The sequence below is a fragment of the Schistocerca gregaria genome, chromosome 1 (genome assembly GCF_023897955.1).
Source record: "Schistocerca gregaria isolate iqSchGreg1 chromosome 1, iqSchGreg1.2, whole genome shotgun sequence".
Taxonomy (NCBI): domain Eukaryota; kingdom Metazoa; phylum Arthropoda; class Insecta; order Orthoptera; family Acrididae; genus Schistocerca; species Schistocerca gregaria.
The window spans coordinates 404,046,512-404,118,600 of record NC_064920.1 but is presented as its reverse complement, the minus strand read 5'-3'; positions in this window follow the sequence as shown (position 1 = coordinate 404,118,600).

The following is a 72,089-nucleotide window of genomic DNA, read 5'->3' as shown; positions in this document are numbered from 1 at the left end:
CCGGAAACTTTTCAGTCATCTTTGTAACGTTACGTGAGGCAAGGTGAATGCCATAAGACTAAATTTTCAAGACGCGCGGATCGTATTTTGCTGTGCCTTAATTATTCGGCTTAATGGCTACAGAAACAAGAAGTGTGACAGAATACATATTGAGTTAATTTGTACTGACAAGTAGTGGGACAACAGGAGTGCAGCCCCACTCTCCATTGTTGCCAAATTTATTCAAGATGGCGGATCTGAGATGGCGGCAATAGATATGGCAACATCGCAATAACGTCATGCTGGGAAGTTCATATTTTGGCAGGAAGATAGGTCAATTGGGCTACCTTCACTAACCTTACCCCTCCCCTTCCTACTCCCTACCCCTTATCCAGAAGATAGCTGGAAGTACAAATTCCAACAGGACCATGCAACACAACATGGCTGCCTCCACTGTTGTTGTTGTGGTCTTCAGTCCTGAGACTGGTTTGATGCAGCTCTCCATGCTACTCTATCCTGTGCAAGCGTCTTCATCTCCCAGTAACTACTGCAACCTACATCCTTCTGATTTTGCTTAGTGTATTCATCTCTTGGTCTCCCTCTATGATTTTTACCCTCCACACTGCCCTCCAATACTAAATTGGTGATCCCTTGATGCCTCAAAACATGTCCTACCAACCGATCCCTTCTTCTGGTCAAGTTGTGCCACAAATTTCTCTTCTCCCCAATCCCGTTCAATACCTCCTCATTAGTTATGTGATCTACCCATCTAATCTTCAGCATTCTTCTGTAGCACCACATTTCAAAAGCTTCTATTCTCTTCTTGTCCAAACTATTTATCGTCCATGTTTCACTTCGATACATGGCTGCACTCCATACAAATAGTTTCAGAAACGACTTCCTGACACTTAGATCTATACTCGATGTTAACAAATTTCTCTTCTTCAGAAACGCTTTCCTTGCCATTGCCAGTCTCCATTTTATGTCCTCTCTACTTCGACCATCATCAGTTATTTTGCTCCCCAAATAGCAAAACTCCGTTACTACTTTAAGTGTCTCATTTCCTAATCTAAGTCCCTCAGCATCACCCGACTTAATTCGACTACATTCCATTATCCTCGTTTTACTTTTGTTGATGTTCATCTTAAACCCTCCTTTCAAGACACTGTCCATTCTGTTCAACTGCTCTTCCAAGTCCTTTGCTGTCTCTGACAGAATTACAATGTCATCGGCGAACCTCAAAGTTTTTATTTCTTCTCCATCGATTTTAATACCTACTCCGAATTTTATTTTGTTTCCTTCACTGCTTGCTCAATATACAGATTGAATAACATCGGGGACAGGCTGCAACCCTATCTCACTCCCTTCTCAACCACTGCTTCCCTTTCATGCCCCTCGACTCTAATAATTGCCATCTGGTTTCTGTACAAATTGTAAATAGCCTTTCGCTCCCTGTATTTTACCCCAGCCACCTTCAGAATTTGAAAGAGGGTATTCCAGTCAATACTGTTAAAAGCTTTCTCTAAGTCTACAAATGCTAGAAACGTAGGTTTGCTTTTCCTTAATCTAGCTTCTAAGATAAGTCGTAGGGTCAGTATTGCCTCACGTGTTCCAATATTTCTACGGAATCCAAACTGATCTTCCCCAAGGTTGGCTTCTACTAGTTTTTCCATTCGTCTGTAAAGAATTCGTGTTAGTATTTTGCAGCAGTGACTTATTAAACTGATAGTTCGGTAATTTTCATATCCGTCAACACCTGCTTTCTTTGGGATTGGAATTATTATATTCTTCTTGAAGTCTGAGGGTATTTCGCCTGTCTCGTACATCTTGCTCATCAGATGGTAGAGTTTTGTCAGGACTGGCTCTCCCAAGGCTGTCAGTATATCTAATGGAATGTTGTCTACTCCTGGGGCCTTGTTTCGACTCAGGTCGCTCAGTGCTCTGTCAAACTCTTCACGCAGTATCATATTCCCATTTCATCTTCATCTACATCCTCTTCCATTTCATCCACTAACGTAAGAAAATGGCGAGAAAAAGGTCACTTGGGCTACCTCCACTAACCTAAGTCATTCGACCTCCACCCAGTGCTGGATAGGATGGACATAAATCTTTATTTTCAGTATTTAAACAATTTGAGGCAGTACCACCATCAAGTGTGTCCACCCCACACTGTTGGTTACCACATAATGATTGAGTGACATCGCTTGTTTGAGTTGGAGAAAGAGTTTTGGTGGAGGGGCAACACCTTCTGGGGATGACTAACACCGAAACAGTGATCACATACATGACTGCAATATGAGGAATCAGCTGAAAAGGAAAGCAGAGACAACAGCTATTCCATCACTGTGACAGATGAGTTTAAATATAGAGGTCGTAAATCACCTTCAGACTGCAGTTTGGAAAGTCTCCACAACGACATCACACTCTTCCAGTTTCCTTATGTTGTAACTGTCTTTTATTTAAAATCATCCAATGTGTGTGGTGTGTTACGGTAGCAGCAGCAACAACATGATTTACACCATGCGATATCTATACTCCTGTGAGAGGCAGTGCATCAGACAGTGTTAATGCCAGTTTAGAACCTGACACAGACCTCAAAGTCATGTCCGAAAAACCAAAAATGTATGGCAGTGTACAGGTGATAAAATTTTAAATTGGTCTGTGCGATGGATCAATACATGTATATTCAATAGGATCGTCAGATGTGCTCGATGCTGACATGCATGGGGTTTTTGTTTTTGATATATGCGACGAGAGAGATGCAGTAAAAATCTTATCGAATTCTCAATTGGAGGAAGTTAGTGAAACTTTTATAGTTCATAATTTTTCTCTGGTGGATGGTACAGAATAACGATGATAGAATGTTGAGGTGATGGATGTGAATGGTCCCTGAGGGTCGAGGATGTGTAGTACCTGTTCGTAGTAGCAAATTCAACATCCTTCTCCCCCCGCCCCCCCCCCCCCCCCCCGAGTTCCCATACTGTCTTTTGTACTACCTCGTGTTGCAGGAGCAGGCATCATTTGGCGTGACCGTACACATCATGCACAGTTGGCGGACACAGTCCTGTCGCAGTAATTCGGCTTAGCCCCTTTCTACACGGGTTACAGAAGATGGTAGATACAGCTTTGTCTGACTTCTACTTAGTCCTGACTTACATTGGAGTGATCACATGTGCAAAGCTACAGGGATGGTAGTGCAGAATCTGATGGGCAGTTGCAAGATGCATAGGGACTACTTAAAACCTTGTTGGAATTTTGCTGTAGCAGATAGTTTCGAGAAAGGTGACTCGTTTCGAGATAAGAGAGACTAGAAATATGACCCACTAGTGAAAGTAATCATTAAAGGACTTCTCCAAAGGATACAATGCAGGTATGTGGTTGAATAGAAAGATTTGATTCCAAATCCCAGACAGCATGTCTACCAGAGAGTGTAACACTAGAGATCCGAAAAACTAGTGTATATTTCTTACGACCTCAATCAGCACACCATCTACAGTTTATGACCCTTCTCAATCAACCTTCAACTATAACCCAATGGATATATCGCAGAACCTCTGATATGGCACGGGACAGAATATATTAAAAATACTGGAAAAATATCTAGTGGCGGCATGATGGAGCTGCAAATACTGATTTCATATCATGTTCCTTAGCCGAATCACTTTCAAAATTCCGTGATTTTAGCATGAGGTTGCATCGTGGGCTACGTGTAACCGCACTGTTGGTCTGATAATATACACTCCAGCGATCACCGTCTATTTCAGTGTCACAGTATTTATCTGGAAAAACCAATTCATTTGGAGGTAATGCCATAAGTCAATTGATAAAGCGGATATAGCTTTTAACGTGGATACTTGTATGCACCTGTAGAATCAAGACCGCTTGTGATAGCAATATGGTCGTTGCGATCGTGGTTTTTAACATCTGACAGTTTGCAAGACAATTACGCCTCTCTTTCTAAGACACAGTTGTCACACTCGCAGGAAAATCTTATGAGACATGTCCATCCATCGCTTATTTTCTCTCAGTATTATTTCGTATCACCAGCAGTCAGTTATTGGCAGAGTATTATACTTAGTAGTAGGGGATGCATGATAGGTTCACCTTGAGCATCGGGCTTGTAAAGTATGCATTTGTCTTCGGACATGGGCAAAGGGAATGACTATGTCCAGTCGTAAGGAAGGTATGGATTTGACGTGGAATACTGTGACAGCGAAGTCATAAGAATGGTAAAGATATTTCTATTTCCAGAGCCACAGCTGTCAGCAGGGTGTATTTCCGATACTTCGCTCACTGTCGAATGTCGTCAAATTGAGATCGTGATCGTAGTATTTAATTCTAAGTACAGGAGAAAAATATGTATGTGGCCTGTTTTCCTAGGACGATTCTGTCTATGCGTGCTTGGCGTGCAGCTCTGGTGACCTGTGACAGGAATGATTCACGTTTCCAGCTAATAGTAGGAGCTGATCGAATGTAGAGGTCTGTTGGGGTGTAGGAATGTAGCTGCCTTAACCGTGTCGTCCTCTAGACGGCAGACTAGTGAACTAATACTTAGTATGTGTTGGACAGCTTTAGTTATCGCCTGGAAATTTGAGAAGATTCAATACGGACGCGTGTTTGCAGTGGACCATTATTCCCTCCCATTTAAATAGACTGGTTGACTGCTTCTCGATATTTCGCGCCTTTACTTAGTTGAGGGAACATAGATTGTGGTGTGCGCAACTAGCAGGTGAAAGGCAGGTGGAAGGCAAGTTTGATGGTTCTCTAGACATGGGAAACACTGTAGTTGAATTTGTAAATTATAGGGATGTTTTGGAATTATTATATCACCAACATCGGTATTGGCGAGTGGAAATATCACTTTACTCTGGTTTTTTTATGGGTTTTCACTTAAAGGTCTTTGCAGACGGGATAAATATCTAGTTACTCAATAGTTAACAGCACGCTCCACCTCGCTTAAGTTTCAGGTTTCTAGAGAAATAATTTCCAGTCTATATCTTCGAAATTATGTTGTGCGAGTGGTACTGCTATGCAAGCGATATTGCTAAGTGCTTGATATTGAGAAGTATCGCGAAAATGGTGTGATATTCTGACAAAACATGTGAAATTGCATATTTTTTCTAATCCCAGAGTCTGGAGATGGCTGTAGAAAATCAAGCAAGCAAGCAGATCGGGACCAGAAACAGTAACGTCTTTATTTTGAGGGGAACCGACCCAGCCTTTGTACAACAGATCTGAGACTGACGTTGGTCCATTGAGGGCGCTCTGGTCACGCGTCGAGAGTGGATGACCGCCCGACCTCGCGGGAAATATCTGGTGCAGCGAGGAGTATACCTACGGTGCCTGCGCTTTGCTGTCTGTCTTCGCGATGTATGTACGAGTGTCTGGCGGTCTGGCGGTCGATAGCTATAAGAATGATATAAAAGGGGCGAATTTGCAAGGCGCAGGCCACGAATTGTATGTTTACTACGTCGACACGGTATGCAGTGGTATATTGCCAGTGTTGGAGATCGGTTTTGTCTGTGCAATACGATGATCTGTACAAAATAGTTATTTGCCGCTGAAAGTCTCGTCTGCAGCAAGAAAAAAAAGTCGGACGGTGCTTCCAAACCGGCAGTATCAGTAATTTTGTGGGTAAATTCAATAAGAGCCAATCATAATGCTCCATTCATTCACAAGACATCCTTTGTGCTAGGACGTAGGAGCATCTACAAACTGATTCGAACAAGATGGAGGCGAGGTGTCTATGGAAAGTTCTGTGAAAGCAAGTGTTCAAAGACAAGTTAAAGCAGACTCTCATCTCTGGTGGGGATGCCATCACTCATCCGCCACTATGGCATTAGGACATCTCCAGACCAGTAGCTGTAGGATACCGAAAATTGCCGCCATTTTCCTCTTTTGAAAGATAGTGCTTCGAATTGTGTTTGCCTAATTGTTCTTATTTCCCCCTGTCTGTGCTTATTTCCCAAAGTCGAAGCTTCAGTGAATGGGTGCAAAGTTCGAGACAAGTAGCGATATAGAGATGGCAATGACCGACTGCATGTACCGAAATACCACGAGCTGACTATTGAATTGCATCAAACTGATGTTATTTCAAGCAAGTAAAAAAATAAAAATGCAATTCAATTGCCCTTTTATATCCTACCGCCTCAGCCCACGGACCTTCAGACGCCATACGTGGTACACAAATGAAACATGCTTCCGAGAATAGGAGTTTCTTTGCACCATCAGACTGACAGCTCGCGTTGTCAACTACAATCGACATGAGAGACTTCAGTTCCAGCCAAAGGTGGGATCTCAATTCCTGTGAATAAGGCGCGCGTGAATAGATGGGGACTCCACTGCTCTTCCGACCATCCACTTTGTACGGCTCCACCTCACACTAGGCTTTTACATTCAGCTCACGGGGACATCATTACAACCGCCTGCTACAAAACCTATCGTTTTTTTTTTGTATTTGCAACTTCCCAGTGGGCTACGGCTAGTTACAAGCAGTGTCTCCCTGATCTGTACCGGAAGAACTCTATCCATATGCACATCTTCTGGTTCCAACACCCCCGCTTCCCCTCTCAACAACATCTCAGATGTTAAGCGAAAAACTGTGGGCAATGGAAACGATTTGGAAATGAATGGCTCTAACAAGTGAGCAGAAGGTGTGGCCCTTGCAGAAATAAGTGGTAGTAATGGGAGTTATGGAGTTCACCTTGCCAATGCAATTAAGAATATATTTTTTACCGTAATTACTTACTACAAACGTGCAGAAAGAACCCAAACATGATTCAGAAATGGTACAGCATCTTCTGCAAACCAGTGGAGATAAAAGAAAACATGAACACAAAATCATCGCAATAAAATAGAGTTAATTCAACCACTGAACGACAACGACCGCAAAAAAAAGATAGAGTAAAATATTTGGTAATTAATACGTGATCCATATGATAAATCAAATTCGCTATTCTGTATGGGACATGATAATAGCATCGATCTGCCGTGGGGTAAAAGAAATCACATGCAGGAACCCAAAGTGTCTGAATTAAGAGTAACACAAGGAGCACATATCGTAATTGCAAAAGATGCGCCTACGCCTTTCTTGTCACTCTCATCTTCAAGACGCTGTGGAGGTGTGATATTACCATAATTCTTCGTTAGGAGAATGTGGAATCCATCCACCATACACAGAAACGAAAGCCAAAGGCTGAATCTCCTAAACAAGGATAACTTTCCAAGTCTCCAAAACGAAGGCTCTGACTTCTATGTCAAAATTTAACTTTCTGAAGTCGCAATCAATGCCTCTCAACCCAAATTCGAAGTCCGCCTTTCTCCAAAACTACTCCCCTTCGAGAGCTCCATGGAGAAGATGCCAAATACACTTGTCACGCAGTTAGAAAGTTTGTTAGTCGCACTTCCAATGGGACTGCACTTAAAATAAGTTTCCCTCTCTTCTCAAATAAGTATACTTAACCGCTAACGGATCTCTTATTTTTTAAGTTAAACAATATTCTACCAATCTGGCGAAAAGCACCTATTCTCAAGGAAAGTTGCAACCCACTGCAATGTGAGCAAAACTCGCACCCGCGTTTGCGGTTCTTGGAAAAACAGCACGTAACAAGGTCACTTAGAATACTCACATATACCTTGTGAGTTAGAGGTTATACAGCAAATCGAAATAAAAAGATATGATTTAGTTTCCTTTATATCACTTAACAGTTCAGCATTACGCCAGTGAAATAAACCAACAAAGACCGCAAATCCTTCTTAACCAAGGGGAAAATCACGAAAAACCTAAATCAGCATGGCTGGAGGTGGGATTGAACTGTCGCCCTCCCGAATGCGAGTCCAGTGTGCTAGCCACTGTGCCACCTCGCTCGGTGGCGACCTATGGCTCATGACTCTTATGTTACATGTACCCGAAAAATGTCCGCAGCTCGTGGTCATGCGCGCATGGGGGCCTCCTGGCCAACAATGCCATACGATCATTCATTACCCCAAAAATGCTGACAAATCGCTTCTTTGGTGAAGCTGTGATAGGCTCAGCAAGCCAAACATCCAAATGGGACAAATATCCTTCAACTGTCAACATTAAGCCTATGGAGCTACTAGCTTGATTTTCTGTCTTGAATCCCGTAGACAATGTTAGGGACATCCAGCAGGGAACTACTACCGATTGCTGCAGTCCTCTCCTGAGATCGTGTCCACACTGAATCTTGACAAAATGAATGGCATTCACTTCCTTTCCCCATACTCACTATCAGTAACAGCATATGTCCAGAGTCCCTAATTGTGGAGCCACACTCCATAGTGACTTTAATAACGCTGTACTTTGGATACACAAAGTGTGTTCGAATTTGTAAAACAAATTTTGTTTGGAACTACGTTGTTCGATTTAAAATTAAGCACAATTTACACATTAGCCTCTTTCCAACTGAACTATACATAGGGTAAGCCGCACACGAATTACTCATGAAAGTGGTACATTAAACAGTAGTTCAGTAAAAGATAACATGACTGTACAATATATTTTCACCATTTAAGAATATTTTTAACATGTGGAGGGTTAACCAACACATTTGATTAAGAAAATGGCCAATAAACAGTTTAAAAACCATGAAAAAGTTTAAAAAGATTTCAAAGGAACAGAGCTGATGCTTCCCAGTGTTGTAAAGAATATGATAAGGAACCTAAAATTATGATAAAAATATTATATCATGTTTTTCATATATTTAGATGCAAATAATTTATACGGTTACTCTGTGACCTATTATTTGCCTTCTGGGGTTTCAAATGGAAAGAACGAAATAATTTTAATTCTAAAGTTATAATAGAAATTTCAGAGAGTTTTTGAAGTAGATTTATAATACTTAAAAATTTACATGTGTACATAAATATTTACCATTAGCTGCTGAAAGTAAAATTGTTTCAGGAACTTATAAAAAAATTATAATAAAAGTAATTATGTTCTGCACTGTGGAAATCTTAAACTAGATTTATCTCTGGAAATGAGATTAACAAACCATAAAGTTTTAAAATTTAAACAATTTGACTGGTTAAAAATATATAGTTTTAAATATGGGAATGAGTACTAACGGAAAATGTGATTTTGGAAACGATTTCTACAAACTGGTGAATAATTAAGTATTTGGGGAAATGATGGAAAATGTAAGAAACTGAGCAGATATAAAATTAGTCTCATATCAAGATGAAAGCGATAAATTAAGAGGTAAACCAAATTTTCAAAGCACGACAATATTTAGTGTAAATTTAGTAGCTATTCATACAATAAAACATTTTTTTAAGAAACCTATTTATTGGCTATACTTGATTTATCAAATGAAGGTATAATTTTTACTATAATAAAACTTCCTGGCAGATTAAAACTGTGTGCGCGACTGAGACTTGAACTCGGGACCTTTGCCTTTCACGGGCAAGTGCTCTACCATCCGAGCTACCGAAGCACGACTCACGCCCAGTCCTCACAGCTTTACTTCTGCCAGTATCTATAATATTATGAAAGAAAAATGTGGAGAAGAAGAGCACTTTGTTATCCAGATACTGATAGTTACATCTATAATATAACAACTGAAGAGTTTTATAAAGATATGAAGAAAATTACTAACCATTTTGAAGCCATTGATTATCCAGAAAATAAGATTTATAATGTTCTTCAACATACTAAAAAAGTATTAGGAAACGTGAAAGAGGAATGTAATGGACACACAATGGAAGAATTTTGTGGTTTAAGACCAAAAAGGTATGTTTATAAAACTGCTGAAAATAAAGAGAAAAAATCAAAATGAGTCAATGTTGAAGATTATGAAGACTGTTCATTTATTTAGATTACTATTAATTTTCGTGTCATTTTTAGAATTGTATTAATTTTAGTCTCAGTTTTCGGAATATAATGAATTTCAACAGCAAGCAAAATATCAGGAATTTTTTCTTCATGCACCTTAACTAATTCTTTATTATTATTTGTTCTTTCTGAATTTTTACAGTTTGGTGTATACATTGCATTTCATGCAGAAGCTACAGACATTAGAAAATATTTTGGATCTTGATTAATGTATGCTTTTTTATTTCTTATTTGTTCTGGTAATGTAAGATGAACCTCTTAAAAGAACATATCCATTAATTGGAAACTGTAATCGAATAACTGTAGTTAACGTACATCCCATCCTCCATGTTTGAAAATTATAGATTTTTGCTAAAATATCTTTTTCTTTTCCTAAATTTTAAACTATAACTTCTTCTGTAAGAATCATATAATTTTGTGTTTGATGTATATATTCTATATTTTTATTATTTGTCTACATGGTGTACTCATAAAATAAATTAAAACTTATTTTCCAGCCATTAATTAATTTAATATTGTCTTTAACTTTCATAATTTTCGCTTTTGCCTCATTATAGAAATGAATATGATGAGCTGAATTTATATTATTATCGAAAGTTATTGTTTATAATTTTTTAAAATTCTATATTAACTAGATACTTATTTTTCCCTTTTCTATTTCTTTCTTTCGCAAACACATTGGTACAAAATCGAATTATTTTTTAAGGGATTACATTTATTATTTTTTGTTTCCTAAAAATATTGGTAGAAAATGAGAATATTTCCTTTAATAATTTTTCATATTTTTAAACACTTCATCATTATTTTCTATTTCAGAATAAGGAAATCATTTCCAATTTATTATTTTCATTCTTCTCCCATACATATTATTTTTTAAAAATACTTATACAATATATTAAAACATTTTTTTTATTTATAATATGCCCTTAACATTCTTCCTTTACAAAATTCATGAAGTCAACCAGTGAAGTTCCTTTCAATATGGTTCTAAAGTTGCTTCATTTATAAGAACAAAAATATTAGATGTTTTGAAATTGAAAGACAAGATTATTGAGAAGTTATTTACATGGAAAAATAAGATGTTGTTTATAAAAATAATTTCATATCTGGATTTGAAAGACGAGATGTGAGAGAGCTACTTCATAAAGCAAAACATATTAATTTTATCAACGAAAAATGAAACTTTTCTTGGAAAGGAAAGAAGATTTGGATGAGTTAATTCATAAGTAATAAAATATTAGATTTTCTTAATGAAAAATAAAACTTCTTTTTTGGAATTGAAAGGCAAGATGTGGGAGGGTTAATTTTTTAAAGTGTGCTTTACCCTATAAGTCATAATTTTTTTATACATGAGAGTTTTTACTTTTTATAACCAGTTCAAGTATATAATTCTTCTAATTTGTTTTGAGTAATTAGATTCGGCTAAATTTAATGAATACATTGGTTTGGTGGCGGTGGTCGGATATCGTTAGTAGCAAACGAAAATTGCCGACATCTCCAGGTCTGGGCCGACATGTGGCGGAGTCGGCAGTTAGCATCATTTTTTCCCCCTGGCCGCGTAAATCCGTATTGTTGCTCTACGGAAATACAAACGACCTTCTACATCTACATCTACATCCATACTCCGCAAGCCACCTGACGGTATGTGGCGGAGGGTACCCTGAGTACCTCTATCGGTTCTCCCTTCTATTCCAGTCTCGTATTGTTCCCTGAAAGCAGGATTGTCGGTATGCTTCTGTGTGGGCTCTAATCTCTCTGATTTTATCTTCATGGTCTCTTCGCGAGATATACGTAGGAGGGAGCAATATACTGCTTGACTCTTCGGTGAAAGTATGTTCTCTAAACTTCAACAAAAGCCTGTACCGAGCTACTGAGCGTCTCTCCTGCAGAGTCATCCACTGGAGTTTATCTATCATCTCCGTAACGTTTTCGCGATTACTAAATGATCCGGTAACGAAGTGCGCTGCTCTCCATTGGATCTTCTCTATCTCTTCTATCAACCCTATCTGGTACGGATCTCACACTGCTGAGCAGTATTCAAGCAGTGGGCGAACAAGCGTACTGTAACCTACTTCCTTTGTTTTCGGATTGCATTTCCTTAGGATTCTTCCAATGCACCATGCGTCAATTCCCTGCAGATCCTCCTGCATTTCAGTACAATTTTCCATTGTTACAACCTCTCGATATACCACAGCATCATCCGCAAAAAGCCTCAGTGAACTTCCGATGTCATCCACAAGGTCATTTATGTATAATGTGAATAGCAACGGTCCTACGACACCCCCTGGAATCATTCTTACTTCGTAAGACTTCTCTCCATTGAGAATGACATGCTGCGTTCTGTTATCTAGGAACTCCTCAATCCAATCACACAATTGGTCTGATAGTCCATATGCTCTTACTTTTGTCATTAAACAACTGTGGGGAACTGTATCGAACGCCTTACGGAAGTCAAGAAACACGGCATCTACCTGTGAACCCGTGTCTATGGCCCTCTGAGTCTCGTGGACGAATAGCGCGAGCTGGGTTTCACACGACCGTCTTTTTCGAAACCCATGCTGACTCCTACAGAGTAGATTTCTAGTCTCCAGAAAAGTCATTATATTCGAACATAATACATGTTCCAAAATTCTACAACTGATCGACGTTAGAGATATAGGTCTATAGTTCTGCACATCTGTTCGACTTCCCTTCTTGAAAACGGGGATGACCTGTGCCCTTTTCCAATCCTTTGGAACGCTACGCTCTTCTAGAGACCTACGGTACACCGCTGCAAGAAGGGGGGCAAGTTGCTTCGCGTACTCTGTGTAAAATCGAACTGGTATCCCATCAGGTCCAGCGGTCTTTCCTCTTTTGAGCGATTTTAATTGTTCTCTATCCCTCTGTCGTCTATTTCGATATCTACCATTTTGTCATCTGTGCGACAATCTAGAGAAGGAACTACAGTGCAGTCTTCCTCTGTGAAACAGCTTTGGAAAAAGACATTTAGTATTTCGGCCTTTAGTCTGTCATCCTCTGTTTCAGTACCATTTTGGTCACAGAGTGTCTGGACATTTTGTTTTGATCCACCTACTGCTTTGACATAGGACCAAAATTTCTTAGGGTTTTCTGCCAAGTCAGTACATAGAACCTTAGTTTCGAATTCATTGAACGCCTCTCGCATAGCCCTCCTCACACTACATTTCGCTTCGCGTAATTTTTGTTTGTCTGCAAGGCTTTGGTTATGTTTATGATTTTTGCTGTGAAATTCCCTTTGCTTCCACAGTAGTTTTCTAACTCGGCTGTTGTACCACGGTGGCTCATTTCCATCTCTTACGATTTTGCTTGGCACATGCTCATCTTTGCATATTGTACGATGGTTTTGAACTTTGTCCACTGATCCTCAATACTATCTGTACTTGAGACAAAACTTTCGTGTTGAGCTGTCAGGTACTCTGTAATCTGCTTTTTGTCACTTTTGCTAAACAGAAAAATCTTCCTACCTCTTTTAATATTTCTATTTACGGCTGAAATCATCGATGCCGTAACCGCTTTATGATCGCTGATTCCCTGTTGTGCATTAACTGTTTCAAATACTGTAGTTCGGGTCTGTTTGTCACCAGAAGGTCTAATATGTTATCGCCACGAGTCGGTTCTCTTATTTAACTGCTCAAGGTAGTTTTCAGATAAAGCACTTAAAAGTATTTCACTGGATTCTTTGTCCCTGCCACCCGTTATGAACGTTTGAGTCTCCCAGTCTATATCCGGCAAATTAAAATCTCCACCCAGAACTGTAACATGGTGGGGAAATCTACTCGAAATATTTTCCAAATTATCCTTCAGGTGCTCAGCCACAACAGCTGCTGAGCCAGGGGGCCTGTAGAGACATCAAATTACCATGTCTGAGCCTGCTTTAGTCGTGACCTGCACCCAAACCATCTCCGTCAATTTCCTTCGATACTATTGCACTTCTTAACGCTATAAACACGCCTACTGTTTACGTCTTGTTTCAGCCAACTTTCTGTCCCTAGTACTATATGGGCGTTGTGACCGTTATAAATGAGAGCAGTTCTGGGACCTTTCTATAGACGCTCCCCCTTTACTATTAGCACATTAATATTGTTATTCCCTGTTGCATTTTGCCTACTCCTACGTAGCCGCGTCTCAGGAGGCGTCTTGTCGGGCCTAGGGAGGGAATTCTCTAACCCAAAAAACCCCCATGTGCACTCCACACATGCTCCGCTACCCTTGTAGCCGCTTCCGGCATGTAGTGCACGCCTGACCTATTCAGGGGGACCCTACATTTCTCCACCCGATAGCGGAGGTCAAGAAATTTGCACCCCAGATCTCCGCAGAATCGTCTGAGCCTCTGGTTTAAGCCTTCCACTCGGCTCCAAACCAGGGGACCGCGATCGGTTCTCTGATGCCACCCCGCGAGCGAGGCTTTCCGCCTTCACCATTTCCGCCAACCGCCTGTACAAACTGAGGATGACCTCTGAACCCAGACGGCAGGAGTCATTGGTACCGACATGAGCAACAATTTGCAGTTTCAGCCAATATGTTAATTTTGAATTCTCTGAAACTTTTTAGTGACAATTAATGTTCAAAATGTGACTGGTTTCTGACCACTCGATAAAACTGATAAAACACACGCAGTTCCATTATCACTTAAAACTATCAGGACATCTTGTTTCAGAAAAGTGCCAATACAAGGCAGTGACCATTGGAAAAACTGCCGGATGTGGCTAAGAGCGCATGCTGTAGTGTGTCACATTCAATTGTTCAGTAGATGACTGCTAAGATATTGGTAATGGAATCTTAACGACCTGATCGTAAATGCGTTTTTGTTAGTCGAGTCTGGCCCGAAGGATTATTGCGTAGTTCTTTGCGTGCGGGAAATAAGAGATAAGAGACTACAAATTTTATTTGGAGCATTCTTAGTGAGGGAAACAGTCGATAAACTGTTCTTTAGTTGCCTTGTAATTTCATAATCGATACAGACTTCTTGCTTCCATAATGCAACGCACATAATTCCAGTGTCGTTACTCTTATCTTAAGAAGGAAACCGCAGCTGTAACTGAATACGCCCGAATACACACGATCGACCAGAACTACACACACAAATGGTGTGAGGTGACTGCCTGTGCCAAATGGGAAACAAAGAATTACACGAAGTGTGTCATACAGTAACTCTAAACGTTGGTGGCAACCTTTGATAATCGACAAAACTCGCACATTGTGTACGACAGAAGCAGTGAAAATAACGCTTGCTTTAACTGAGGCGTGAAATCTACGCAGTATGAAAGGGAGTGTGAAGGGTCAGTGTGATTAAACTCACCACTCTTTTTCTCATTTCTATAAACATGTCTAAACAGAGATGAAGGTCAGTGGATGTGGAGAGCGATTCCTGTTTCCTACAGTTATTTTGTGCCTTTGATTTCTTCTTGGGGAATGTGGAGAGTGTCATGTAAGAATTTTCGCATCAGATTGAAATCGATTATGCAGATATTTTTCATTTCCTGTGGTGCAGTTGACGCAACGCAAAAACAACACAACGTCCTTCAGAAAATACGTTTTTGACTGCATCCAGGTCATCTAATGAGTATGCTATCTTTGCACGGTCAAAATACTGCGGCTCTTTAGCAGGCCACGCTATTCGTCCACTGTGGAGATTCGAGTCCGGAACAGTACCAGCAAACATGTATAACAACGACGTGCAAAGTCAGAAAAGCCTGTTTAGAGGAAGAAATGTTGCAGAGCATCGCCCATGAGCCAGCAAGTAGTACAGGCGACAATGTTCGCATACAGTATGTGTTCAAAGGTATCCCCATACCTGGCTAAAAATGACTTTCAAGTTCGTGGCACCCTCCATCGGTAACGTTGGAATTCAATATGGTGTTGGCCCACCCTTAGTCTTGATGATAGCGTCCACTCTCGCAGGCATACTTCAATCAGGTGCTGGAAGGTTTCTTGGAGAATGGCAGCCCATTCTTCACGTAGTGCTGCACTCAGGAGAGGTATAGATGTCAGTCGGTGAGGCCTGGCACGAAGTCGGCGTTCCAAAACATCCCAAAGGTATTCTATAGGTTTCACGTCAGGACATTTTTGCAGGCCAGTCCATTACAGGAATGTTATTGTCGTGTAACCACTCCGCCACAGGCTGTGCATTATGAACAGGTGCTCGATTGTGTTGAAAGATGCAGTCGCCATCCCCGAATTGCTCTTCAACAGTGGGAAGCAAGAAGGTGCTTAAAACATCAATGTGGCTTGTGCTGTGATAGTGCCGCGCAAAAGAACAAGTGGTACAAGCCCCCTCCATGAAAAACACGACCTCACAATTCCACCACTGTCTCCGAATTTTACCGTTGGCACCACATACCATGGCACATGACGTTCACCAAGCATTCGCCTTACCCACACCCTCCCATCGTATCGCCACATTGTGTACCGTGATTCATCACTCCACAAAGCGTTTTCCCACTGTTCAATCGTCAATGTTTACGCTCCTTACACCAAGCGAGGCGTCGTTTGGCATTTACCGGCGTGATGTATGACTTATGGGCAGCCGCTCGATCATGAAATCCAAGTTTTCTCACCTCCCGTCTAACTGTCATAGTACTTGCAGTGGATCCTGATACAGTATGGAATTCCTGTGTGATGGTCTGGATAGATGTCTGCCTATTACACATTACGAAACTCTTCAACGGTCAGTGGTCTCTGTCAACAAACGAGGTCGGTCTGTACGCATTTGTGCTGTACGTGTCCCTTCACGTTTCCACTTCACTATCACATCGGAAACAGTGGACCTAGGGATGTTAAGGAGTGTGGAAATCTCGCGTACAGACGTATGACACAAGTGACACCCAATCACTTGACCACGTTCGAAGTCCGTGAGTTTTTCGGAGTGTCCCACTCTGCTCTCTCACGTTGTCTAATGACTACTGAGATCGCTGATATGGAGTACCAGGCAGTAGGTGGCAGCACAATGCACCTAACATGAAAAAGATATATTTTTTTTGGGGGGGGGGGGTGTCCGGATACTTTCAATCACATAGTGTATGTTTGTGAATGACTTTAATGTTTTTCGGGACTCTGCAAGCACCTACGCAACGCTTACAATCAGAAGAGATTCAGACACGACTAAATTTCGCTCATTGTTTTCTCTTTTGCAGCTCAGAAGAAACACATGTTCGACATTACATTCTCTGGACAGCCGAGACTGCTTACGAGTGTGTGAGTGTTATCAGCAGTCGAAACAGTCGGTTTGGTTTGACCGAAACACGCATGCAATAGTTAACCTCTACCATTCAAGAGAGGTTTGCGTTGTTGCCAGCTACCTCTTGGGACTGTACTTTTTCCCATCCCGTGCGACTGGTCATCTACGAGGGACGTCCAATAAGTAATGCAACATACTTTTTTTCTCGGCCCATTTCGGTTGTAAAAATGCGGAATTTGTTGCGTGACATCATGGAATATTCTCACTTCAGCCCTTATAGTTTCATGAATTTCCGAAAGATGGCGGCGCTATATGTAGCCTTCAAAACGGGTTGTGTAACAGAGGTGCGTTCCAAAAACAGAGTTTTAAATGAGATTCTTTTGGCGGAAAACCAGAGCATCGCGGATATTCAATGGCGCTTGCAGAATCTCTACGGAAACATAGCTATGAACAAAACCACGGTGAGTCGTTGGGCGAAGCGTCTGCCATCATCGCAACAAGGTCTCGCAAAACCTGTCCGATCTCCCTCGTGCCGGCCGACCGCACACAGGTGGAACGTGCGGACGCTCGTCCGCATTGATCGACAATAAATTAACTTCTCCCTCTCCATGACAACGCGAGGCCTCACGCATGTCTGCGCACTCGAGAGCAGCTCACGAAACTTCAATGGACTACAGCCTAGATCTCGCACCTTCAGTCTTCCAACTGTTTGGCTCAATGAAGGATGTACTCCACGGGAGGGAAAACGTGGATGATGGGGAGGTTATTGAAGCAGCAAGACGGTGGCTCCGACGTCGACCGTAAAGTTACACCATGTGGCAAAGAGTTCCTCTCAGTATGGTGGCGTAAGGCCGTCGCATTGAACGGAGAGCCTAAAGAGAGGTGAGCAATTTGGTGTACTCGAACTCCGCGTAAAATCAACCCGCTTTCAGAACAAAAATGTTACATTACTTATTGAACGCACCTCTTACGTTGATAGTTTTAAGTGGACGTATTGCCTGTTGTTTTGGAGAAAGTGAATTTATACAAACGCCAATCTATGCGACTGCACCGCGTCGGAGCTCCTGCCCGCATCAGTTTGGCAGACTGCCAGCATGTATCTCCTTCTCCCTCACTCACCTCCCCACGCTTAGTGAGCGTTGGGTGGACAGATGGAGACCATAGGAGTAGTCATCTGCACCTCTACGCATGACGCTAACTGATTTTCTTCAGTGCGGTCACTTGGAGTCATCACTATATGAGACTCTGGCCAAAATGGACTATGAACTTTGTGCCCTGTACTGTCATTCGCATACCCCGCACATTTTTCAGCACTTCAAAGAACCACTGAGCGCCGTTGTAATCTGTGTGTAAAAGCAGGTGCTACCAAACTCTCATGGATGAGTAGTTGGCAGACAGTCGAAACGAATATTATCGTATTCCGTTTGTTGTGTCGAAAGTTACGCACCTGGGGATGTTACACCACATCTGGGTTGTAACAGTGCATTAACTTGTATAATGTATTTATAAACCGCAAATATCCAACAACCATTACCCCTCTTTCATCTCATGCACGCTATCACTTAAAACTATTTCCGCGTCGATTGTCAAGGGTAGTGTCTTCTGTTACGAGCTTAAGTACACAATGATAGCATAATGTTTTTTATCCCATTAATGCACAACAAGTCACTTCGCACTGTCTGCACCGGTAGTTCAAAGCCACGATACATAACTTCTGGGTTATGTGGTTAACTGAGGTTATTTATTGTCTACTATCACTGTGTTGTGAAAACAATTAGTTTTCGTTTAAGTGTGGTCGGCGTAACATTTCCCATTACCTATCCACAAAAGGTCGTGATAGACGTGAGAGGGACGTCATAATCTAATATCAAGATAGCTATACACGAAACTGCCAAGCTGTTTGTGTATGAAAGTGAGTCAATAAGTGTTCGCTTTAATTGTCGTTAGGTTGCCTCTACGGTGTTGTGTGCTCATTAGCTGCTAGGTGGCACCGTTTGTCTTCGCCTGCGGAAACTTGGACAATTATAACAGTCCGCTCTGTGTTGTTGCGACGTAAAAACGATCACACCATATTCTTTTTGCGCTTTCGAAGAACAGCGTTCCGTAATCCGTCTTTTTATATCCGAACGTGCGTAAGCGGCAATTCAAGCAAAATATGGGGACAACTTTCTGTCACAACAAGGTGGACTGCACAGTTCAAACGTTGACGAACGAGAGGGAAGGCTGAGGAAAGAGTGGGGCGTACACTGAACAAGTCCGTGCCTAGATACTGAATAACAGACGAATCACTGTTGATGGTTTGGCAAACCGTATGCAGATTAGTCATGGCTCTGCATATGAAATCATGCATTGCAGGCTCCACTTTCACAAAGTCTGTGCGAGATGTGTTCTAAAACATTTCGATGAAGAACACTAGCGTAACCGCGTCAAAATCTGTCAGCACCTACTGGAACGGCATGCTAACGAAGGTGAAAAGCTTCTGAAACGAATAATCATTGGAGATGAGAAATACATTCATCACTTCGAACCAGAGATTTATTTCCGTTCAAGACGTGTAGAAAGCGGTGGATACGTGGCTTGTCGCGCAATATGAAAACTTTTTAGGATTCCGCACATCAATAGGAAAAAAAGTGAACCTCTTTATAGGATCACTATGCCGTCCATCTGCCCGTCTGTCTCTTCCCATATGTTAAGACTCATTTTTCTCTGGAAGGAGCAAAGGCATCAAGTTGAAATTTATGTTCCTTATTAAGATCTACGATCCCTTGAATGAGTAAAACTGTTAAGCTTCTAGCAATGCAATCAAAAGATACGGCCATTTATCTCACCAATTTTGATACTCGCAAACTCACTCATCAGAACCTATCAACTACTTCTACATATGTCAGGCGTCTTCGTCTAGCGGTTAAAGAGCGTGCATGGAAAATGAAAGGTCGCAGGATCGAGTATCGGTCGGACGATTTCCGGTCTTCACTGTAAGTTAGCCTTCGTCTCTCAATAAAGTGAGGAGTCGCCAGAAATGACAAGTGGATTCCACGTTAAACTGTAGATTCCTTTTCCCCGACTGAATAACAAGGGCATATTAGAGACACACAGGTCGCTGAAGTGGCGTCCAATTGAAAGGCTTGCAACAGGACACTTTTGTATGGAACTATCAGTGCATGAGCTCTACTCGCACGATTGCAGTTTTTTTTTCCAGAGGGTATCGGAAAGCTTTTGCAACACAGGAGCAGGAGCATTGAAAAGCATCGTAATTATGTTGAAAATGGTGTTAGTATAAACTGTGTACTCTCTCTTACTGTAATAAATTAGAAAAAGTCATTGCAGATACTTGAATATTGCAGGTATAGTGTATTCATTTCGTAGCTCTGCTTACCGTATTGACCGTATTGCATCAAGTGACGATGCTTTGTCCTCTACCTCAGTGTTCTGCAATCTGTGTGGCTCGGCATAATAGTGTGCCACCACAAAGTGACAGGTGAGACATGAACATTTACATATTATTGTAAGCAATTAAGGGGTTTTGATTTTAGACATACCCCCAAATTTTTATGAATTTGAAGAAAGTAAATGTGTTTATTTCCTTCGATTTTAGTCGAGAAGGTGCTTGTTCATTCTTTAATTATTTAATGCATGTGGATAAATGTTATATTTTCATATAAATTAAATGTAATTTATCAATCAATATTGTTCTTATACTTTGTTTATCTTAATTGTATTGTCGCCTGTACCACTGCCTCGGCTATGTCCCTAGTGTGAGAGCACTTTGTAACATCGCCTCCTTTGTGTAGGTCTAGCTGTAGGTGCTTTTCCATTAAATTCCGGGGATTAGCAAAAATTTCCCTCTATGACTATTTTTGTTGTATTGTTTTGAGATTTGGTACAGTTTGAAGCCGCTTCTTAAACTTAATTTTCATTTTCTTTCCTCGCCAAAAGGCCCACAAATTGTCAGGCAACTATACAGGATTTCAGTTCAACAATACCATCTTAGTGTATCCTGAACTTTCCTTTGTTTGAGTACTTTGGTTCAGTTTTATCACAGCTTTCTCTGCAGTAGTTCGTATAGGGTGAGAGTCACGAAATGGGTTCACAGCACACTACACTTCTGCTACATTCAAAACTATGATCGTTACCTCAGGCTAAGTGTTAATGCGAACATATGAACTTAGAGATACGGTACGTGTATTTTTTTACTATTGAGGGGCAGATGATGAATGAATATCTTACTTGGCATATCTTTCCAATATTTTCGTACACTTAAATGAACTAAACAGAAAGAGGCAAGACAGAAACGAAAATATCCTGACTAGTATCGATAATATTCAAGGATTTATTTATTAATAAGTTAAATTTGTGGATACAGACAAATGAAAATCGATCGTGTGAGATTTTCCCAACTGTATGGATCAACTATAATAATGTGTTGACAAATTTGAAAGCAGAACACTGAAATCAAAAGTTTTCTAAATGTTTTGGATATATTTTTGTTGTCAATAAGCAGTGAATACCTATCTCTCATATAGCAGTTAACGTGTTGATATCATTTTCCATCTACATATTTGTGTGAACTGGGCTTCTCGACGTTGACTAAAATTAAAATATCAGAGACCGAGAGAGAGAGAGACCAAATCCATCGATGAAGAAAAGAGGCTTGTTTTATCATGGATTCCGCCACGATTCAACCGTCTGTGTGCACTTGGGCAGTCTCAAGTGTCACATTGAAGGCATGAGTAGAGTTATTTACTTTAAGATTCTTATTACAAGTATCTATTTTCTGCAGTAAATTAAAAATAAGAAGTTGCAAATAAATGCATGAATCTCTTCCCGTTTTATAATAATAATAATAATAATAAATGATTACATAATGGCATTATAATTCGTAATTGTATTAAGATTCGCACGATTTTGATGGGACAGATATTCTGATGTGCCATGTTCAGTCTAGGCCCGTCTGATTGTACCATGAGTTACAAATGTTTGGAGAACACTGCTCCACCCTGCGCTTGCTTACGAATTCAGTTTCATCAGATGTTTCTACAACTCAATTAAATAGAGGCTTTTACCAACTAATAAACGACTATGGAAGTCTTTTGTTTTTCTTAAGTTTACCGATGTGACAAAGTATTTTCGAGGAAAGTGAAAGGTAGAGAAATGCTGTATTTCAACTAGCAGGTATTTCTTAATAGACAAAATCCTTAATTGCACTCTTCAGGAAAACAGCATTGACGCAAGTATGTTAGTAGACTGAAGAGTAAATACGTCAGTGTCAAATCTTCCACTACGCTTCTAAACTTACTGTGGTGTTTCTGACTCTATGTGGGAGGAGACTGAGCAGTGGAACATGTTACTTTTACACATAAACAAGAACGATCTGTCACACTACTACACTTTAAAACAAAGTTTATATGTAATTCATGTCACACAGTCTGATATGGAACCTACATCCGCTTTCTTTTCTATACTGTATATGATAAGATACTGTCATCCCCCTTCCCTTCTGTGTGAAAGGATGAATGAGCAAATGTATTTCTAGTTGCATGCTTGATGGAAGTCGGAACATGTAGCTACACTTTCTAAAAGCATAGAGGTTTCTATTCTTGGTATGGGCCTGTCCATTCCTTGTCATATTAGTATAGGAAGCTGCCTCTCTGGTCACTTCCGTTTGTATCTGTGAGTCACCCTCGGTAGGGGCCCTCGCCAGTCTGTCCACGGCAAGGGTCTGAAGTGGTAAGATCTCCGGCTAAGCACGTTCTGCTAAGACCGTAGTACAATTAATTTCTTACGTTCAACCTAACTGAAAATTTAATCACCTTTGTTTCAGGTTTAGACCTAAAATATCTTATGTTATCTTAAATTGCAACGCAGTGTAATTCGAATGTGAAGTTCAGAATATCTTCCAGTAGTAGCTTTGTCACTACTTTGTGAGCAAAGTGAAACTATGTGTTTGTGATCCGTAACTCTAACTAAGATCATCAATCTTAAATGCGAATGTGCATGAGATTATAATGTCTCGTCTTGGCAATAATTTTCAATATAGCAACTTTTCTTTATGTTCAACGCACATGGGATGTACTTTGTGAGACCAGTACCACGTGCTTATATAACTGTTTGACTCATCAGGTTAATAGTATGACGATAGTAACCGGTTCGAGGTCTTTCTTTTGTAAATTGCGTTTCGATGTAATTTATTTTAATTATCAAAATTATTGTGGTGTTACACTCTTTGTGTAAACCAAGTTGACCACGTGAAGCATGTGGTGTAATCATCAAAGTAGCCCTCAGCTACTCTTTTCGAGAAGATTTCACAGGCAATTAGTATGAATTTAGTATACCAGTGTGTGGTAATTTCATGACAGATAGCACTGCGCCACGACCGTAACTTCTTTGGGTGAAAATTGATTCGGTTGGCTGTGGTTAATTTCCTCTTGCATATGTTTCAACGTGTGTTATTTTGTGAATGCAGTGTTGTATACAGTCCCCAAATCTTGGATCCATATTTCATGTGTTCCGTAAGATTACAAACTCACATTTTCACAATCCTAAATAAGGCATCAGTTTAATTATGAATCAAGTTCAATATGCTGAAATTTTAACGGAACAATGATCAATGTTAAAATAAATGTCCAGATATAAACTGATTTATTTCTTTTTATTTAAATTATCTTTATATATATATATATATATATATATATATATATATATATATATATATATATATATGCTGAAATTTTAACGGAGCAATGATCTATGTTAAAATAAATGTCCAGATATAAACTGATTTACTTCTTTTTATTTAAATTATATATATATCACCGGTTGTTGCAAGATGACTATTAAAAGATTATACTTAATGCTAGCCTGGTTAGCAGTTTGGTAAACTAGACTGGATACCCGATGAAACAGTTGCTCAGTAATGCAAGGATAACTTCCCCAGGTAGCTCACAGCTTTTAACCCGCTTGTATTACCTTGAATATCAGCACCGCTTTCAGAACAACATAATGCATCAACTTTACACACAGTACTGGCTGTCATCTTCTATACTGGTCGGTCCATCTCTCGTGACATACATTGCTAAATTCCGCATTAGATAAGGGTGTCCGGTTGCTTTTGATCAAATCATGTACGTGTCCAGTTGTTCCTGCATGTGGTGTGAAGTCGTTTATCCACTTCCCATAGCAAATTGTCCCGGCTGGTCTTGTGAGCCAAGCAGAGAAAAACGCTCACTCACCTGACACTCATTTGCCTGACTAGATGTGTTGCCCACCTTCATTTCAGATTCGCTACACTCTTAATTATGTCTTCTTTCTAGTCTGTTGCTTGGCCCTGTCACTCATAGAAACACCCAGCACGCAGCTTTCTGTTGTTCACTGAACTATACTGTTTTTGAATAGTTTAAGTATTGGAAGTCTATGTCTCACTGCCATAAGTCAACAATTATAAGACACTTCGTTACACATCTTTTCCGACTCATTGGAAGCTTAGTTCTAAGAATCCTGTTTGGTTTTTCAAAAGCCTGCAACGCCACTTTTATCCTGCGATTTGTTTTTGTTCCTGTCGAGCAAGTATTCATCTTCAGCTGACTTGAATACAAAAACGCAACCGCTGGTTATAGGCCTTCTTTGTGATGTATTTTGTTTTGTTTTCGATCTGTTCATTGACATTATTTTTGTGTTAATTATACACTCCTGGAAATGGAAAAAAGAACACACTGACAACGGTGTGTCAGACCCACCATACTTGCTCCGGACACTGCGAGAGGGCTGTACAAGCAATGATCACACGCACGGCACAGCGGACACACCAGGAACCGCGGTGTTGGCCGTCGAATGGCGCTAGCTGCGCAGCATTTGTGCACCGCCGCCGTCAGTGTCAGACAGTTTGCCGTGGCATACGGAGCTCCATCGCAGTCTTTAACACTGGTAGCATGCCGCGTCAGCGTGGACGTGAACCGTATGTGCAGTTGACGGACTTCGAGCGAGGGCGTATAGTGGGCATGCGGGAGGCCGGGTGGACGTACCGCCGAATTGCTCAACACGTGGGGCGTGAGGTCTCCACAGTACATCGATGTTGTCGCCAGTGGTCGGCGGAAGGTGCACGTGCCCGTCGACCTGGGACCGGACCGCACCGACGCACGGATGCACGCCAAGACCGTAGGATCCTACGCAGTGCCGTAGGGGACCGAACCGCCACTTCCCAGCAAATTAGAGACACTGTTGCTCCTGGGGAATCGGCGAGGACCATTCGCAACCGTCTCCATGAAGCTGGGCTACGGTCCCGCACACCGTTAGGCCGTCTTCCGCTCACACCCCAACATCGTGCAGCCCGCCTCCAGTGGTGTTGCGACAGGCGTGAATGGAGGGACGTATGGAGACGTGTCGTCTTCAGCGATGAGAGTCGCTTCTGCCTTGGTGCCAATGATGGTCGTATGCGTGTTTGGCGCCGTGCAGGTGAGCGCCACAATCAGGACTGCATACGACCGAGGCACACAGGGCCAACACCCGGCATCATGGTGTGGGGAGCGATCTCCTACATTGGCCGTACACCTCTGGTGATCGTCGAAGGGACACTGAATAGTGCACGTTACATCCAAACCGTCATCGAACCCATCGTTCTACCATTCCTAGACCGGCAAGAGAACTTGCTGTTCCAACAGGACAACGCACGTCCGCATGTATCCCGTGCCACCCAACGTGCTCTAGAAGGTGTAAGTCAACTACCCTGGCCAGCAAGATCTCCGTATCTGTCCCCCACTGAGCATGTTTGGGACTGGATGAAGAGTCGTCTCACGCGGTCTGCACGTCAAGCACGAACGCTGGTCCAACTGAGGCGCCAGGAGGAAATGGCTTGGCAAGCCGTTCCACAGGACTACATCCAGCATCTCTACGATCGTCTCCATGGGAGAATAGCAGCCTGCATTGCTGCAAAAGGTGGATATACACTGTACTAGTGCCGACATTGTGCATGCTCTGTTGCCTGTGTCTATGTGCCTGTGGTTCTGTCAGTGTGATCATGTGATGTATCTGACCCCAGGAATGTGTCAATAAAGTTTCCCCTTCCTGGGACAATGAATTCACGGTGTTCTTATTTCAATTTCCAGGAGTGTAGATGATTTTCAGTTCTACTTTGAGCCTTGCTCTATTACTCGTCAGTTTTTCCATTCAGTTTTTAATGTTATGCACAGCAGAGACAAACACTGGCAGTAAAACGAAAGTGATTCTTGCAGTGCCTTCACTTGAAGGATCTGAAAACTTCCCCTAATACTGATGAGAACAGTTTTGGTGAATTAGATTCTTCTTCCCTGACGTCTCTTTCAGCCGCGCCGAGTGTCACGGACTGCGCGGCCACTCCCGCCGGAGGTTCGAGTCCTCCCTAGGGCATGGGTGTGTGTGTTGTTCTTAGCATAAGTTAGTATAAGTAGTGTGTAAGTCAGGGGACCAATGACCTAAGCAGTTTGGTCCCTTAGGATTTAAAAAAAAAGAAAGTTCCCTGAAACAAACGTGATTAAATTTTCAGTTAGGCTGAACTTAAGAAATTAATTGTCCTACGGACTTAGCAGTGACGCACTTAGCCGGAGATCTTACCACTTCAGACGCTTGCCGTGGACAGACTGGCGAGGGCCCCTACCGAGGGTGACTCACAGATACAAACGGAAGTGACCAGAGAGGCAGCTTCCTATACCAACATGACGGTATTTATGCCGTAAATGACAACAGATTTAAGAAATTAACATGAAGTGAATCCAACAGAGACATTTCACGTGTTCTCAGTGAAGAGACAGTGACAGCAGAACAGGTCGGTCACCAGAGCTCTATGACTCAGAGACTATTGGTGATGCGACGTGGAAACGCGAAAGAACGAACAACCACAGCTAAAAAAAAGACCAGCCAGCGCTCGTATACTGATGGACAGGACGACAGAGTATTACTGAGAGTGGTTGTACAGAATCACGTGGAATTAGCGGAAGGAATCACTCGCGAGTTCAAAAGTGGTACCAGCAGTACAGCCAGCACAGACACTGTGCGTAGGCAGTTAGAAAGAACAGTCGAGCAGGGCCCCAATAGGCACTTTTCTGTAGTCAGTGCTAAGTGACACTTGAGATGATATAAAGACCGACGTCGCTGGGCCGTGGATGACTGGAAATGGGTGCTTTGGAGTGATATATCACGCTAAACGTTGTAACAATCTGGTGGAAGGGTTTGAATTTGGTGAACATCTGAAAAACTTACCTGCCATCAAGTGTAGTGCCAAGAGTGAAGGACAGACGAGGTGGTGTTTTCTGTTGTTTGGGTGTGGTCCCCTATTGCGCTTAATAGAAAGCTGAAGGCGGAAAGATTTGAACATATTTTCCAGTATTGTGTCCTGTATACAGTAGAGGAACAGCTCAGAGACGATTGTGTAAGCGGGACGTGCGCCCTTTTATAAAACAGCATCTGTGATGAAATGGTCCCAAACTCCCGACGTGAATAAAATGGTATAACTCTGAGGTGAGTTCGAACGTCGATTTCGCTACGTTCTCCTTTTTCGGCTCGTGAGGAAAAATCGGCTGCCATTCATTCATAGATGTCTAGGCACCTCACTGAAAGTGGCCCCAGCAGACTTCAAGCCGTTATAAAGGCGAAGGGTGAACACACTCCACATTAATGTTCACTAATAGGTGTTTCGATGCTTTTCATCTGATAGGGTATAGCGTGAAGACATCTGGAAGAGGATTTTGTCCCGAAATTTTTCCCAAATGATGATGGTGATGAGATGACAACCTACACAATACGTTTGCAGTACTACTCCAGTGACGTAGGGGGAAAAGATGTCTTCGCCTGTGCACACTAGGTGAAAAGTATGTTTGATGAAACCTGAGTCTGAAGACGAAGTTGCATACCATGATGTGGAGAAACAGCTCGCCACTCTACTGCCCGGTTATGTGGGCGCTTCTTAGCAACAGCCATGAGACCAGTGGATATGGAGGGTGACACGTATTTTTAGATCGTACTGATACCCTGGATATCTTTTTCTGAGAAATTTGAAGAGTGGCACACACAGCAAATCAGCTGGAAGTAGACGAGAATTCATGGTGCAAATATTTGTTGTTCCTTACGGATTTCAGAAAAAACCCATATAATGGAAATGTTTAAGCAGCCGCATACGTATTGCGGTAGTGACGATAATCAGACAGACAGAAGAGACTGTGCACACCTTTCTGCCGTCAATAAAGGTACCAGAAGAATGAGAAAAGTAATTAATTTCATTTTCTTACGTCTCCAATGACCGGTTTTCTGTATGGTGTTCCATAACTCATTATGAGAATAGAATTCGCCATGAATAAGAATATAGGGCAAAGAGTTAGATATTGTGAAGAGTTCAATGATAGAATTCTCTCATCAGACTTTACAGCAAACAAATAGTGACGACAATAATTCTGGTATAAATGTCGACGTCACAAGAAAAAGAAGAAGAGAGGAAGTATATGAGAACAATGGACGCGTTAATCAGTATGTAGAGTGAGATAAAAATATAATAAAAGGTGATTATAAGGCTGTAGAAGGAAAATAATAGAAAACAGAGTTACGGGAGAGTATGTACTTAGTAGTAGGAATGAGACAGGACAGAATGCTGCAATAAATGCCAATTATTAATAATGAAGACACTGTCCACAAGCAACGAGACAAGGACGTATAAATCCTTGGTGAAAACCTAGTGACGAGGACGATTTCTCGCACTGCATCATGGTCAGAGAATCCGAAATCAGATATTATACTGAGCGGTAATCTCAAGAGTAGATACCAGCGCAGATCACAATTTATTAATAAATAAGAGCAGGCGGAAGTTTCAGAGACTCGTCTAGAAGTGGAAAGAATTGGGTTACTGAAGTGCCGATGGATGACAGTGGACCTGTGACGTTCTCTGAGGCTGTACATAGTATGATAATGAATGCTCCTGCAGGAAGTTCAGTTGAAGAGAACTGGACATGTTTATAACGGCAATCACGGATTTGACAGACAAATGCAGTTACAAAGATAAAACCTTGGGAAAAGAGGGAAACACTAAAAGGTTCAGGGAGACACTGCAATCCAGTAAAATGAAGCACTTAGAGATGAAATAAATAGTAAGTGGAGCCAAGCAAAAATGATTCCAGCAAAAATGCGAGATATGAAAAAATTGTCAGCGAAAGGACAAATTCAGCACACAGAAAATTTTTTAAAAAATAAATAAAATCGGTAGTATTAAAAGAAAAGGCGCCAAAATTAAGTGTGCAAGAGAAATTCCACTGTTAAACGAAGAGTACAGAGCGGATAATTGGCAAGAGTATGCTGAAGGCTTCTATGAGAGGGAGGAACTGTGATGACGTGATATATGAATAAACAGTAGTCGATATGGAAGAACAGGAGATCAGATATTAGAGTTTAACGGAGTTTTGGAGGCTTACAATCAAATAAAGCGGAAGGCGTAGAAAACTCTTCTTCACAATTGCTAAAATCTTTGGTAGAAGTGGCAAACAGACAGATATTCAAGATGAGTTGTTGAGTATGTGAGACTGGAGACTCATCACTGGACTTTCGGAAAAATAACATCCACATGATCCTGAAGACATCAAAAGCAGATAACGGATGCAAGGTTTAAGAAAAGTCAAAACACATTCATAGGATCTGTCGACTTAGAAAATGCGGTCTACAGTATAAAATTGTGCAAGTTGTTCGAATTTCTCCGGATAACAAATGTAAGCTATAGGAAAGACGGCTAGTGTACGATATGTATAAGAAGTAAAAAGGACAGATACGAATAGAAGTTCAAAAAGGAAGTCATCGCAGTAAAGAGAGTGTAAGAAACTTGCACAGTCTCTCGCCTCTGATGTGTATTCCATACATCTAAGAAGCAATGACAGAAATAAAAGAAAGTTTCAGGTATTCGATTAAAATTCAGGGTGAAAGGATAGCAATGATAATATTCGTTGATGAAACTGCCATCATCAGTAAAAGTGAGGAAGAATTATACGATCTGTTGAATGGAATGAGCAATTTAAAGCATAGAGAATATGGACTGAAAGTAAATCGAAGAAAGACAAAAATGATGACGAGTAGGAGAAATTAGATTAGCGATGAACTTAACAGCAAAATTTTAACCATGAAGCAGGCGAAGTGGAGTAATTGTACTACCTGGGAAGCAAAATAACACATGACGAACGAAGCAAAATAGTTAGGTAGTTATAAGCAGCAAACTAGCACAGGCAGGAAAGGTATTACAGCCCAAAAAAGGTTTACTAGTTTGAGGAATATATTTTTCCGAATGTACCTTTGTAGGCAAGGATTGTATGTAAGTGAATCATAGAGTATGGGAAAACCAGAAGTGAAGAGATTTGAAGCGTTTGAGATGAGGTGCTATAGAAGAATGTTGGAAATCTGGTGGACTGGTAAGACAGGAAATGCTTAATGCGACAAAGTTGTTTTTCCTCTTTATGTTGGAACGCATAGTGTTTGTTTACGTTAAGTTACACGTTAATTTATTACATACTGCCAATAGTAAACATCCTTGTGGCTTTTGTTTGATTTCTCTAATAGGAGTTCTAGTGTTTTATCAGTAACTGTGATGTTGTTGTCATCAATAATGATAACTTTTTCTCCATGTCATGTTCTGTTCGTAAATTTATTAAACCGTGGTCATGGGGTAGAGCCTTTGATTCATAATCAAAACGTCTTCCGTCCAGGTTCGAATCCCGTCGCTGCTTAAATTTTGATTAACATGGCGGCCGAAGACTTCCCGCATAAGAAGTACCTCTCATTCTGCCAACGGCCTTGTCAAAGAGAGCGGATGAGCGGACAGAGGTTCAAAGCACTCTCTTGTCCCAGGGGTGGGAAACTGCCCCTGAAGGCGGAAGAATCAACAAAGATCAACGGCATGAGAATGAAGAAGGTAATGTATACCACTGCATTAAAGACACGTAACGTGTATCCACAGGACATGTGGCCTATAATTAAAAAGTATCCCGATTTCATTAGGTTGTCCTTAGATTTGCCAATGCCCCTTCGTAATCTGCTCACCGATCTACCTGTGCTCCAGTCATCTTGTGTGTGGTTGGTAAATAGTCTTCTACCTTTACCCCTGCTTGGAGATGAGTTGTTTGGGCTACCCACAGCTCTTCTCTGGATTTCTTGGTTGATGTGCACAGGGTTGACTGTAAAAAACTCTTCCTAGACTTCAACATAGGATTTGCTGAGGAATGTATGAATTTTGTGTAACTCATTTTCTTCGACTGTTTTTTGTTTTGTTTTTTGTTTTGTTTTGGCTTTTGCAGCTACTTCCAGGCATATGTCAGAAAAGCAATGCCTACTATGCAGTGCAATATACGAAAAGGTGTTTCTTTCAGGCATCTAGAGGTTAGCCTTGCAGTTTCAATAAGGGCTACGTGTACATACGAAGGTTAATGGCCTCTCACTTTGCTATTGCCGTCTGGGGAAGTTTTCTGATGTAAATGTTCTTGTTAAAGGCCGAGTTATGTGGTGGAACTGTTAGGATTAATATCTTTATTTTCTGTTTTGTCTGTTTAACTAGTTTTTTTAGTGTCTTGTTCCCCACTAGGTATATCTCAGCTTTAAGAAAATATTTTGGGCCATTGTTTATTTTCAAAGGACTCATTCCATCATTTGCTGTTTGTTCTCTATTTAAAAAATTTCTTGTAGACCATTCCACCATTACCTGTTTTGTTCTGCTTAAAATTTAATTTGATAGATTATTTTTTTCAAAATATTAATGTCATTCACTTCAAAATTTTAGGTGATAAGTTAGCAAGATGCCCGTTTCTTTCCGTGTCCTAATGGGTCACTGATCGTTGTGATTACTTGACTAAACTTACTCGTGCATTCTAGGAGTTGCTTGAAATTGCCTACGTGTTGGGCAGTTCACAGTTAAAACAAATCCTGAATGTCTTGCGACGTTTATTTTGTCACAATTTCCTTGATTAATTTGTGTTGTCATTTTGATAAAAGCTTCCACAAAATTTCGAAATTTTTGCCTTTTGTAAAGTTCCCTTTAGGGTGCTTGTGAATTAAGTTTGACAAATTTAATCAAAATTTTACGAACGTAGCATCTTACCACTTTCCCTACCGCTTCAGTACGTCCTCTAAAAGCCACAGACGACATGTTTCAAATGCTTATCTGACGACAATCTGTTTGTTTGTAGGACATTCGAGCTCAAGCCTAGTATCACGAGTCATATCACTTGAAGAGGTAAACAATTATTGTTTTCAGCACTGCCGAGAAAGTTTTACTAAGCACACGTAAATGCAACATGACAGCGCTGAGCCAATAAGGAAATCCGAGCCGTTCCCAGTTCGCGGGATGGTAAACAGACGAAAAGAGGGAATTAGCACGGCAGAGAGTACACGGAAAGGCGTCGGCTGCGAAGAACAAACAACGGCACGAATGCGGCCGGTCGTGAACAAACACGGCACGGCACGCCGGAGACAACGGCCGCCGGCCTGTCCGTATCGTCAAGGCAGGCCACCAGCACAGGACACTCTGGTGGCCACACCACACTCAGTCTCGCTGTCAGGCCTTTGGCCGCTGCCAACATCCACACCTCAAATTATACCGTAGACACCAGCGGAAAGTGGCTTTTCTTCACTGCAGGAGATTAAACTTGCTTCCTAATATACTACTTAAAAAATTTATTATTTCTATCGTACTCCGATTACAGTACGATATTTTGAACAATAACCACAAAACAATACACACAATCATAGAAAGATTTAAAAATTCAATTCATAACACATACGCAAAACACACGCTCCCAGTTTAAATTTGAGATGTAGAAGCCACATGCCTTGTATACCGGATGGAAGTATATAAGATAGTCGCATTTTGGTGAGGCCAGTTTCCTCCAGCTAAGGGAATATCCGCACTTTGTCCGTGTTCCGTTCTCATTCTGATCGTTTTAGACCACATTGTACGTGATAAGTCAAACTCTGGCGGAGGCAAGAAAATAATAAAGGATATTCTGGCAGTGGGGAGTAGAGCGACACACACGTACACCTGTAACCGGAGATGATCGTCTTGACTGAATTTGGTTATCTTGGAAACCATAAATGTCTTGAAGATATCGGATAGCTTCGTTGTCCAAGATTTTCGTATATTCTCATTTAGTGCATTTTTTTTCGCGAAGTTCGGGTGGGAGTATGTGCCTCATGAGCAGAAACAATTCCGTGTTTATTTACTGAGTTGCCTGCGTAGTGTTGAGTTGAGACAGAGAGAGAGAGAGAGAGAGAGAGAGAGAGAGAGAGCAGTATACAGCGGCGGGAAGTAGAAGGCCCAACGCCACTGAGCGCTCCGTGAATTCATAAGAACTGTAGGGGCTACCACATGGCCCGTATAACGTGTTGTTGCTATATGGGGTGCTCGGAAATTCCCAATACAAACTCCTAGGTCTTGTAGAGGGGAGTGTGTACATAATGCTTTGAATAGGAACCCATACCTATTCCGTTCTATGATGGTTTCAATTCAGATGTATAACGCGTCTACGTCTGCTGAGGGAAAGAGAAAAGTCTCACTGTTGCCTGTCCTGATATGCATTAGGGTAGACAGGATGTCGAATGTTCAGGGATTTCAGCAGCGCTTTCGTATTAACGTGTGGCCACGTATTCTGGACGGTCATGTGGTTATGCCACACCTCCTTCCACTCAGTCTAACTGGTCCTGCATACTTGATCTTACTACAAAACGTATTGCACCCGTTCTTGGGAGCTGTGCCACTGAATGTCCGTCAGGAAATGTGGTCTCAGCATGATGGTGCACCACTTCACTTCTCAAGTGCGGTTCGGAAACTTCTCAACAGACGATATGGTGACGGATGGATAGGCAGAGATGGTTCTATCGCGTGGCCGCTGCGATCACCACGTTTAAATCCTATGGACTACTTCTTGTGGGGTCGTATGCAAAGTTTAATTTACGAGACTCCAATAGAGACAGAGGAAGAGTTGCTGGCACGAGCTGTGGCCGCTCCACTACAAATTGAAGACACACCAGGTGGGATAGTGAGTGCCCACAATAACATGCTTCGTAGGTACAATGTCTGTAACATGACTGATGGGTGCCACATCGAGCTGCTGTTGTACTGTATCAGTACTGTTCTGTACGTACAGTATACTGGGTTCTTTTTTGATTTGCAATAATGTAAATACGTAAGGTGGTCTAGGGAAGCCGGTACGGTAGCTCAGCGTGTTCGGTCAGAGAGTCAGTTGCCCTCTGTAATAAAAAACTGAGTGGAAGGAACAACCACTGAACTTGAACAGGATGTCTTGCGACGTCCGCGATGACCAAACACATAGATCAATAAGAAACAAAATTTAAAAAAAAGGGGTAGCGTCTTTGATTCATAATCAAAATGTTTTCGATCCCGGGTTCGATCCCCGCCACTGCCTAAATTTTGATAAATAATCAGCATTGGCGGCCGAAGACTTCCGGCATAAGAAGTCAGCCTTATTCCGCCAACGGTCTTGTCAAAGAGGGCGGAGGAGCGGATAGAGGTTCAGGACACTCTCTTGTCCTAGGGGTGGGAAATTGCCCCTAAAGGCGGAAGAATCAGCAATGATCATCGACACGAGGATGCAGAAGGCAATGGAAACCACTGCATTAAAGACACGTAACGTGTATCCACAGGACATGTGGCCTGTAGTTGAAGAAGTGTCATGATGATCTCTCCATGGGCAAAAGATTCCGGAATAGTCCCCCATTCGGATCTCCGGGAGGGGACTACCAAGGGGGAGGTTACCATGAGAAAAAGATTGAATAATCAACGAAAGGATAATGTCCTACGAGTCTGGGCGTGGAATGTCAGAAGCTTGAAGGTGGTAGGGAAACTAGAAAATCTGAAAAGGGAAATGGAAAGGTTCAATCTAGATATAGTGGGGGGTCAGTGAAGTGAAGTGGAAGGAAGACAAGGATTTCTGGTCAGATGAGTATCGGATAATATCAACAGCAGCAGCAAATTGTATAACAGGTGTAGGATTCGTTATGAATAGGAAGGTAGGGCAGAGGGTGTGTTACTGTGAACAGTTCAGTGACCGGGTTGTTCTAATCAGAATCGACGGCAGACCAACACCGACAACGATAGTTCAGGTATACATGCTACGTCGCAAGCTGAAGATGAACAGATAGAGAAAGTGTATGAGGATATTGAAAGGGTAATGCAGTATATAAAGGGGGACGAAAATCTAAGTCATGGGCGACTGGAATGCAGTTGTAGGGGAAGGAGTAGAAGAAAAGGTTACAGGAGAATATGAGCTTGGGACAAGGAATGAAAGAGGAGAAAGACTAATTGAGTTCTGTAACAAGTTTCAGCTAGTAATAGCGAATACCTTGTTCAAGAACCACAAGAGGAGGAGGTATACTTGGAAAAGGCCGGGAGATACGGGAAGATTTCAATTAGATTACATCATGGTCAGACAGAGATACCGAAATCAGATACTGGATTGCAAGGCGTACCCAGGAGCAGATATAGACTCAGATCACAATACATTAGTGATGAAGCGTAGGCTGAAGTTCAAGACATTAGTCAGGAAGAATCAATACGCAAAGAAGTGGGATACGGAAGTTCTAAGGAATGACGAGATACGTTTGAAGTTCTCTAACGCTATAGATACAGCAATAAGGAATAGCGCAGTAGGCAGCACAGTTGAAGAAGAATGGACATCTCTAAAAAAGGCCATCACAGAAGTTGGGAAGAAAAACATAGGTACAAAGAAGGTAGCTGAAGAAACCATTGGTAACAGAAGAAATACTTCAGTTGATTGATGAAAGGAGGAAGTACAAACATGTTCAGGGAAAACTAGGAATACAGAAATACAAGTCGCTGAAGAATGAAATAAACAGGAAGTGCAGGGAAGCTAAGACGAAATGGCTACAGGAAAAATGTGAACACATCGAAAAAGATATGATTGTCGGAAGGACAGACTCAGCATACAGGAAAGTCAAAACAACCTTTGGTGGCATTAAAAGCAACGGTGGTAACATTAAGAGTGCAACGGGAATTCCACTGTTAAATGCAGACGAGAGAGCAGATAGATGGAAAGAATACATTGAAAGCCTCTATGAGGGTGAAGATTTGTCTGATGTGATAGAAGAAGAAACAGGAGTCGATTTAGAAGAGACAGGGGATCACCAGTATTAGAATCGCAATTTAAAACAGCTTTGGAGGACTTACGGTCAAATAAGGCAGAAGGGATAGATAACATTCCATCAGAATTTCTAAAATCATTAGGGGAAGTGGCAACAAAACGACTATTCACATTGGTGTGTAGAATATATGAGTCTGGCGACATACCATCTGACTTTCGGAAAAGCATCATCCACACAATTCCGAAGACGGCAAGAGCTGACAAGTGCGAGAATTGTCGCACAATCAACTTAACAGCTCATGCATCGAAGCTGCTTACAAGAATAACATACAGAAGAATGGAAAAGAAAATTGAGAATGCGCTAGGTGACGGTCAGTTTGGCTTTAGGAAAAGTAAAGGCACGAGAGAGGCAATTCTGACGTTACGGCTAATAATGGAAGCAAGGCTGAAGAAAAATTAAGACACGTTCATAGGATTTGTCGACCTGGAAAAAGCGTTCGACAATATAAAATGTTACAAGCTGTTCGAGATTCTGAAAAAAGTAGGGTAAGCTATAGGGAGAGACGGGTCATATACAATATGTACAACAACCAAGAGGGAATAATAAGAGTGGACGATCAAGAACGAAGTGCTCGTATTAAGAAGGGTGTAAGACAAGGCTGTAGCCTTTCGCCCCTACTCTTCTTCAATCTGTACATCAAGGAAGCAATGATGGAAATAAAAGAAAGGTTCAGGAGTGGAATTAAAATACAAGGTGAAAGGATATCAATGATATGATTCGCTGATGACATTGCTATCCTGAGTGAAAGTGAAGAAGAATTAAATGATCTGGTGAACGGAATGAACAGTCTAATGAGTACACAGTATGGTTTGAGAGTAAATCGGAGAAAGACGAAGGTAATGAGAAGTAGTAGAAATGAGAACAGCGAGAAACTTAACATCAGGATTGATGGTAACGAAGTCAATGAAGTTAAGGAATTCTGCTACCTAGGCAGTAAAATAACCAATGACGGATGGAGCAAGGAGGACATCAAAAGCAGACTCGCTATGGCAAAAAAGGCATTTCTGGCCAAGAGAAGTCTACTAATATCAAATACCGGCCTTAATTTGAGGAAGAAATTTCTGAGGATGTACGTCTGGAGTACAGCATTGTATGGTAGTGAAACATGGACTGTGGGAAAACCGGAACAGAAGAGAATCGTAGCATTTGAGATGTGGTGCTATAGACGAATGTTGAAAATTAGGTGGACTGATAAGGTAAGGAATGAGGAGGTTCTACGCAGAATCGGAGAGGAAAGGAATATGTGGAAAACACTGATAAGGAGAAGGACAGGATGATAGGACATCTGCTAAGACATTAGGGAATGACTTCCATGCTACTAGAGGGAGCTGTAGAGGGCAAAAACTGTAGAGGAAGACAGAAATTGGAATACGTGAAGCAAATAATTGAGGACGTAGGTTGCAAGTGCTACTCTGAGATGAAGAGGTTAGCACAGGGGAGGAATTCGTGGCGGGCCGCATCAAACCAGTCAGTAGACTGATGACCCAAAAAAAAAAAACGTAAAGATTAAGAGTTAATAGAAACAAATATGGCCGGCCGCTGTGGCCGAGCGGTTCTAGGCGCTTCAGTCAGGTACCGCACTGCTGCTACGGTCGCAGGTTCGAATCCTGCCTCCAGCATGGAAGTGTGTGATGTCCTTAGGTTAGTTAGGTCTAAGTAGTTCTAAGTCTAGGGGACTGATGACCTCAGTTGTTAAAGTCCCATAGTGCTTAGAGCCATTTGAACCATTTCAACAAATATGGTGAACTGATAAATGAATGTTTCGTTATGTTTCATTTCGAATTTTTACGTAATAGTTGTACTGCGTCGCAACTAAATCAAGTCCTCAAACAGGAGTGAATAAGTTAGACATCTTAGTTGTAACCGCGGTAGAACGGAAACGGTACATTTCCGGACATAGATTCCTATTTAAAATATTATATACTCATTCCCGTCTGCAAGTCCTAAAACCTGCAACAGGAATTTCAAAACACCCTGTATATTTAAACTGTCCGTGTTTGATGGAACGTGGGAATGCAGTGATGCCCCAATTTGAGTTTAGGAATAAATTTGACTCTTTTATAGTGCCATGACGGATTCGGGGCTACCAGCCACGTCCTTATATGCACCTGTTCACATTTTAAAAAATGTTTAAAAAATTGGAAACTAAAAAGATATGTATATACACCAGGTTACTTATTCTCCTTTTATTTCCAGTTCTTTAATTGTTAAAGACTTTGAGACTTACGCTATATTCAACAAACATGATCATTCCTCATACAAATTCCTAACAACAGACGCCATGCAGATAACGTAAATCTTGAAACTTCCTGGCAGATTAAAACTGTGTGCCGGACCGAGTTCGAGTCTTGGTCCGGCACACAGTTTTAATCTGCCAGGAAGTTTCATATCAGCGAACACTCCGCTGCAGAGTGGATATCTCATTCTGGAAACGTAAATCTTGTTCGGGTGTTACTTAACAGGGGGAATCTCATCTCGTCCTGAGAGCAGGGTTAGGACATCCCGATTGGATCAGCTAACCTGGGTATCGCACTTTATGATTATGATTCTAAATATGTATCTCAGTCGTGCTACTTGGTTCAGAAATACTTTATAAAGGTATAAACCTGCAGTCGACAGGTAATTACGATGCATTCCTGTTCTGGATAACTCCATTTCGTTAACCAATATTTTCTCTATTAGCGGGTTACCTTTTACCACTTTCAATCGCACTGTTCGTACGGTGATAAGAGAATGGATTCTCAGCAACTTAGCACAACACAATTATGAAATTTTATGTCACTATTCTGTTCTCTAGTGCGTGAGTCTTGAGAACCGAACTTTGTCAGACAGCCTCAGGATGGAATATGAGACAACACAACACAATTATGAAATTTTATGTCACTATTCTGTTCTCTAGTGCGTGAGTCTTGAGAACCGAACTTTGTCGGACAGCCTCAGGATGGAATATGAGATGCAAAACGCAGTAGGTACTTCTGTATGGAGGTTACGAAATGCGAGCCCTCTATTTTTGCGACAGCAGTGTATTAATCCTTAAGGAATCTGTTAATACCTCCATAATGTTAGTTCGTCAGTTTACGTTGTATGTAAGCTGTTTAGGTTTTTATATTGGTAACGCCACGTAGCGCTCTGTATGAAAATCACTGGCTTTGCTGTGTGCAGTCTGTGGCTGAGTGACATTGTCGTAATATTCGCTATTGTAGTGTTGGGCTGTTGGCTGTTAACAGCGCGTAGCGTTGCGCAGTTGGAGGTGAGCCGCCAGCAGTGGTGGATGTGGGGAAGTGAGATGGCGGATTTTTGAGAGCGGATGATCTGGACGTATGTCCATCAGAAACAGTACATTTGTAAGAATGGATGTCATGAACTGCTATATATATTATGGCTTTTGAACACTATTAAGGTAAACATATTGTTTGTTCTCTATCAAAATTTTTCATTTGCTAACTATGCCTATCAGTAGTTAGTGCCTTCAGTAGTTTGAATCTTTTATTTAGGTGGCAGTAGTGGCGCTCGCTGTATTGCAGTAGCTTGAGTAACGAAGATTTTTGTGAGGTAAGTGATTTGTGAAAGGTATAGGTTAATTTAGTCACGGCCATTCTCTTGTAGGGATTATTGAAAGTCAGACTGCGTTGCGCTAAAAATTTGTGTGCCAGTTTAAGCACAGTCATGTATAATTTTTCTAAGGGGACGTTTCATAACGTGACTATACCTCTCTGACTTGCGTTCGTATATTATAAATGCACAACTACTTGCAACGAACTAGTTAAACGTATGTTAAAATAAGCTAATATACCGTATATTGAATGAAGTACAATGAATGAATCAAGAAATGAGGTCACGACACTCAGCAATGGGTTAATCGACTAATGATGATAAATGGTGTTGTGTTGAACATAATAGGTCCTGTCGATTTTAGTAACTATTATTCACCCTATTATGCCATCACAGCTGAACAACAGTAATTTTAAACCGTGGCCATCTAACTCATGTAGCGCAGAATACAATTTTATTAAGTCGCGGTACCATTTTCAATAAAATGTCACCCTTTTTTTCAAAAGGTTTTTTTTACGTTGTCCTTGCCAAAAACGCTCGGAACCTGTGTAGTGTGATACATATACTTTCATAGTACATGTTTCTTAATTCAAGGTGGAAACAAACTGCTAACATTAGACGATACTCAATACGTGCGAGTTAGAGATCATCGTGCGATTGTTTTTGCCTATGAATATGTGCAATGTACCTTGATGAACATTTTGTCTTGAGTATAAAAGACATTAACTGATCTCACGATCGGGAGAGGTCAAGGAATTTGCAACATACCTGTACAGTCAAAGAATAATCAATTTCTTTTTAAATTGAAGTGCGAACTGTTGCATCTGACGATGAGGCTGGGAACCCCGAAATCGATCATGACACAATATATAGAAATTAAAGATAATTTTTAAAGGGACAAATAAATTTCTTATCCCAAAACGTTGTTCCTAGTTTGGAGTTTGCCAGCAAGTCCATAAAAGTGTATCATGAAACGCAGTGTTCTATCCGAAACATTCCAAGATACGAGTATTCAGACGTGTTCAGAAACGGGCAGTTCGAGCAACATGTCGTGTAAGTTCGTGAAGCTCTTGTCGATCCCCTTTCTGGAGCCTGGAAGTTCTGACATTGACCTCCCGAGAAATCTGTTCCCTAATGTCGATTGTCGTTAACAACATCAGCTTATTTCCAAGAATCAGCACCTTACACTCAGTAAACACTACGCAAAAATCCATTCCATTTGGATAGTACCTCCTTGACCCCGGCACTGAAAATCGTGGAGCACTGTGCTACGTCCACTTTCAGTAAGCTATCACAAGAATTAAATAAAGTTAGGAGTAACCTCGCGTTTTCAAGTCTAAACTGAAAAATTTCTCTTGGCTCACCCCTTCTTCCTTCTATTATGTCGGGAAGCTTCTGAAAAAAAAAGCGAGCTCCTGTTTTATATTGTTGCTCTTTCTGCAAATATACATTGAGGTGACGAAAATCATGGGATACCACCTGATTCGGTGTCGGGCCTCGTTTTGCCCAGTGCAGTGCAGCAACTCGACGTGGCATGGATCCAACAAAATCGTTGGAAGCCCCCGCAGAGATGCTGCCTATATAGCAGTTCATAACTACGAATGTGTTGCCGGTGCAGGAAGTTGTGCACGAAGTAACTTCCCGATTATGTCCCATAAATGTTCGATGGGATCCATGTCGGCGATTTTGGTGGCCAAATCAGCCGCTCGAATTGTCCAGAATTTTTTTTCAAACCAGTCGCCAACAAACGTGGTCCGATGACATGGCATCGCTGTTTAGGAACTTGAAGTGTATGAACGGCTGTAAATGGTCTCCAAGTAGCCGAACGTAACTGTTTCCAGTCAATGATCCATTCAGTTGGACCAGAGGACCCAGTCCACTTCATGTAAATACAGCACACACCAGTATGGAGCCACCGCCAGTTTGCACAGTGTCTTGTTGACAACTTGGGTCTATGGCTTTGTGGGGTGTGTACCACACTCGGACATTAGCACCAATTCTTTCCAAGTGAAAGCGGGACCCATCTGACAAGCCAAAGGTTTTCCAGTCGTCTAGAATCCAGCCGACATGGTCACGAGAGGCGCTGCAGGCGATATCGTGCAATTAGCACGCGTCGGTCGTCTGCTGCCACAGGAAAGTGCGGCGAAATTTGGTGTTAATGAGCTGACTGATACGTTCGTCCCACATTGATTTCTGACGTTATTTCACGCAGTGCTGCGTGTTTCTTAGCACTGACAATGCAACGCAAACGCCGCTGTTCTTGGTCAGTAAGTGAAGGCCGTCAGCCACTGCGTTGTCCGTGATGAGAGGTAATGTCTGGAATTTGGTATTCTCGGCACACTCGTGACACTGTGAATCTCGGAATACTGAATTCCAAAACGATTTCCGAAATGGAACGTCACATGCGTTCAAAGACTGTTACTTGCCGTCGTGCAGCCATAATCGCATCGGAACCCTTTCCACGTGAATCACCTGAGTACAAATGACAACTGTGCCAATGCACTGCTCTTATATACCTTCTGCACGCGATACTAACGCCATCTGTGTATGTGCATATCGCTACCCCATGACTTGGAACATTTCAGTGTACACTCAGAATTATCATTTGCATAGGATTCGTGTAATTTCTTTCTATTAATCACTTTTCTTATATTAATTCTTATATTAATTCATGTACTGAAACGTTCCATGATGATGGAGATTTGCTCTTCATTTTGGTCGTACGGAAATAGGCGGGTAAAATTAAAAAAAAAATGTCTGACTCCTGCATGAGAGGATTCTACACAGATTATTGTAGTAGTGGCCAGAACGACAGCCAGTCGGTGCCAGATAATTTCTCGAATCTCTTCTGATTACGGCAAGAAATCACTAACAAGAACGATCGTACTAACAGAAAATCATCTCCAAGAATTACCGCTGAATACAGTGATCGGTTCACTACCGAATGAATATCAGCGGTGATCAGATGGCGGTTCAGATTCACGCCCGTTCAATCCAGGTTTACAAATTCTGTGATTCCTTACACCGTTTCATGTGAATGGAAGGATACCTTATGTAATAATTCATTTCTTTTGGCATTCTAGGTATATCTAAGCTATTGCTGTTTTTTAAAGATGTGTGTTTCATCGGCCTTTACCCACGACAGCTACAAAGAAATTATCTGTAGTTAAAGCCAACTCAATGTCAATTACGAAACGTGTGGAAATAAGGATGATAGCGGATATCACTGGCAAATGAATTCAATAATACGGCGACTGTTAAAACTGGAAGTGGTCTGTGGCATCCGCAAGGCAGATACTTTTGAAAATGAGTTTATTATTTTGTACTAAGTCTGAAGAGGGATTGTATCTGCATGACTCGAATTTTCATTGGTAATTTAAAAGACGACTTGAGTTTCTACATTTTTTTCTCTAATGAATGGAGCTCTGTTCAGAACCCTACCACAAGGAAGATGTGGAATCGAATAAAATTGATTTGTAACACAGCTGTTGATTACCCATCGTCTTCTTGTAGATTAAGACTGTAATTGTTATAGACTTCTAGTAAATGGAAGTAAGTACAAATATTCAGCTACACAGGCGATCCGTCGACTGCTAAGATTATACTGATTTGTCATGCCAAGCCGATCTCAATACAAGCTACAAGTATCTGATATTCTTCTTTGTTATCCCTGACCCACTAGAAGCAAGAATAGGTGAAAAAATTACGAAAAACATACAATGTCACAAACCATCCTTTGTAGTGGTTCACAGTCCGCGCCCGGTAGCTGACTGGTCAGCGGGACCGAATGTCAACCCTAAGGGCCCGGGTTCGATTCCAGGCTGGGTCGGAGATTTTCTCCACTCAGGGACTGGGTGTTGTGTAGTCCTAATCATCATCATTTTATCGCCATCGACGCGCAAGTCGCCGAAGTGTCGTCAAATCGAAATACTTGCACCAGGCGAACGGGCTACCCGATGGGAGGCCCTAGTCACACGACATTTATTTAGTGGTTCACAGTACAGAGTAAATTCAAATTCCATGTATTACTGGAAGAACTAGAATATCTTTTTCCACACAAACGTAAAAAAAATCCAAGCAGCGGGAAAATGGTCGTCAAAAATGTATAAAGTGGAAGCTAAAGAAATTGAAAGTCTGTAGGAAATCTTACACTGCAATGTGCGTATTCTCTACTCACGTATTTTAGTATAACAGTCATCATTTTGACTTGTGAGAATCCCATTGTAGCCCTCTTGGCGACCTTGTCACAAAATATTTTTTTGTTGCTTTATCAGTAACCGAAAGCATTGCGCATAATACAAATAATAAGCTAGAAATATAAAATTAATCTTCTATTCTTTTTCTTTACGTATAAGGTGTCTCCTTGGTTATTGTCGGATCTGTGTTTGTTATCCCTCTCTCGTAGGACGAAATTTGTGCTCCCATTTGTCTGAGAGTAGTGTTATCTATGTGAAAGTGTGCGAAGGTTTTCTAAATGTTTGCGACAAGTGTAACTGAAGCAGAATGTGGGAATTCACCCAGTCAGATGCGGAAAACCACCTGAAAAAAAAAATCTGGTGACTGACGTGGCCAGGGAAGATGCGACAATTAATCCTCATGCTCACAAAATCAGTCCAAGGCGATGCGAGCTGTGTGAAATGGGGACCTGCCGTCTTGGAACACAGCATTACCATTGTGGGAACAAATATGGGTAAGAGGCAGCCAAATGAAAACCTAACACCTGCCACCACGACATCATTAAACAGTTGCATTCAAAAGTAATCAACACACGCGTTAAGACATTTACGCCACAGGGAGACGAGATGATTAATTTCTGTTTCGTACAACACGGTCAGCCGCTGACGGATCCACAACCGCACCCAGTCTGGTACTTCTTAGTCCGACTGAAACCGACGTCTACACACGTGTTTCTTCAGGGCCAAATAAGTGAAAATCACAGGGTGAGGATTCGTGTTCCCCAACAAAATCTCTAAAGCGCAGCCTTTGTCCGACTGGCAATGTGGGGGCGGACGGTGTCGTGCAACACCATCATTCTATCCACCATAGCCTTCCTGGCGTCTTGACTTTACGGTGTGTCGTAGTTTGTGTAGTGTCTTCAAAGCGCTCCGCACTGATTGTGGTTCCACGCTCGAGGAATTCGACGAGCAGAGGGCCCCTGCAGTCGAAGAAACGTATCACCATGACCTCACCGGGACTGGTGTGAACAACATTGGATTTCTTAGGCGGGGGAGATGAGGGATGTTTCCACTATTGGCTTTGCCGTTTTCCCTCGAGCGCGAAATGGTGGCACCACGTGAGGTTCAGTGATGTATGAAACATGTAACAACCTAATTTGAATACTTCACGCATGCCTCTACCTGCGCTGATTTCGCTTTATTTAATCTTTGCTTCTCTGTGAGGCCTTGTCTACGTTTAAATTTGCAATGAAGCTCTCTTTACTTTCATAGCAGCTTTATAACATAGCTGTCAAACCACGACTGGTCTTTTCCACCCCGCACGACTTTCATTAGCACGAACACGTCTAAAGCTGATTGTGAAATGCTCATGAACCTTGTCCATTGATACTCAACATTGTCTGTGCTAGAGATGAAATTTTCGTGCTGACCTCTAACATAATCTGAAACCTGTTCCTTCTCACTCTTGATAAGCAGGAAGATCTTCCTTCTTATCTCTGTATTCCTATTTACAACCATACATAGTGATGCTATAAGGGCCTTATGATCACTGATTCGCTGTTCTACGCTAACTGCGTTGATAATTTCGGGTCTGTTCGGCGCCAACAGATCTGAGATGTTACGTCACGAGTCAGTCCTCCGCTCAAGGTAATTTTTGGTAAGGCATTTCAACCAGTTTCACACGAGTCTCTGTCCCTAGTACCCGCATTTGAGTCATCCATCTACACCTGGTAAACCGAAGGCACCACGTAATACTACAATACGAACAGGAAATTTATGTGAAATGTTCTCCAGGTCTTCCCTCAAATGTTACGCCACTATTCCACCTGAGACAGGAGGCCTACAAAAGCAACCGAGGATCCTGTCTGATCCTCCTTTAATATCTGTCTTCATCCTAATTGTTTCGCAATCAGAATCTTTAATAATTGCCGTACATACTAAAGTATCGTTCCAAGGTGGCACTCCTGACATGATGGGTACAACTATAAACAAATTCATTCTGAGTATCTGTTACCAAATAATAAAGTTACATACGATATACAACTTGTAGTTCATCTCTGCCCATGCAAATATGTTTTGCAAGAACTGAACCATAGTGACTCAAGAGCACTAATATTCACAGGAAATTTCCATTATTTGGATGTCTACTTTTCTGAGACGAACCTCTGAAGGCCAAGTATCTTTGACCAAACAGTAATACAAAATCAAGTAATATGAGGGGCCCCATGTCCCATTCTAAGGACGAACAAAAGAGGAACAATACGTCTTTATTTCCTAACCATGAACATGGCCATCTAAATCTTTCATGTCAATTTATTTCCTCAATTTCACGAAATACGACAACTTTGTACAAATAGACGTATTTTATTTTCAGTTCACTCTAGACTGCAAAACATTGTATATTTCGTGTAAAATCACCTTGTAATGGAATCAGAAGTGCCTATTGCGCGAATGTTGGTGGTATTTCTTGGTGAAATGTTTTGGTAGGTCTTCCAACAACATTCAAAGAAGGTGCATTTTCGACTCCATCACAAGATGGTTTTTGAGCACGATGTCTAAAGAAAGTGTTGTGCTTTCAAGATTAAACACGAAATTGAACACTATACAATTGGCCTATAAGAATTATAAAACGAAGAATTCAAGAGGGAACCAAGATCTAGAATGGCTGCGCTGGTACTGGGTAATGGAAATACATTAGAATCCGGCAGGTTGAACCCAAGGTGTTTCTGTCGAGAGAACAGCATTGATGACACGATTATGGCGCCGGAATATGGAGCGAAAATACTTGAAGTGTTCCACCGTAATATAAAATTTCCGAGGTAAATTGTTAAAAGAGGACCAGCTATCTTTCCTCGACGTGTTAGTTAAGAGAAGACTGACGGATCCCTAAGACAGTGAATACATAAAACGCACATGCACTGACCTCTGTCTCCAAACGTCGAACCATCACCATCCGTCACAAATGAAGTGGGTGCTTTACTTTCTGTATTTTTTCGTGTCCGGAAACCAGTCACAATCTTTCAGTCCAGTACTGAGATAAGTCCAGGGCTTTTAGTCCGTAGACAAATCGCCGAGGTTGGACAGTTGGGAGAAACTAGTTGGTGTTCCATGTCTCGCACAGCACCACAAACGCACTCGTTGTCACACATGTTACCATGACCCGCATCTGATATGTTTGTTTTCACTGGAGCCAAGACTGTTCTTATATACACTCCTGGAAATTGAAATAAGAACACCGTGAATTCATTGTCCCAGGAAGGGGAAACTTTATTGACACATTCCTGGGGTCAGATACATCTCATGATCACACTGACAGAACCACAGGCACATAGACACAGGCAACAGAGCATGCACAATGTCGGCACTAGTACAGTGTATATCCACCTTTCGCAGCAATGCAGGCTGCTATTCTCCCATGGAGACGATCGTAGAGATGCTGGATGTAGTCCTGTGGAACGGCTTGCCATGCCATTTCCACCTGGCGCCTCAGTTGGACCAGCGTTCGTGCTGGACGTGCAGACCGCGTGAGACGACGCTTCATCCAGTCCCAAACATGCTCAATGGGGGACAGATCCGCAGATCTTGCTGGCCAGGATAGTTGACTTACACCTTCTAGAGCACGTTGGGTGGCACGGGATACATGCGGACGTCCATTGTCCTGTTGGAACAGCAAGTTCCCTTGCCGGTCTAGGAATGGTAGAACGATGGGTTCGATGACGGTTTGGATGTACCGTGCACTATTCAGTGTCCCCTCGACGATCACCAGAGGTGTACGGCCAATGTAGGAGATCGCTCCCCACACCATGATGCCGGGTGTTGGCCCTGTGTGCCTCGGTCGTATGCAGTCCTGATTGTGGCGCTCACCTGCACGGCGCCAAACACGCATACGACCATCATTGGCACCAAGGCAGAAGCGTCTCTCATCACTGAAGACGACACGTCTCCATTCGTCCCTCCATTCACGCCTGTCGCGACACCACTGGAGGCGGGCTGCACGATGTTGGGGCGTGAGCGGAAGACGGCCTAACGGTGTGCGGGACCGTAGCCCAGCTTCATGGAGACAGTTGCGAATGGTCCTCGCCGATACCCCAGGAGCAACAGTGTCCCTAATTTGCTGGGAAGTGGCGGTGCGGTCCCCTACGTCACTGCGTAGGATCCTACGGTCTTGGCGTGCATCCGTGCCTCGCTGCGGTCCGGTCCCAGGTCGACGGGCACGTGCACCTTCCGCCGACCACTGGCGACAACATCGATGTACTGTGGAGACCTCACGCCCCACGTGTTGAGCAATTCGGCGGTACGTCCAGCCGGCCTCCCGCATGCCCACTATACGCCCTCGCTCAAAGTCCGTCAACTGCACATACGGTTCACGTCCACGCTGTCGCGGCATGCTACCAGTGTTAAAGACTGCGATGGAGCTCCGTATGCCACGGCAAACTGGCTGACACTGACGGCGGCGGTGCACAAATGCTGCGCAGCTAGCGCCATTCGACGGCCAACACCGCGGTTCCTGGTGTGTCCGCTGTGCCGTGCATGTGATCATTGCTTGTACAGCCCTCTCGCAGTGTCCGGAGCAAGTATGGTGGGTCTGACACACCGGTGTCAATGTGTTCTTTTTTCCATTTCCAGGAGTGTATTTTAGGGTCCTTCACGTTATCCAGATTGTTGTGGAGGCGCCAGACACTACCTGCGGTTGTGAATAGTCAGGTAGTAAAGATGTTGAAAGCCTAATAAACAGTGAAGTGGGTTTCAATTCAAACAAGGCTTAGGATCCAGCACAATTTATTAAAATGTCTGCGGCCATCACATCCATCAGGGATGTAAAGAGCTGTGAGAACGTGCGTATCACGGAATATCAGTACGGGCTCTGAAAAACAAAAGAGAACAAGAGGGCGGATTGGACGTCGGGAGTCGAACTCAGCTTTAGATGGCGGTGCGAGGTCTACAGTAGTGACAGTCTAGTTGGATTCCAATCAGCGATTACACAAAACAGGAAAATTTGCAGCACCTGTGGAAGACGACTGAGTTAGCTTTGAAACGTTGTGCAAAAAATGATAAAAATAGCTCGGCTGAACACCAGGAAGTACAATATTAATCAGTCGTGCCGAGAACAATAGAGAGCATAAGATGTAGAGTGTTCTAAGATGAAGAGAAGGTGAAGTGTGCTGGTAGACGTAGGGTTCTCAAAGGAGGAAGCACAATGAAGAACTTGGTTTCACATTTGTAGGAGATCTACATCTACATTTATACTCCGCAAGCCACCCAACGGTGTGTGGGGGAGGGCACTGGCATTACCTCCCTTTCCTGTTCCAGTCGCGTATGGTTCGCGGGAAGAACGACTGCCTGAAAGCCTCGTGCGCGCTCGAATCTCTCTAATTTTACATTCGTGATCTCCTCAGGAGGTATAAATAGGGGGAAGCAATATATTCGATACCTCGTCCAGAAACGCACACTCTCGAAACCTGGAGAGGAAGCTACACCCCAATGCAGAGCGCCTCTCTAGTAAGGAGTCTGTCACTTGAGTTTGCTAAACATCTCCGTACCGCTATCACACTTATCAAATAACCCTGTGACGAAACGCGCCGCTCTTCTTTGGATTTTCTCTATCTCCCCCATCAACCCGAACTGGTACGGATCCCACACTGATGAGAAATACTCAAGTATAGGTCGAACGAGTGTTTTGTAAGCCACCTCCTTTGTTGGACTAAATTTTCTAAGGACTCTCCCAATGAATCACAACCTGGCACCCGCCTTACCAACAATTAATTTTATATGATCATTCCAATTCAAACCGTTCCGTACGCATACTCCCAGATATTTTACAGTAGTAACTGCTACCAGTGTTTGTTCCGCTATCATATAATCATACAATAATGGATCCTTCTTTCTATGTGTTTGCAATGCATTACATTTGTCTATTGTTAAGGGTCAATTGCCACTCCCTGCACCAAGTGCCTATTCGCTGCAGATCTTCCTGCATTTCGCTGCAATTTTCTAATGCTGCAACTTCTCTGTATACTACAGCATCATCCGCGAAAAGTTGCATGAAACTTCCGACACTATCTACTAGGTCATTTATATATATTGTGAAAAGCAATGGTCCCATAACACTCCCCTGTGGCAGGCCAGAGGTTACTTTAACCTCTGTAGACGTCTCTCCATTGGGAACAACATGCTGTGTTCTGTTTGCTAAAAACTCTTCAATCCAGCCACACAGCTGGTCTGATATTCCGTAGGCTCTTACTTTGTTTATCAGGCCACAGTGCGGAACTGTATCGAACACCATCCGGAAGTCAAGGAAAATGGCATCTACCTGGGAGCCTGTATCTAATACTTTCTGGGTTTCATGAACAAATAAAGCAGGACAGGCTATGATATTCTATGTGTTTGAGGAGGTGTGGCAATTTTACTAGCGGGTATAGGCTGCAGGTCAGACGGGGTAATTGGATGCGAAAGCAAGAAAGCTGAAGTGCTTGTCGTTCGAGGATTTGAAGGAATCAGTAAAAGCAGGAAAGAGGAAAATTTGCACCAGTGAGAACTGAGCGGCTGAGGCTCTTGTATGGTTTGGTTAGGATCGTCAGACTTAGTCTGCACGCTCGGCAGTTAGCTGCGACAGCAGTTGTAGAATATTCTTGGCTTTTTTCTTAGATGTGTTAGTGAGGTTGACTTCAGACTGAAGTCATGGTATGTGCACTTCCGCTGTAACTCGAGTGACTTGTGAAATTATCTGTTAAGAAATATCATTGCAAGTTTCTAATAGAAAACATCGATTTCGACTGCAAGCAGACTCTGTAATTCATTACTGGCCATTAAAATTGCTACACCAAGAAGAAATGCAGATGATAAACGGGTATTCATTGGACAATTATATTATGATAGAACTAACTTGTGATTACATTTTCACGCAATTTGGGTTCATAGACCCTGAGAAATCAGTACCCAGAACAACCTCTGGCTTTAATAAAGGCCTTGATACGCCTAGGCATTGAGTCAAACAGAGCTTGGATGACGTGTACAGGTACAGCTGCCCATGGAGCTTCAACACGATACCACAGTTCATCAAGAGTAGTGACTGGCGTATTGTGACGAGCCAGTTGCTCGACCACCATTAACCAGATGTTTTCAATTGGTGAGAGATCTCGAGAAAGTGCTGGCCAGAGCAGCAGTCGAACATTTTCTGTATCCAGAAAGGTCCGTACAGGACCTGCAATATGCAGAAATGTAGGGTTTCGCAGGGATCGAATGAAGGGTGGAACCACGGGTCGTAACACATCTGAAATGTAACGTCCACTGTTCAAAGTGCCGTCAATGCGAACAAGAGGTGACCGAGACGTGTAACCAATGGCACTCCATACCATCACGCCGTGTGACACGCCAGTATGGTGATGACGAGTACACGCTTCTAATGTGCGTTCACCACGGTGTCGCCAAACACAGATGCGACCACCATGATGCTGTAAACAGAACCTGGGTTCATCCGAAAAAATGAAGATTGGCCATTAGTGCACCCAGGTTCGTCGTTGAGTACACCATCGCAAGCGCTCCTGTATGTGACGCAGCGTCCAGGGTAACCGCAGCCATGGTCTCCTAGCTGATAGTCCATGTTGCTGCAAACGTCGTCGAACTGTTCGTGCAGATGGTTGTTGTCTTGCAAACGTCCCCATCTGTTGACTCAGGGATCGAGACGTGGCTGCACGATCCGTTATAGCAATGCGGATAAGATGCTTGTCATCTAGACTGCTAGTGATACGAGGCCGTTGGGATATAGCACGGCGTTCCGTATAACCCTCCTGAACCCACCGATTCCATATTCTGCTAACAATCATTGGATCTCGACCAACGGGCGCAGCAATATCGCGATACGATAAACCGCAATCGCGATAGGCTAAATCCGACCTTCATCAAAGTCGGAAACGTGATGGTACGCATTTCTCCTCTTTACACGAGGCATCACAACAACGTTTCACCAGGCAACGCCGGTCAACTGCTGTTTGTGTATGAGAAATCTGCAATATGCAGAAATGTAGGGTTTCGCAGGGATCGAATGAAGGGTGGAACCACGGGTCGTAACACATCTGAAATGTAACGTCCACTGTTCAAAGTGCCGTCAATGCGAACAAGAGGTGACCGAGACGTGTAACCAATGGCACTCCATACCATCACGCCGTGTGACACGCCAGTATGGTGATGACGAGTACACGCTTCTAATGTGCGTTCACCACGGTGTCGCCAAACACAGATGCGACCACCATGATGCTGTAAACAGAACCTGGGTTCATCCGAAAAAATGAAGATTGGCCATTAGTGCACCCAGGTTCGTCGTTGAGTACACCATCGCAAGCGCTCCTGTATGTGACGCAGCGTCAAGGGTAACCGCAGCCATGGTCTCCTAGCTGATAGTCCATGCTGCTGCAAACGTCGTCGAACTGTTCGTGCAGATGGTTGTTGTCTTGCAAACGTCCCCATCCGTTGACTCAGGGATCGAGACGTGGCTGCACGATCCGTTATAGCAATGCGGATAAGATGCCTGTCATCTCGACTGCTAGTGATACGAGGCCGTTGGGATATAGCACGGCGTTCCGTATTACCCTCCTGAACCCACCGATTCCATATGCTGCTAACAATCATTGGATCTAGACCAACGGGCGCAGCAATATCGCGATACGATAAACCGCAATCGCCATAGGCTAAATCCGACCTTCATCAAAGTCGGAAACGTGATGGTACGCATTTCTCCTCCTTAGACGAGGCATCACAACAACGTTTCACCAGATTTGTGTATGAGAAATCGGTTGGAAACTTTCCTCATGTCAGCACGTTGTAGGTGTTGCCACGGGCGCGAACCTTGTGTGAATGCTCTGAAAAGCTATTCATTTGCATATCACAGTATCTTCTTCCTGTCTGTTCAATTTCGCGTCTGTAGCACGTCATCTTCGTGGTGTGGCAATTTTAACGGCCAGTAGTGTAAGTTTATAAACATAGCCATTATGGCTGAAAGTAACTCTGTAACTAGGATCGAAGAGCAATGCGGACGTGGAGAAGCAAAGTTTGCACGCAGTACGAGTGCCTTGTAGACCCTGCGAGGAAGGAGCTCGCGGTTCGGAGGCCGCGAGTCATCGCAAATTCTGTGGCGCCGCCAGCCGCGAGGGCGATCGACCGGCCGGAGTACTGCCGAATACTAAGGACGGCCAAGCGGGCCCCATACCCTCCGCACAGTGGGCGCCGCCAGCGGCACGGCCTCGCCGCTGCAGACTGCGAGGACGCAGATGCACGCACACATCACGAGCGCAGGTCTCTGCGGTGCGTGGTGGACCGTTTCTCTCCCACTCTGTATCTGTATTCCGTCATTCCGCGCTACTCCGTCCTACTTCAAGGCAGCGGACGCGGCGCTGTCATCAGAAGCGCTTTCATATTTGATATTTGTTTTCACAGCGCCGGAGGGTGGTGACGGATCTGCAAGGCTGACGATGCTTTCTGTAACCAAAAAGAAACTACGGCATATGTGCAGATTTTTGTTTTACTGTGTTATTTAATCAGCTACAGAATAAGTATTTCCTGTGTGGATGTACAGCCTAAAGAAAAGCAGTTAAGAAAGATGATATGTATTACTGGTTGGCAAATCGGAGTTAATGCCACTACTAGAGGATCACTTACTTCGCACCGCGTACCGAACAACGAATTCTTCAATTAGAACAAAAAGATAACTGACAACTAAGTTTTCCGCGTGTCTTTCGTTCCCTATCTGTGTTAGCAGGGTGGGCTGCTACAGGGCGTTGTTCTTTCCAGATAATTTCCAGCAATAAAAGTTCAAATAAAAACAATTTATCTGTGGCACTCACTTTTTATTTTCTTCCACGACGTGTTTAGAGATTTTATACTCTGATATTCAGGTGGAAAACAGCGATATCTAGCTGGATGCAGCTGGTGTTTGTTTTCCACTCAAAGATCGGAGCATATATTCTTTAAACGCGTCGTAGGGGAAAATAAAAAGTGACTATCATTCTGTACATAAACTGTTTTTATTTGAAATTTTACTGTCAAAACAGTCGCAGTTTCCTTAAAAAACAGTCCAACACGGACGACATAAGTTTAATTTCCAGCAAACTAGGAGTAGGGAAAACGTCTTCCCGCCGGCCACTGTGGCCGAGCGGTTCTAGACGCTTCAGTCCGGAACCGCGCTGCTGCTACTTAAAGTTTTAAGTCTAGGGAACTGATGACCTCAGATGTTAAGTCCCATAATGGTTAGAGCCATTTGAACCATTTTTGAAACATCTTCGCAATTCGGAGTGATTGAGAAGGTCTTTCTTCTGGCAGTCATCTGGTAACCAAGCGAGATTATAGGATTTAGAGTTACGCAATGTAGGCTACTGAAATTATTAATTTTTGTGCACAGTGTGAATCCCACTTAACTTAGTAGTGTAGTGACTGCCCTAGGTTTCCGTCGGGAGACCCAACTGCTTATAAGGTTCTGATAAGCAACGTAGTATTGTGATGCTGATTGCACTAACTAATCATTCAAAATTAATAATATGAAGTATTTATAACTGTTGCTTGTGCTCAGTTCTGCGACATAATCCTATATAAGTCGCCTGTAATTTCGAAAGGAACTAATTTTAACCTTTAGCTTGGCAGTTGTGTTGTTTTTTATCAACACTGTTTCAACATTAGAGCCAAATGCATTAAAAAACACATTTTGGCTCCGGTTATTTATGTCTATGTTTGCAACATCGGAGTACACACTTCACAGGTGCATCATGTAACGAGATATACAACAATGAGAAAACGACAGATCTTAAAGGACTTAAATACATCAAGTGAACTTGATAAAACTACTTCCTACTTCGAACCAGAATACGATAATTACACCGTCATAGTGGTAAGCATCAGACTGTGTTTTTTCCGTCTTACACTGTCGAAGGCCTTCAGTAGGCCTACAGATCCCTTGAAAGTCATTATTAGTAAATGCAGTGTCAAGAGTAGCAGTGGTACTATTGTAAGAAGACAAGCTGCAAAGTCCTCGGCCGGACACGGAAATTTTGATTTTTTATGTGCTGGTACAAATGACAGAATAACGTAATTCAGGTTTCACAAAGTAGTAATGTTACAAGCTTTCCACTGAAATGGAGAGAATGGAAAACTGTGGCCCCCTAAAATTCCTTTGAACGGTTTTCCACCAACAGGGGCCAAAAGAAAGTTGTTGAAAATGCATAAGGAACTTGTTTTTCCACTTTCAGTGGATCAGACATGATTGTTTGAATTTTGAAACGTTCACATATGGGCGTCTCAAATCTGGAAACAATCAAACAAAGATCGAGGAAGTGAAAATGTGGTATTAGATGAACTGATATTAAAAAAGTATGAAGTAGCCGATGTCACATGCTTAGCGTAGAAAGGGTAGGAGGACTTGTAGGCTTAACTACGGGATAATGTTTTGTTCGATCTGTGTCGCATTTCTGTACGTTGACCAAAGAATTTCTTTCTATGGATATAATCGTCAGCCCATCACTTCACGCCAGAACACAATATCGATCAACGAAGGGTGTGCAAGTGGGTGGCTGTGCACAAATGGTGAAGGCTATTTGTACTGCCGGATTGACTGTTGTCTGTGTTACATGGGTTCTCATTCGTTAATACTATCCTGACTGTAAATTCTAAATCACAGTGACCACTGGATGAATATGGATAAGAGAAGACTCATAGATTTCAACATTAAAAAACTGAAGATTAAGCTGCTGGAACATCCGCTCTGTTCACTGATTTGTAATCTTACTACATGCGAAGATATTTGTGCGTACAGACCTTTTTTTTCTATCCAATGAGCAGACTGATGTTTTGCAGACCTTTTAGACTCATGTGTAATGTACTCACTGGAAAAGCGTTGTACTAACTGCATTGGCTTACAATGGGGCTGAGTTAAAAAATACGAGTAATTTTTTACTCCTACAAGAAATAGTGTTTACTGCCATGGAGAGAATTTTTTTACGTAAAAAGGGGTGGGGGGAGCTACAAAGTTTTGCTTACCACCACGAAAAATTACACTTATAAAACTACTAGGGAGTATTTGGGTGAGCAAAACGTACGAGGCCACAAATAAAACTTAAATTAAAACGAAATTGACAAATCTTTATTTCAAATTTTAAGAGCTTCACAACTAATAGCAAAATATTAAAACTTTAATCATTTACACAAACTAAGTCAGCTTGATCAAGTACTGTCGAAAATTTGAAATCAGTAAGCTTAACAGGAAAGACGTAAATCTGAATTGTTGCACAATATTAGTTTCAATAATTTCACCATAGCAGGTCGAAAACGGCTCAGTGCTCGCCTCTGCTCATGGCCTCTGTTAGATAACGGAACTAAAACCGAGAAAAGATTACACCGTAAAGAGTCAGAAGATATAACTTATTAATGCAAGCGAAAATGGATCAAAACCATCCTCACTTAAACTGATCGGCTAAAACCAGAGGGATTATCCAAGCAGAAAAATGATTTCACTTAACGTAATTAGACAATCAGAACAATAGTTTAAACACGCCTATTCAGACCATTCTCGCTCAGTGTACAAAAGTTAAAAGCATTTGTAATGAAACTAATAAAAAAGTAACCGATGAATGATCACAAGAACTGTTCTATAAAGCACAACAGGTAGCATGAAAGCTGTTGACTGTACAGCAGTTCACGTGGACACATGCTACAGATATTTACAATAATCTGGCAAAATTAACAGATAGCTGAGCACACAAAACTGTTTTATAATGCACAACAGTACTATAAGCTGCTGGCTGCACAATTTTAATTCATCCTAGTCACTTGAAAGAAAACTGACATGATTTAATACAAAAACAACACACCACACAAGATCGCATATGTAAGATTGGATTCGTGATTTCCAGTCAGACGGGTCACAGTTTGTACTAACGGAAAGTCGTCGAGTAAAGCATAAGTTATATATGGCGTTCCCCAAGGAAGCGCTGTAGGCCCTCTGCTGTTCCTGATCAAGATAAACAATTTATGAGAAAATTTGAGCAGCGCTTTTAGATTGTTTGCAGATGATGCTGTCATTTACCGTGTTGTTAAGTCATCAGACGATCAAAGCCAACTGCAAAATGAGTTAGACAAGATATCCGTATGGTGCGACAGGTGGCAATTGTCTCTCATTAAGAAAAAGTGTAAGGTCATCCACATGAGTACAAAAAAATCCATTGAATTTCGGTTACACGATCAATCACCCAGATCTGAAGGCTGTAAATTCAACTGAACACTAATGGATTGCAATTACGAATAACTTAGACTGGAACGATCACGTAGGTAATGCTGTGTGGAAACCAAACCAAAGACTTTGATTTACTGGCAGAACACTTAGAAAATGCCACAGGTCTAATAAACAGACTGTTTACACTACAACTGTCCACCCTCTCCTGGAGTATTGCTGCACGGTGTGGGAACAGCATCAGGCGGGACTGACGACGGCCATTGAAGGTTCAGAGAAGGGCAGCCCGTTCTGTACTATCGCGAAATAGGGAAGAGAGTGCCACGGATATGATAAGCGAATTGGAGTCACAATCATTTAAACAAAAGCGTTTGTCATTGCAGCAGGGTCTTGTCATATAATTTCAGTCACCAACTTCTTCCTCAGAGTATGACGATATTTTGTTGGTGCTCATCTATATAGGGAGAAATAATCATCGTAATAAAATAAGATAAATCAGAACTCGCACGGGAATATTTAAGTATTAGTTTCTTCCCAGGTGCTGTTCGAGAGTAAATAGCTTGAAAGTGGTTCGATGAACCTCTGCCGGGCACTTAATTGTGAGCTGCAGAGTAATCATGTAAATGCAGACGTAGACAACGTTTCAAAGAAACTTAAAACAAATTTGTCTATGAGAACTTGGCTTGGGCAAGGCATTAACTTTCAAACATAATGTTAAACGCCAATGCACCGAACACAAGCGATGCTCACACTCATGGGTACAGCAGAGTGACTTCACGGAAAGTCGTAGAGTAGCTCACAAAAGCTGTCGTCATCATCAACAGCCAACATTCTCCAGACTGCATATGGCGTCAAATCGCTTCACACAGAGCCGGGTACGTCCTGCACCGATCGGAACTTGATTCGTTCTAACAGACTACAGTGGTATTCAGTAAGGCATCAAATAACGGTGTGGAGACGGATCTATACTGTACCTAAACACGAGTAACCCTCTGAAGGTAGTAGTTAGCATAACTTTATCAAGACATCTAACAGGCTTGCAGCAACTCCAAACAAAATCGTTTCCACGCAAATTTTGGACATGCGATATCACTATGGCACCGCTGTACACATCCAGACCCACAAAAAGCTGTCGTAAGTGACTGGGTCGTAGGCATGTGTCTCATTGGCGGCCGGCCACGCCAGCTAGCAGACGCTGGCCGGCGATAACGTGCAGAGATGATCTTAATAGACCAATCGCACTCGACACAGTACGAAACTGGATCAAGCTACAAAGCTAATTTTTTGTTTATTTGCAAGTACATGCGTGCTGCAGTCATGATACACACTGAAATTAGCGCAACAGTACCGTAGCACTCCGCTCGAGGAATCAAAACAAAATGGCCCAGGCCGTTCACAATCTGGAATACCGCGTGGTAATTCATTTCTTGCATTTGAAAGGGGATAATGATATAACAATTCATGTCGATTCGATGTACGTGTAAGGAAACAATGCACCATACTATGATCAGTGGTTAGGCGGCGTAGACGAATCCAGTGTGGTCAACCACGTCTGAATGACGAAGAAGAAAGTAGCAGACAACTCTCAACGAAGAACCGGGAACGGCAAAGAGGTGGCTCCTGTGGTCAAAGATCGGTACACGACAATCGAAGCAGTAGTGGAACTGGTGAAAATCAGTCACGGATCAGACTTCAACGTCTTGTCGCTGCCAATTGGGTTCCGCGACAGCTCACACCCACTGAAATATACCGACAAACTGGAGCAGCAGCGGAAATGTGTCTGAGAGATTCAGATGACTTACTTAGCCACCTATTTATCACGGACGAGTACTGGGTATACCTCTATGACCCTGGAACAAAGCAGCGAAGAAAAGCAATCGAAACATCTGGATTTAAAGCAATTGAAAAATACGAATACACAACTATCATAGGGCAAGATGACGTTGAGTGTTTTTTTTTTCGGATTGTGTGGTTCAAACAGCTTTATGCTGGTAGTGAGCAGGTTGTCACAAGAGTGTAGTGTCCAGAACTTAATAGTTTATCGAATACTATCAAGAGGGACCGCCTCGGAAAGATGTTCAAGGAGGTCGTTTCGCTCCATGATAATGACGCAACTAGCTCTGCACGCGACACAGTCGTACATGCTGCTTCTTTGCGGCATCAAATTTAGACTCAGCCCTTCCCTCCGGTACTCTCCTGAGATGTCACCCGTTGACTTCTTCCTCCTTCTCGGATGAAGAAAATATTGGGTGGGAGCCATTTCTAGAATGATGACGAGGTGATTTTTCAAGGTCAAATGTTTCCTGGGCAGCAAAATGCAGATTTTCTTGTTGAGAAAGTAACTGATGAGCCGAAACGTTATGAACATCTCCTTATTAGCGTTTGCTCCGCAGTTGCAGGGCAATACAGCAGCGATTTTCCGTAGTATGGAACCGCTTTTTCCTTGGTAGGTTTCTGGAAGTATGTGGCTCCAGATGTCTACGTACGGATCACACAAGTCCCGTACATTACTTGCCGGTGGTTTGTGTAGACAGTGTACCAGATGTGTTCGATCGAGATCGGATTAGCGGAATTTGGTGGTCAACACATCAGCATGCATTCAGTATCGTGCTCCTCAAGCCACTGTAGGACGTGCCTGGCCTTGTGGCACGGATATTTGGAATTCTGGAAGATACCATCACCATCGGGAAAAACGTCAAACATGAAGGGATGCACGAGCGTCGCAACGATGTTCAGCTGTCATGGTGTCTTCGATTACTACCACAGGTCCCAAAAATGCGCAGGTGAAAGTACCGCTAGCATAATCCTGCCTCCACCGTCCTGAGCGGTGTATGTTTCCAGCAGCTGTACGCGTGCAAATCGTCACATCGATACACTACCATCGATCCGGTGTAACAAGAAAAGTGATTTATATGACCAAAAGCCACGTTTCCACTGATCCACGGTCCAACTTAGATTATTCAGTACCCACTGCAATCGTAATTGACGAAGCCAATATTAACATAAGGAGAGCCGTGCATGAAGCGTTCAACGAATTCTAATTCTAAAACTTGATGGAAAATTCTAAGAAGTTCTGGTGTTAAGTTAAATCACTGAATGGATCTAAGCCATCTATCCGGACATTATAAGGCAGATGCCAGACTGAGATTCACTGGAAGAATCCTCAGGAAATCTAGTCCATCAAGACAGGAAGTAGCTTACAAAACGCTCGTCCGATCAATATTTGAATATTGCTCGTCAGTGTGTGCTTCCTACCAAATGACCTAAATGTGCCAGTATCCACCAATAGAAGGCAAGGGAAAAAATCTGGAAAGAGAAGAATAGGGTTTGGAAACCAAGTTGTTAAAGGATCAAGTCCCGCCAAGTATATCAGTCTTAGTACCCACCAACAGGATTCAAGGAAAAACTGGTCACACACAAAGGATATCAGTTTATTTAATTAATTAGTCAATCAGTCTGATAGAGTGAGAGAATATTTCCAAGGTATCCACAGCTGGGTGATTACCAAATAACTTCTACTTTGTTCAGGGAAAAGGTGGTGTTAGTGTGGCACATGACAGACACTACTACCTACTTCTTCTTGAATGTCCTTTTTCCATTTGCTACATGTTTCCATAGCAGTGGAACTGTGAGAACAAAGAGATTTACCGACTACCAATAACAGGTCTGAATGAGGAGTGGGGGTGCAGGGGAAGGGGATGGAAGGCTAGAGGGTAGGGGGCACCTTGGTCTGTGTGGGTTTGCATATGTCGGTTCACAAAAACAGGAAGCAATCACTTAAGACAGAGAGAGAGAGAGAGAGAGAGAGAGAGAGAGAGAGAGAGAGAGAGAAAGCAGGAGCTGTGTGGCGAGGACGGACAGTTTTTTAGGTTAGAGGTTCTCGGGAAAACACAAATAGGGCTTCAGTCACAAAGGCAGCAGGCCGAACGCAGGAAGAACGTAGATACAGGAACCAATGGTGTAACACTTGTACACTTTCGTAGCTGTGTTGAGAAAGTACCAGAGCTCCAAGCGCTAATAGAAAGCATTGATGCTCAAATCGTTATAGGCACTGAAATCTGGCTAAAGCCGGACCTAAGCTCAGCAGAAATTTTTGCGAAGAACCTAACAATGTTCCGAAAGGATAGGCTAAACATGGTTGGTAGTGGCGTTTATGTTGTTGTTAGAAGTAGTTTATCTTTTCGCGTAATTGAAGTAGATAGTTCCTGTGAGTTGATCTGGGCAGAGGTCATCGTTGGAAAGTGGAATAAAATAATAATTGGATACCTTTACCGACCTCCCAATTCAGATGATACAATTGCTTAATGGTACAAAGAAAACTTGAGTTTGATTTCAAACAAGTACCCGACTCACACGATTATAGTTGGTGGTGACTTTACTTTACTTTCGATATGTTGGCGAAAATAGAAGTTTAATTCCGGAAGTACGCATAAAACATCATCAGAGATTGTCATAAACGCATTCTCTGAAAATTATTTGGAGCAGTTAGTTCGTGAGCCCATGCGAACAATACACAGTTGTGAAAACACACTTGACCTCTTAACAACAAATAATCCTGAATAATACGAGCATCGAAAGCGGATGCAGGGGATTACTGAACACAGGGTTGTCGTAGTGAGATTGAATATTGTAACCCCCAAATCCTCCAAAAATAAACGAAAAATATACCTATTCAAAAAAGCAGATAAAAATTCAATTGACGCCTTCTTGAAAAACAACCTCCACTCCAAATTAACAGTGCAGATGCAGACCAAATGTGGCTTGAATTCAAAGAGAGATTTACACACAAAAAAAAAATAGCAAATGGCGGAGCTGATCCTCCTTGGTACACAAAACGGGTCAGAACATTTTTGCAGAAACAACGAAACAGACATGCCAAATTTAAACAGACGCAAAATCCCCAAGATTGGCCATCTTTTACAGAAGCTTGAAATTTGCGCGGACTTCAATGCGAGATGCTTATATTAGTCTCCACATCGAAACTTTGTCTCGAAACCTGGCAGAAAGTCCAAAGGGATTCTGGTAGTATGTGAAGAATGCTAGCGGCAAGACCCAATCAATGCCTTCTCTGAGTGATAGCAACTGAGATAATATCGAAGACAGTGCTGCCAAAGCAGACTTACTAAACACAGCGTTCCGAAATGCCTTCATAAAAGAAGACAAAGTAGATATTCCAGAATTCGAATCAAGAACAACTGCCAACATGAGTAATGTAGAAGTACATATCCGTGGAGTAGTGAAGCAACTTTAATCACTTAATAAAAGCAAGTCTTCTGGTCTTCCTTCCAGAGTATGCTGATGCAATAGCTCGGTACTTAACAATCATATACAACCGTTCGCTCGACGAAAGATCCATAGCCAAAGACTGGAAAGATGCACAGGTCACACCAATATTCAAGAAAGGAAGTAGGAGTAATCCACTAAATTGCAGGCCATATCATTAACGTAGATATGCAGGAGAATTTTGGAACATATCTTTTGTTCGAATATTATGAATTACCTCGAAGAATAAGGTCTATTGACACACAGTCAACATGGATTTAGAAAACATTGTTCTTGTGAAACACAACTAGCTCTTTACCCGCATGAAGTGTTGAATGCTATTGACAAGGGATTTCAGATTGATTAAGTATTTCTGGATTTCCAGAAGACTTTTTGACACTGTACCACACAAGTGGCTTATAGTGAAATTGTGTGCTTATGGAATGCCGTCTCAGTTATGTGACTGGATTTGTGATTTCCTGTCAGAGAGGTCACAGTTCGTATTAACTGATGGAAAGTCATCGAGTAAAACAGAAGTAATTTCTGGCGTTCCTCAAGATAGTTTTATAGGCCCATTGCTGTTCCTTATCTATATAAACGATTTGGGAAACAATGTGAGTAGCCGTCTTAGGTTATTTGCAGATGACGCAGTCGTTTATTGACTAATAAAGTCACCAGAAGATCAAAACAAATAGCAAAACGATTTGTAAACTATATCTGAATGATGCGAAAATTGGCAATTAACCGTAAATAACAGAAAGTGTGAGGTCATGTGCACTAGCGCTAAAGGAATCCGTTAAACTTCAAATTACAGCTACGAACAACTTAAGTTGGAAGGAACACATAGAAAATGTTGTGGGGAAGACTAACCAAAGAGTGCGTTTTATTGGCAGGACACTTAGAAAATGTAAAACATCTACTAAGGAGACTGCCTAAACTACACTTATCCGTCTTCTTTTTGAATACTATCCTTAAGAGATAGGATTGATGGAGTATATCGAAAAAGTTCAAAGAAGGGCAGCGCGTTTTTTATTATCGCGAAATAGGGGAGAAAGTGTCACTGAAATGATACAGGACTGGGGTGGACATCATTAAAACAAAGGTATTTTTCGTTGCGGCGGAATCCTCTCACGAAATTCCAATCACTTGCTTTCTCCTCGGGATGGAAAAATATTTTGTTGACATCGACCTACATAGGGAGAAATAATCACCATGATAAATTAAGGGAAGTACGGAAAGATATAGGAGTTCGTTCTTTTCGCGCGCCATACGAGATTGGAATAATAGAGAATTACGAAGGTGGTTTGATGAACCCTCTGCCAGGGACTTAAATATGATTAGCAGAGTATCCATGTAGAGAGAGAGAGAGAGAGAGAGAGAGAGAGAGAGAGAGAGAGACAGGAAGTGAGTATGGTATTAAATTTCAAAGGGATGCGACTACCTGACGCTTTGTTTGTGCAGGACTAGTGCGGTTCCACAGCTGCGGCCGTCCCCGACCGGTGGCGTGTGTAGTGCGGTGCAATTGACCCAGCAATCAGCGACTTGAACAGCAGGTTTTTTCGCCAGATATGTTTAGCGCGATCTGTGACAATGTGTTTCACGATGGTATTCATGGTATTACTTGTAAGACTGGAAAAAAGTGGTCAATTAATTACTTCTTTTCGATGTGTTTTACAATACCAGCATCTTCCAAAAGAGCTGAGAATGTTCCCACCAAGTAACAGAGAGATCCAAGCCCTGCGAACTCAATTTTATAAATAAACAGTATATGCTTTAAAATGTGATGGAATTTCCTGTTGTGGGGTCCGCTCTTGGTGGCGTTGCGCACTAGCTGAGTCGATCCCTGCACTTCAAGGTGAGCACACACACATACAAAAAATTTCCAACAAGACAACACCTTCTGCAGGATTATATTTACTTAATTAGGACATGTAGTTGCTGGACAGGGTAATATTTGCACCTTCCACGCCAATAGGTCTGCAGAGACATTTTTCCAGCCCATTTTTTCTCGTTGGTGGAGGGATGGGGGATTTACCAGAGGGATTAATTAATTTATAGATTTAAGTAATTAGTCAATTAATTTGATATCAAAAGTATGCTTGTGTCGGGGAGGTGATTTCCCAGAAAGGTGGGGGAGGAGAAGCGGAATGGGGGAGGTGTTGGGGGTTTCTCAGAAGGACAGGTTATCACTAGGAGGTCATAAATCAACCCCAAGAGGTTCATAAATCAATTAGCATAACAACAGGTTAAGGGGACAAGGAGGGGATCATAAATCAGTCATTTTGCCCTGAATGTACTCAACCAGCACTAACAAAATGGCCCAGAATCGGCTTTGCCCTACCACTTACATGAAGGAATCATTGTGCTGTGTGTTCGAGGGTGCACACTGAACACTATGGTCCCAACCACTTGCGATGAACCAACGTTGTACTCTATGTGAGATGTGCTGGAGATTGTTGCTTATTGTGCTCTACAGAGTGAGCAATCCTGCACTGTCCACATTCTGTGATGTGGCAAGAATGTCTGACACCTTCTCACATGTTCATGGTTTCTTGGCCATTCAACCACTTTCCATAGAAGCTCACGACAGCTTCCCCATTCCCAAAATGCTCATTTTCAGATGCTGGGCCATACCAGTATGTCCTTTGTCAAGATATCTTATGTCAGTGGATTTCTCCATTTGGGGTCCAAGTCGTCACTAGATCAATTATGCATGCGCGCCTTTCCTTTTAGACATTTTCCTTGTATCCAAAACGCTACTTGGGAGCATTAATAATCGCAGTGAGCAATGTTCATAGTGTTATGGCTCATTGACGTATGTGTCTCACAGAAAAGTGAATATGTAGAGAAAGAATTAAGCCATCACTATGTATGATGATCGCAGCCTGATTTTTTAGAGATGATAATTAAAACTTTGTGACTACTCTCGTGACCTTCGAACAGGTTCTCGATCCAAAATATGGATTTGATTTGTGCACACGAATTCATCTGAAATGTGAAAGCAGTGTACAGATTTGAGAAGAGAAGAGCCTGAGAGGCAGCTGGCTGTAGGCTGGTAAGAGAATGAGTTCTGCGAAGCCGTTGAAAGGTGTCGGCCTGGCGAGATGACGCTGCACGGCGCATTGGTGCAGGGTGTGGCGTGGCGTGGCGTGTCGGCGGCGCCTCCTTGAGGCGTGCGGCGTGCGGCGTGCGCTGCCGGTGTCCGGATATCGGTCATTGCCAGCCGCGGAGGCCGGTCGCTTCCGCCGACGCGCGCCGCGACCTTGCCGGCACGCCTAGCTATCTGCCGGCCGGCTGTGACACGTCCGCGTCAAAGTCAGCAGAACTGGCTGATGCGCCCACTCCCTAAGTCCAAGTCGACTGTCGGAACCACCTACCTCACGCTGCGACCTTTCCAGCTTCGTTTGCGCCTATTGCCGAAACCTTGTTGACTGTGTAGGTGATATATGGAAACTCACAGAAGAATGGTATCGTACAAAGAAGAACATTCACATGGGAGAGACTGACAGTATCTGGAAGGAAGAGATGGGATAAATGAGATCATCAGAAACAGATCAAAGCTGGATTAATGAAAGTAAATCGGGTGTGGGATTTCAAAGAAACCATCTTGGCCTTAGCCTTATATATACCACCGTCCTCCTGAAAAGTAGTCTAGTTACAAAATTCCTTTCGCCCGTGCCGCGGAGCTTTCACGATGTCGTGAGTAATCACATCTGCGGCTGTGGCCAGCATCCACGCATTCTTGGCGATTCTTTGCTCTAAGCACTATGCACTACAGGACTTAACATCTGAGGTCATCAGTTCAATACACTGCCACCAACGGGCACCTAGCAAATTTGGCAGATATTTACTACAACAAAGAAACAGGAATACATTTCAAAGTCGGTAGCGAAAGAGTAACACAAATACATCACTCTCAAATTTCCAAGGAAACAAATATAATTTATTGGCTTCTATTAAACCACGCAGAATCACTAAAACATTACATACAGCTCTGCGCACCGAGCATAAGCGCACTCACTAAAACGCAACATCGCCTAGGAACCTGGAAAGTTCAATCCGAAATCCACACCCGCAAAGGGAACTGACTCTATGAATCTGTCAAAAAAATAACACGGCTGATCATGAAGGATTATCATCTCCGACTTGTGAAATACTCTACGAAAACGCAACCTCTCCGCAGATACCACGCGACTTCCACAACTCACGAGGGCTGTAAGCCGACTCTTCGATTCGCGATAATGACACATTTCCTGGAAATTATTTCACATTAATTATGCCTCTCAGCCAATCCGGAGTAAAATGTATTGGTTTCCTGCTTTCAGTTATACCGATTCTGTAAGGAGCTGCCTCCTGACCGACCTCTTAGAAGCGACACAGTCACAGATGTTGGATAAGGCCGTCAGTCTTGCGGAAATTACTCGCCTTTATAATCCGCCTAGCCCGCTTCGACTACCGCCCATTTAGGAGCATTACGAAAAGACTAGCCCAATATCTTGACGCTGAACAAAAAAATCTCTTGCCCTTGTAACCGGAGACTGGTCTAGGCGACTACAATACCGAACAGAGCTAGCCCACATAGGCGGCCATGAAATAATGTGTTACACAGTGTCTGAACCATTGTGCCGCCTCCTTCGGTAATGATATCACGATAAAAAGGCACCAGATACCCTTGCTTCTTATTTGGGACACAATTCACTTAGTTAGAAGGATTATGCAAACAGTCAAGCAGCATATGCCCTCCCACACATCAAGACCTCACACGCACATATGTCTTAAAAGCAGTCCCCATTGTGGAAGACAGGTGCAACATTAGGCAAAATCGACTTGAAACAGAGATGAAACGTAATCCGGAACACATAGAGACAAGAGTTAAAAAAATGGTTCAAATGGCTCTAAGCACTATGGGACTTAACGTCTGAGGTCATCAGGACATCACACAGATCCATGCCCGAGGCAGGATTCGAACCTGCGACCGTAGCGGTCGCGCGGCTGCAGACTGAAGCGCCTAGAACCGCTTGGCCACACCGGCCGGCGACAAGAGTTAGTCGATGTAGTAACACAGAGACGCTGGACGGTGTACACAATGATCGTCTATGCAGTAATATCGACTGATTAGTGACCTAATTGCCATTCACGTGTTCCAAGAAAAATGCGATGCTACTTGCCAAAATTTTAAAAAAAGCAAGTTAAAGTGCAGAGTTATTGAAGGGTTCAAGTAAACTTTCAATCTCATTTTGAATACATACGCGACTCGTACAGTTAAGGTTGGTGGTGGCCTCAGTCTACATCTACATCTACGGCCACATGCATACCGTGCTAGTCAGCATATTGTGAATGTCGATGTGTACCTAGTCCCACCAATAATCATTTCTTCTCCTGTTCCACTCGCAGATAGAGCGAGGGAAAAACGACTACCTACATGCCTCCATACGATTCCCAACTTTTCTTATTTTATCTTCATGGTCCTTGCGCGAAATGTACGTTGGCGGCAGTAGCGGCATTCTGCAGTCAGCTTCAAATGCCAGTTCTCAAATTTTTCTCAATATTCTTTCCAAAAAAAAAAACGTCGTTTTTTCTCCCATTTGAGTTCAAAAAGCTTCATCGTAATACTCCCGAGCTGATCGAACCAACCGGTAACAAATCTAGCAGCCCGCTTCTGAATTTCTTCTCATGTCTTCCTTTACCCCTATTTGGTGGCGATCCCAAACATTCGAGCAGTCTCAGGAATGGGTTGCAGTAGTGTTCCGCGCAATATCCTTTACAGACGAACTATACTTTCCTAAAATTGTCCCTATAAACCGAAATCGAGCGTTTGTCATCCCTAATACAGTCTTTTCATGCTCGTTCAATTCACATTGCCTTGCAACGTTACGCCAAGATATTTAATCGAGGTGACTGTCAAGGAGCACACCACTAACGCTGTACTCTAACATTACAAGATCGTGTTTCCTACTCATCTGCATTAGCTTACATTTTTCTACATTTATAGAATGCTGCAATTCATCACAAGAACTATACATTTTGTCTAAGTCATCTTGTATTTTCCTACAGTCACTAGGGGGCGACACCTTCCCGAATTCCACAGCGTCATCAGCAAACAGCGGCAAATTGCTGCACACCCTTTCCGTCAGATCATTTACGTGTGTACGGAACGGGGGACTATTTTACCTCCGGAATATTTTATCCAAAAGGATACCGTCATCATTTAACCACATAGCACGGCTGAATGCCGTCGGAAAAAAATAACGGTTGTAGTTTCCTCTTGCTTTCAACCGTTCATAGTTATAGCTCAGCAAAGCCTTGTTGGCTAATGTTACAAGTCCGCATCAGCGAATCATCCAGACTGTTGCCCCTATAACTACTAAAAATGCTGCTTCCTCACTTGAGGAACCACATGTTCTGGTTGCACCTACGGCACGTCTATCTGTATCGTGTAAGCATGCAAGCAACTCCACTTCGGCAAGGTCGATGGTTCTTGGTCTCGATATTTAAAGAACGTGGAAGGTATAAAACATCAGCCGAAATGATTCTACATGCTATCTCCAAAACTAATTTTGACTAATTAATTCAGAAGCCACCAACAATACTGAGCAAAGAGCGAGCGTCATGATGGATACAGAGATAGTGACCACAAGGTTGTTGTAAAGAGACGGAATACCGTAAGATCCTAATCCACCAAACACACCAAAACATAAATGAAAATATATCTGTTTAAGAGAGCAGATAAAAATTTGCTTAAAGCCACTCCAAGAGACAGTCTCCACTCCTTCCAACTCAACCATGTAAGAGTGCACCGGACGTGGCTTGAATTCAGAGAAATAGTGTTGACATCAAATGAGAGTTTCGCACCGAGTAAGTGAATAAAAGACGAAACAGACCCCTTATGGTGCACAAAACACGCAAGAACAATAGAGAAAACCTAATGATACGAGCATGTGATGTTTAAGAGAACACAAAGTCTGGAAGATTGGCGACGTGTTACAGAATGTCGAATTTCAGAGCGGAGTTCAATGCGCAACGCTTTTAACAGTTTCGCAACGAAACTCTGTCTCGAAATGTTGCAGAACATCCAACGAGATTCTGGTCGTGCGTTAAATGTACCAGCTCAAGACACAATTAATACTTTCAGTGTCCTAAAGCAATGGCGATGTTACCGGTGATGGTAAACACGGTTTTTCGAATTTTTTTCTTCGAAGACGATGCAGTTAATATTGCAGAATGCGAACCAAGAACAACTGGCAACACAAGTAATTAAGAAGTTGATACCCTCCGTGTAGCGAAGCAATTTAAGTCACTTAATGAAGGCAAGTCTTTCAGTCCATGATGTATATCAGTTAGGTTCCTTTCGGAGTGTGGTGATGAAAGAGCCCACTTTTTAGCAGTCACATACACCCGCTAGTTCGACGAAATATCCATACCTAAAGACTGCAAAATAGCGCAAGTCACAACAACATAAAGGAAATAGGAATAACCCACTGAGTAACAGAAGAACATTACTCATATTGCTTTGCAGCAAGATTTTTGAACATATGTTCAACATTAAGAATTACGTTAAAAAAAGGGAAAAAAAGAGCTGTTGACGCTTAGCACGGATTTACAAAATATTGTTCTTGTGAAACACAACTGGATCTTTAATCACACGAAGTAATGAGTGCTATAGTGCTATGGACAGGGGATCCGAAGTTTGTTCCATATCTCTAGATTTCCAGAAAGTTTTGACAGCGATCTTCACCCGTAGCTTGTAATCAAATTGTGTAGTGAAGGGCACAACTCGTAGTAAATGACGGGAAGTCATCTAGTGAAACCCAAGTGATACGGGGTTCCCATGTGCGTGTGTGTGTGTGTGTGTGTGTGTGTGTGTGTGTGTGTGTGTGAAATCTTATGGGACTTAACTGCTAAGGTCATCAGTCCCTAAGCTTGCACACTACTTAACCTAAATTAGCCTAAGGACCAACACACACATACCCACGCTCGAAGGAGGACTCGAACCTCCGCCGGGACCAGCCACACAGTCCATGACTGCTGCCCCTCAAACCGCTCGGGTAATCCCGCGCGGCTGGGGTTCCCAAAGAGACGTTGTAAAATCTATACAAACAATTGAGGATACGATTTGAGCAACCATGTTATATCTTTTTGCAGATGGTGATGTCGTGTACCGCCTCTCCAACTCGCCTGGAGATCAATATGTATTACAAAATGACTTAGAGAATATATCTGCATGATGCAAGAACTGGCATTTGGCATTTAATAGTATAAAGTGTAAGGTGCTGCACACGAATACTACAAACAATTTCGTGAAATTTAGGTTACACGATAAATCACACAAATTTAAACGTTGTCAATTCAATTAATTGTCTAGTGATTGCATTGAAGAACAACTTATATTGGCACCATCACATAGAACAGGGGAATGTGAACCAAAGACTGCATTTTATTGGTAGTTACCTTATAACATCCAAGAAAACTGCTATGGAGAATGCCTATAATACGCTTATCCGTCCGTTTCTGTAGTACTGCTGCACTGTATGGGATTGATATCAGAGACGGCTGACGGAGGACATCGAAAGAGTCCATGGACGGCAGCTCATTTTGCATAGTCTCGAAAGAAGAATGCTGAAGATTAGATGGGTAGATCACATAACTAATGAGGAGGTGTTGAATAGGATTGGGGAGAAGAGAGGTTTGTGGCACAACTTGACTAGAAGAAGGGATCGGTTGGTAGGACATGTTCTGAGGCATCAAGGGATCACCAATTTAGTATTGAAGGGCAGCGTAGAGGGTAAAAATTGTAGAGGGAGACCAAGAGATGAATATATGAATACACCAAGCAGATTCAGAAGGATGTTGGTTGCAGTAGGTACTGGGAGATGAAGAAGCTTGCACAGGATGGAGTAGCATGGAGAGCTGCACCAAACCAGCCTCAGGACTGAAGACCACAACAACAACTGTCAGAAATATGATAATCGAGTTGGGGTGCCAATGATTAAAAGAAATACGTTTTTCGTCGCAGCGAAATCTTTTCGTCAAATTCAATGACCGACATTTCTTCCGAATCCTAAAATTCACTTTAAGAAAAAAGAACGGCGCACCACGAAAGAATTGTACGATCGGGACGAAAATCAGTAGATGTGATGTACATGTGTAGGCAAAAAGAAATGGCTACAGTTCCAGAAAAACTGGATGAGTTATTCAAGACTAAGCGCTACACAAACTGAGAAAGTCAGTAACGCGTTGGTCCACCTCTGGCCTTGGTCTGAATCTCTGATTCGAGTGCCGGTCGGGGTGGCCGGGCGGTTCTAGGCGCTACGGGCGGCGGCTCGAATCCTGTCTCGGGCATGGATGTGTGTGATGTTTAGGTTTAAGTAGTTCTAGGGGACTGATGACCTCAGAAGTTAAGTCCCATAGTGCTCAGAGCCATTTGACTGAAGTCCCACTTCGAACTGAGCCACAATGATCAGCGGATCGTGCCTGGAGACGCTCCGGACAGTGATGGGATACCACACTGACTGTCGCCAGTCATACGGCCCGTTAACCAAACGTGATGGCCTGCGGCGCCATTTCTTTTCACAGCAAGACCCCGCTGGTAGCCATCCGCGCAGCAGGGCGTCGACGGTATTCTACGCCCCGTTTTGTTGCCTTGCATGGCAAAACCATCCTGGGCCTTCACTTCAGCAATATAATGCCCGCGAGAGTTTCTACCACTTG